Raw genomic sequence first — 68,512 nt, 5'->3', positions numbered from 1 at the left:
CCGTCCCCACCGCAGCCGATAAATGCATGCAGAACATCTACCAGGAGCTCTGCCTGGGCCGCCCTCTTCGCTATACGGGCATCATGGCCGAGCTGCTGATCAAGGCCGACCTCTCGCTGGAGTCCATCAAGGCCAACATGACGGAACTCACGGCTGGCAGCGTGGATACGGTCAGCCTCTCCTTCTTTCCTTTCCCCTCTCCTCTGGCCAGACGGTCCCCTGCATCCCCTCCTGGCCCTCCCGCCTGGACGCCTGACCCCTCTTTATTCATTCGCTCGTATTTACTGGGCTCTTACTGTGTGCAGAGCACTGTATTAAGTGCTTAGAAAGTACAATTCAGCAACAAAGAGAGACGATCCCTGCCCACACCGGGCTCACAATCTAGAAGCGGGGAGACTCCTCACCCCACCTAGGCCTCCCGACCCCTGTCCTTGAGTTCAGATCTCGTCGCCTCTGATCCCACCCCGGGACTCCCGACTCCGTCTTGGACTTCTGACCTTGTGGCCTCTGATGCTGCAACCCCTGACCCTCTAGCCCTCCCGCCCCCATCCCGCCTCCCCCATCTATCCCCTTGGTCCACCTCTTGATGCCCTCCCTCCCCTCTCCCCGTTGTAGACGGCGTACCCGTTGCTGTTCCTGCTGTTTGAGCTGGCCCGCAACCCCGAGGTGCAGGTGACCCTCAGGGAGGAGGTCTTGGCGGCGGAGGAAGCTGGGATTGGCGCCAACGGCGACCTCTTGGAGCTGATCAATGCTCTCCCCCTCGTCCGGGGGGCCATCAAGGAGACGCTGCGGTGAGCAGGGTGAGGGTTGGGGGGGGTGCTGCAGGGGCGGGGGGGGTGCTGCAGGGGCGGGGAGGTGAGGAAGTCGGGCCGAGGAGGGGGTAAGAGGGGGCAAAGGGCTGGGAAGGGGAAGGCAACCCGGAGGGATGGGTCTCGAGTGGGAGCTGGGCTGCTCCGGGAGGGGCTGTGGGGGGACGGGGAGGGGTTGGGGGTCCTGGGGAGGGCTGAGTATGTCGGGGGGAGGGGGGCAGGAAGTGACCAGCCAGCCCCGTCCCCCCAGGCTGTATCCCGTCGGCATCATGGTGCAGCGTTACCTATCCAAGAACACCGTGCTGCAGAATTACAACGTCCCAGCTGGAGTGAGACCCCATCCCAGGCCTCTGCCACTGTCCCGCTCCTCGGTTCTAACTCTGCGACATCCCAGCCCCCAGACCCTCCCCTGTTCTAACCCCTCACCCTCTTCCCCCTGCCCCTCTCCCGGGTTCAAACCCCCCACTTCCCAGCCCACATTCCCCGGTCCCTCCCGAGCACCCTTTGGGGCCTGCAAAGAGGGCAAAGAGAGGGAGGTGGACACACACAGAGACCTCCCCCACCTCCGCACAGACGCTGTGCAACGTGGCACTGTACCCCATGGGCCGCAGTCCGGCGGTGTTTGCCTGCCCGGAGCGCTTCGATCCACGGCGCTGGCAGGGCAAGGACAACAACTTCCGCTCCCTGAACTTTGGCTTCGGCTTACGGCAGTGCATCGGACGCCGGTTCGCCGAGTCGGAGATGGTGCTCTTCCTGCGCCACGTGAGGAGCCGGTGGTGGGGCGGCCGTGAGGGGCCGGGCCTGGGAACGGGGCAGGGCTGGGAATGGCCCAGACTGGGAAGGGGGAAGAGATGGGGTCTTGGAAGGAATAGGACCGGGCAGAGGGCCAAGCCAAGGAAGGAGGTGGGATTCGGGAGGGGACTGGGCAACGGGTGGAGTCTAGGAAGGGGGCGACTGACGGGAGAGCCGGGAGGCTGATTGACAGGAGACCTGGGAGGTTGACCCCCAGGCGAGTCGAGAGGCTGACTGACAGGTGAGCGGAGAGGCCGAAGGACAGGGGAGCGGAGGGGCTGACGGACAGGGGAGAGGATGACGGGACTCAAGCTGGGAACCTCGGTTCTAGATCCTGAAGAACTTCCAGGTGGAGACGGTGTCCCGAGAAGACCTCAAGACTGTGTACCACTTCGTCCTCATGCCGGACTCGCACCCGCTCCTCACCTTCCGCACCCTCAAATAGGGCCTGCCTTCACCACTCTCTCCCTCGCTGACTTCTGTCCTTGCCCCCTTCCTTCCCTGCCCCTGACTCTTACTCTCACACCCCTCCCCCAGGACCCCCATCTCCAGCTCCTGTCAGCCTCCCCCACCATCTCAGTCCCACCCCAGTATGGTCCCGTTCTCTTCCAGAACAGCAGCCCAAGGTCCTTTTCGGGGAAGGGGCCCGGGAATGGCTTCTGGGCTTCGGTGAATCCCCTTCTGCCCCGCGTGGTGAGCTGGAGAGGGTGGAAAGAATTGGAGAAGGCTTACTGGAGAAGTTGGCCCACCCCGCCTCCTTAAGCATTCCAAATCCGGTAACTGACAGAAGACTCCCATCCCCTAGAAGGTTCTGTTTCACCCCTCAGCCCAAAGAATCCCCTTCTCTCTCTTCCCTTCCTCCCCTTCCTCCTCCTCTCAGGAAGAGCCTTTCCCTTGGGCGCCAGGCCTCCTTCTGTCGCTCAGCGTTGGTGGCGAGTGGCAAGGCAGAGAGACCCTCCCGCCCCCTGTACCCCACACCCTGCCCTGGAAGGGGTCAGTCACCCCTGGCTCAGGTCCTCCTGGCCCAAGTCCTCCGGGCTCCTAGATGTCGGCTGCAGAGGAAACCCCCTTTTTTTTGCCCAACCGCCATCCCCCAGCTAAGAATTCTCCTAGGCTTCGAGGTCGCAACCCTGACATCGCTGAGAGGGGCGGCGTTCCCTGGGTAGGTGTGGGCACAGGGGCGGATGGCACAGTGAGGCTTGGGTTTGCTCTTCTTAGCTGAGCCCCCGTCCCTTCCTGGAGAGTGACTGCCTTTTCTTTTTTCTTTTGGTAATGGTTAAAGGCATTACTGTGTACCGGGCACTCTACCAAATACTGGGGTAGGTACAAGTTTGTCAAGTTTGACCCAGTCCATGTCCCACATGGGGCTTACAGTCTTAGAGAAGCAGCGTGGCTCAGTGGAAAGAGCCCGGGCTTTGGAGTCAGAGGTCATGGGTTCGAATCCCGGCTCGGCCACTTGTCAGCTGGGTGACTTTGGGCAAGTCACTTCACTTCTCGGTGCCTCAGTCGCCTCATCTGTAAAATGGGGATTAAGACTGTGAGCCCCACGTGGGACAACCTGATTCCCCTGTGTCTACCCCAGCGTTTAGAACAGTGCTCGGCACATAGTAAGCGCTTAACAAATACCAACATTATTATTATTATTATTATTATTATTAATCCCCATTTTCCAGATGAGGGAATTGAGGCACAGAAAAGTGAAGTGATTTGCCCATGGTCACCTATCAGGCAAGCGGTGGAGCTGGAATTAGAATCCAGGCCCATGATCTATCCATTAGGCCACGCTGCTTCTCAACTATTCGTGGCCTGGAAAGGCACCCTATCAGTCGGCATCTTTATGGGTCCTAGACTCCGCTGTTCGGGACAAGGGGCGTGGAGGGTGACCCTCCTATTTCTTGTCGAGTTTCGGCCTCGACGGGCCGATGCGTTAGACGGGTCTGAAGCAAACAGGGAACTTTCCACTGAGGCGGCCTTCTCAGATTCAGGCTCGTGCTGTGATCGGTTGAGAGCCCACCTGACTGGAAGCTGCCGCCCAAAGCTGCCAGTTGTCCTCTGCTTGAGGTCACGCTGGGCCCTATGCTGATGTGGGGCTGATCTGGTCCCAAGCCTGCCGGATCTAGCCATAGACGGCCTGACTCTCCCGCCTTCCAAACTGGGGCAACGGGCTCGCACCGCAGCGGGTAGTACTCGGGTGAGCCCCATGGAAAAATTGCTTGATAAGGGTGGCAAGACCTGGGAACGGGAGCCTGGGGGCTGCGGAAGAGTTTGTTCCCGGGGAATTATGAGAAAGGGAGAGGGGGGTCACCACTCTGTCGCGGCCCCCTTGGGGGTATGGCGGGGGCGATGAGAGGCGGGGATCTTTGGGGAGCCCTGGGGGCTGTGAGGGGGCCGGCTTCCCGGAGCTAACTGGCCTTTTGGGTCCTCTCTGCCCTGACTGAAAACTTGCAGCTCCTGAGACCATCGCTCTCCTCACCCTGGGGCTGCGGACTCCGGCCGCCCACCCTCCCTGACGATGTTTCCAAGGAGACACACGCTGCCCCAGTCCCCTAGTCAGCTGCCCGGCCCGCCGGCGATCCCAGAACTGACCGGTTTCCACCTCGGTTCCCAGGGCTGGTCGGCTCCTAGGGAACCTCCTGCAGTGACACAGCGTACAAAGCTGGAAGTGAGAAGGCCTTGTCCAGGGTGGAGAGAGCTGGAGGGCTTTAAGGCCGGGGCAGATCCGTCTCCATCTCTCTGAGCTGGGTGAGCTGAGACGGGTGGACTCTGAGACGGATGGACTCTGTCATACCGGACGAGGAGAGGGAGGGGGTTAGGAGAAGGGACCGTCACAGTACATACGTCTCCCATACCTCAAAACTCCCCTCTCTACCCCACGCAGAAGCCCATCGTCATCATTGCTTCCATCAGAATCCTCCCTCCTGTTTTACCTTGCTTCTTTTCCACAGCAACCCAGCTTACACACGTCCCTCCTCTCAACCCAACCTCCTCACTATGGCTCATTCTCATCTCCCTCACCATCAATCCCCTGCCTGGAGTTCCCTCTGCCTTCACACCCGGCAGACCGTCGCTCTCCCCATCTTCAAAGCTTTTTGGAAAACAACTATCCTCCAGGAAGCATTCCCTGATTAATCCTTATTCTCCCCTGCTTCTCCCCCCCCCATTATACTTCCTCACTTCTGCCCTCAACTATGCAGTCATGTACTCCCAATCACCTGTAGCATATCTGCACATAATTTACACATCTGTGCTCTAACTCTTAAGTGTTAGATACTTTTCCTTCTTTCTCCTATGTGTAAATTAGTTTAACGTCTTTCTCGCCCAGTAGACTGTCAGCTCCTTGAGAGCAGGGATCCGGTTTAGTAACTTTATTGTACTCTCCCAACTACTTAGTACAGTGCTCTGCGCCCACTGGGTGCTCAATAAATACGACTGATTGATTTTGATTGACTGAATGAAGGAGGAGACCCTTGAGAGGTGTCAGCCTGATGCTAGAGGAGGCAGGATAGAGGGGCAGGGTGAAAGTTCATTGTGGACAGGGAACGTGGCTACCAATTCTGCTGTATTGTACTCTCGCAAGCCCTTACTACAGTGCTCTGCATTCAGTAAATGCTATTGATCGATTGGTTGGTTTGGGCTGGGAGGCCTGGAGGGAAAAGACTATTGACAACTCATGCCTCTGACCCCGGGGCAGCCCAGACTACAGCTGAGACCATTCTTCCATCATCCTGGGGCAACCCCTCCTGGGCAGGAGGCCACATGAGATTCGCAGGGGAAATGGTGTGGGAAAGGAATGGACTGCAGAAATTTGAGGTCTCTCTCCCCTACAGACTCTCGTTCTCCTCCCCTTTGGATTGCCCTTTTCCTCTCAGTGTGGAGGAGCTAGAGGCGGCTGTGTTTGCATCAGGGAATTCCACCTCCATGCCCAACCCCGTCCCCGCCCTCCAACCTCTGCCTCCTCTCAGGAATCCAGAACAATTTCTTGCCTCTAGGGTGTGAACCAGTCAGGGAGGGGAAACCCACAGGTCTGGTGTGGAGGGACAGGGACGGTGTGGTCAGTGTGGAGGGTGCGTTGGGTGTGGCTGGGATGGCTGGGATGACTTGTGTTGGGTATAATGGGTGTGGGTGGTGTGTTGAGTGTAGCTGGTATGGTTCCTGGTGGTTATTGTGGTTGGTTATTAGTGTGGTTAATCCCAGCTCTGCCGCTTGTCAGCTGTGTGACTTTGGGCAAGTCGCTTAACTTCTCTGCGCCTCGGCTGCCTCATCTGTAAAATGGGGATTAAGACTGTGAGCCCCACCTGGGCCAACCTGATAGCCTCGTATCTCCCCCCGGCGCTTAGAACAGTGCTCGGCCCATAGTCAGCACTTAACGAATACCATCGTCATCATTGTAATGAATGTGACTGGTGTGTCGGGAGTGTTGGGTGTAGGTGGTGTGGCTGGTGCGTAGGGTGTGTTTGGTGTGGGGGGTGGTGTCGGTGTGTATCGGGTGCGGCCAGGGTGTAGCTGGTGTGACTAGTGTTGGGTGTAATGGGTGTGGGTTTTGTGTGGAGTGTGGCTGGTGTGATTTAGAGTAGTTAGTGGGTCTGGTATGTCGGGTGGGTTGGGTGTGGTTAGTGAGAGGCTGGTGTGTTGGGTGTGTGCGGTGTGTTTGGTGTGGGTGGTGTGCCGGGTGTGTTGGGATTGGCCCCGGGTGGTTTGTCTGACTGGTGTGTCGGCTGTTATCTGGGTCCAACAGGATGGAAACTACTGATCCCTGGGACTGCCTCAGACTGGAACGCCACACACGGCACACTCACACACACACATACACACACACAAGCGTATACTCTGCCCCCCCAACTCACCTCCACCCCAGTGTCACCGGAATCGGACCGTCGTACCTGAACATGGATCCCCACCTCCGCATCTTCTTACCTTGCCAGGGCCCTCCCTGCTCATCCTGGTGTGCTAATTTGCACCTAGAGAAACAGGGGCCACAAAAGCCCCCAGACCTACAGACTGGCAGGGAGGTGGGTGGAGGGACTGGAGGCAGGAAGGGGTCCAGGGAGGGGGCTGGAGACAGAGGAGAGGAGAGAAGCAGAGTGCTTCAGAAAAGGCAGATAGCAGAGACACAGACAGAGGCCCAAAGGGAGAGTGACCGTTCTTTCTTTCCAGCTGAGGACGAGGGTCCACGGGTGAAACTACTGTTTAAGCCAGATTCTTCCATCCTGATGGGGTCTGAACTCGGTGCTGTTCGGAGCCGGAGGAGGCGGGTGTGGTTGTGTACTTTCCTGCCACGTCCAGCAGTGGCAGAAAGCAGACCAAACTATCTGCTGGACGCCAGTCGGATGGCCCTCCCCGTCATCCAGAGATGATGTGCCCTGGTCATGCCCTCAGTCTCCCACCACTGAGCTGGCTGATGGTTGGAGAGAGAGAAACAGTCGTTCCTTGGGTGGGTCCTCGGTACGCCCAGAAACAGAGGCTTCTCTGAATTCTCAGTCCGTCCGTCTGCCTTTCTGTCGGTCTGTTTGTTGGTCGCTTCCCTGCTCCTAGTCATGCTTTCACCCTTCATTACACCGCAGAGCAAGACCACCTTCTCCAAGAAGCCTTCCCAGTTGCATGCTGTCCATCCTCCAACCCACCTGTGATCTGCTCTTTCTCCCCATGCTCTCTTGCCATTCCAACGGGACGAGCAACACGGCCTAATAGACAGACCACGAGACTGGGAGTCAGACGACCTGGGTTCTTAAACCCAGCTCTACCGCTTGTCTGCTGCGTGATCCTGGGAAAGTCCCTGAACTTCTCCAAGCCTCGGTTTCCTCATCTGTAGAGGTTCAATACCTGTTCTCCCCCCTGCCCCGCATTGACCGTGAGTCCATACGGTATAGGGACTGTGTGAGATCTGCTTATATTGTACCTACCCCAGTGATTGGCACATGGTTAAGCACTTAATGGACACCACATTTCTAATTATAACTCCAGGATTGGCTGCCCAGGTGGATTGGACACGTCTGGTTTACTGCCCCCTGTTTTCTAGCAGATTGGGGGCTTCTGGAGGGCACCCACCCAGACAAGGACTTTGAGGTCTGGTTTGAAGATCCAACTGGATCCTGGGGCCAGGGCTGGCATAGACTGTAATCCCACTGTGGGTAGGGAATGCGTCTGTTATATTGCTATATCGTACTCCCCCAAGCGCTTAGTACAGTAGCTCAGTAAATGCCAGTGACTGACTGAGATCATCATAGCTCTTTCCTCCTTCTCCTTTTCTTCCTTAGCCCGGGAAGCGGAGTGGACTGGTCCTAACTGGACAGGGGGTTGGGTGGCTGGAAAAACCGAGCCCTTCTGATGACCCAGAAGTCCGAGAACCCCAGCAATAATCAATCAGTCAGTCAAGAAACCGACCGACCAGAGATTGGTTTCTTTTAATTGCTGGATAAAGGAATCAATTGATAGTAAAGGGGAAAGTACCTAATGGTACCTACTGCCTCTAGCTTCCTCCTTCTCTTCAACCTCCTAGACCTCCCTGCATCTAGTCTCTCCCCACTCTAGTCTATACTTCACTCTGATGCCCGGATCATTTTTCTACAAAAACATCCCAGTCCATGTCCCCACTCCTCAAGAACCTCCAGGGTTTGCCCACCCACCTCTTCATCAAACAGAAACTCCTTTAAAGCATTCAATCACCTTGCCCCCTCTTACCTGACCTCACTAATCTCCTACTCCAACCCAACCCAAATAGTTTGCTCCTCCAATGCAGTACCTCAGTCTTGTCTATCTCGCCCCCGACCTCTCCTCCACGTCCTGCCTCTGGCCTGGAACTCCCTCCCTCTTCGTATCCAACCGTCACTTTTGCCACCTTCAAAGACTTTTTGAAGGTACATCTCCAAGAAGCCTCATCTTCTATGTCACCCTTACACCTGGATTTGTTCCTTTGATTCACCCCTACCGCAGCCCTTCAGCACCTATGAATATATCCATAATTTATTTATATTAATGCCTGCCTCCCCCCAAAGATGTAAACTCATTGTGAGCCCGGAGCATATCTACCAATTTCATTATATTGTACTTTCCCAGATGCTCAGTACAGTGTTCGGCACCCAGGAAGAGCTCAATAAATATGGTTGAGCCCCCCAGGCCCATCTCCTGAATCTGTTCCCCCTCTGGGGACCCCTCCCCACCAGCCAGCCTGTGACAGGGGAATAGATGCTCTGATATGACAAAGGACAAGGTAATGGTCAGCAACACCAGATTCCATACACGGGGCCCATAAAAACTTATCACTGTCCAAACAGTTTGCTTCTTTCCAGCTCCATTTCAGGATGAAATACTAAGCCAGCTCCTCTCTTAAACAACCAGCTGGGTCCAGGGGAGATTGAGGCCCTGCCCTGCAGTCCTGATAGATCTCCCTGGAGCTGTTTACTCTTTGGCCCTGCCCTTTGCCCAACTCTGAGCTCCCAGTCAAGACCAGAGATGGACAGCTAACCGGTTTGCCCCTTTGCTCTCCCCTTATCCCTTTAGACCCCCTCGATCGCTCTCTCCTTCCTTCTTGATGCTCCCTCCACCTACATTTATGACGGACCGAGTCTCCCCATCTTCAAAGTCCTACTGAAATTACCGCTCCTCCACGAAGCCTTCTTGGACTAAACTATCATCTCCCACCTATTTTCCTTCCCTGCTGCCTCCCCCGGTTGCTTAGTCTTCACCTAAATCCTCAGGTAATTCATTCCACCCTCACCCCACAGCACTTATGTACATATCTTTAATTGATAGGTGCTTCCCTTACCTGTAATTTATTTTAATGTCTGCCTCCTCAGCTAGACTATAAGACCTTTGGGGGCAGGAATCCCATCTATCAGCTTAGTTGTGCTATCAAAGCCCTTAGTACCATGCTTTGCACAAATAAATACTCCCAGAAATATCATCGATTAGTAGCTACATTGATTCTATTCATCAGTCAATCAATAGTATTTATTGAATGCTTACTATGTGCAGGGCACTGTACGAAGTGCTTAGGGGAGTTTATTATTATTACAAAGTGCCTTCGAGTCATTTCCGATTCATAACAACTCCATGGATATACTTTCTCCAGAACGTCCTGTCCTCTGCCTTAATCCGCAACATTTCTAATGGTTCTTCCGTTATCGTTGTTATAGCCTCTAGCCATCTAGCTGCCAATCTGCCTCTTTCAACGTTTTCCCTGGACTTTTCCTAGCATTAGTGTCTTCTCCAGAGAATCAGTCCTGATTATGTGTCCAAAATATGCTAATCTAAGTCGAGTCATTTGGCTTTCCAAAGACCACTTTGGTTTAATTTGCTCCAAAATCCATTTGTTTGTTTTTTGGGCGGTCTGTGGTATTCGCCAAAGCCTTCTCCAACACCCTATTTCAAAAGAATCGATGTTCTTAGGAGAGTATCACACAACAATATAACAGACACATTCCTTGCCTACAGGGAACTTACAGTCTAGAGGGAGAGACCGACATTAATATAAATAAATTATGGATATGTACATAAGTGCTGTGAGGCTGGGTTCGGGGTGGTGAATGAAGAGAGCAAGTCCGGGCAAGGCAGAAGGGAGCGGGAGAAGAGGAAATGAGGGCTTAGTCCGGGAAGGCCTGTTGGAGGAGATGTGCCATCGGTAGGGCTTTGACGGTGAGGAGAGTGATTGTCGGCTACGCAAAGAGAGGGCGTTACAGGTCAGAGGCAGGATGTGGGTGAGAAGTCGGGGCAAGATAAAGGAGATAGAGGAAGAGTGAATAGGTTAGCATTAGAGGAGCAAAGTGTGCGGGCTAGTAGTAGGAGAAGAGCTAGGTGAGGTGGGAGAAGGCAAGGTGATTGAGTGCTTCAAAGCTGATAGTGAGGAGTTTCTGTTTGATGTGGAGGCGGATGGGCGACGCCTGGAGGTTCTTGAGGAGTGGGGGGAACATGGAATGAATGTTTTTTGTAGAAAAATGATCCGGGAAGTAGAGCGAAGTATGGATTTCAGTAGGGAGAGACTGGCGGCAGGGAGGTCAGTGAAGAGGCTGATGTAGCGGTCAAGGCGGGATAGGGTAATTACTTGGATTTATGTGGCAGCGGTTTGAATAGAGAGGAGAGGACAGATTCTTGCGATGCGGTGAAGGTTGAACCGACAGGATTTAGTGATGGATTGAATATGTGGGTTGAAAGAGAGAGAGGAGTCTAGGGTGACGCCAAGGTTAAGGGCTTGTGAGGCAGGAAGGACGGTGGGGCTGATCGATTGATGGAGGAGGGAGAGGAATGCCACAGCTCCGGAGTGGAGGGTGGAGTTGGAAATCACCACTGATGGCTTTCCTGAAAACCAGACAAGGAGAGGGTAGTACAGTGCTCTGCGCATAGTAAGCTCTCAATAAATACCACTGATGATGTTGAGTGGCTTCTAATGGCACACGCCATGGAACGAATCGTTCACATGCCTGCCATTTGGGGGGGGATGGACCCCTGAAGCCCGTTTGCTCCAGAGCTTTTGTGTTCCTTCCCAGGTCCAAATAATAGTAGTGATAATAATAGTATTTGTTAAACGCTCACAGTAACAATAATAATAATAATAGTGATATTTTGTTAAGTGCTTACCATGTGCCAAGCACCATTCTAAGCGCCTGGGGTAGATACAAGGTCATCGGGTTGTCCCACGTGGGGCTCACAGTCTTAGTCCCCATTTTACAGATGAGGGAACTGAGGCACAGAGAAGTGAAGTGACTCGCCTAAAGTCACACAGCTGATAAGTGGTGGAGGCAGGATTAGAACCCGTGACCAAGCCCGTGCTCTTGCCATTAAGCCACGCTGCTTCTCTATGTGCCAGGCACCGTTTTAAGCGCAGGGGTGGATACAAGCAAATCGGGTCGGACACAGTCCTTATCCCGCGTGGGGCTCACAGTCTCAATCCCCATTTTACAGATGAGGGAACTGAGGCACAGAGAAGTGAAGTGGCTTGACCAAGATCGCATAGCAGACAAGTGGCAGAGAAGGATTGGAACCCATGACTTTCTGACTCTCAGGCCCGTGCTCTATCCGCTACGCCGTCCTGTTTCTCTATCTGAAAATGAAATCTATCCGAGAAGGAAATCTGTCTGAGCCACGGCTGCGGAAGTTAGCTCTACCCTGAATCAATCAATGGTCTTTATTGTGTGTTTACTGTAAGCAGGTCATTGTATAAGACCTTGGGAGAGTACAGTAGAGTTAGTAGGAACCATTCCTCCCCTAAAGGAGTTTAATTTAGTAGATTAGATAAGAAATAACGACCTAAAAATACCTGCTTCCTCATTCGAAGTGGTCTGGGGATGTCATCTGAAAAACGGAATTCCGTTGGAAATTAATAATCATAACATTTGTTAAGTGTTCACTGTGAGCGAAACATGGGGCAGATACAACATAGTTGCGGTCCCACACGGGGCTCACGGTCCAGCAGGGAGAACAGAGATTTAATCCCCATTTTACAGTGGAGGAAACAGAGGCACAGAGAAGTCGAGTGATTTGTCCAAGGCCACACAGCAGGGATATGGCAGAGATAGGATTAGAACCCAGATCTCCCCCCTACCGGTCCTGTGCTCTTTCAAATTGGGAATGGTCAATCCGGGAGCACTGCAGATTTCCAAAAGAGAACCTTAGCCCGAGTCCTCCTATTGATGCCTGTCTCTCTCTCTTCGAGACTATAAGCTCGTTGTGGGCAGGGAATATATTCCACTCTTCCAAGCGCTTAGTACAGTATTAAGCGCTCAATAAATACGATTGAATTCATTAAGAGTCCAATGTAGAAACCCACCTGCCCCCTCTAACCCACCCTCAGCTCTTCTACTTGTAGGTCAATTCAACCGCATTCATTCATTAAATCGTATTTACTGAGCGCTTACTGTGTGCAGAGCACCTTAATGAGCGCTTGGAAAGTACAATTCAGCAACCGCACAGTGAATCAATCGTTTTATTTGCAGATGTTATGTCTGCCTCCTCTATTAGCCTGGAAGTTCCTTGACGGGGCAGGGATCTTTTCACTTCCTTGTTTGTGCTTCCAAGTGCTTAGCGCAGTGCGTAGCACCAGGCGGGGCCCAATAGCTGCAGTGACTCCTATTGCCAAATTTGTACCTTGCAGGTGACATTGTGCAGGCCTGCAGCTCTCGGGTCACTCAGTTAATCGTATTTCGTTGAGCTTTACACCCAGAGCGGCAGTTACTTTTGCAGTTTCTTTTTGCGGTTTCATCTTTTTCTTTTCTTTCCTGGGTGTGGGCATTTCTTACTTTTCCTTTCTCTCCCACTCTCGATTTCATCTGCCCCCCAAATCCTTGGGCGCCTAAAAGCCTGAGCCCTCCCAATATCAGTATCCCCCGAATTGGCTGGGGAGTGGTTGTTCATTTTATTTATTGAGCGCTTACTGTGTGCAAAGCACTGTACTAAGCGCTTGGGAAAGTACAATATAGCAATAAACAGACACTTTCCCTGCCCACAACGAGCTCACAGTCTAGAGGGGGAAACAGACATGAATATACATACATAAGTAAAGAAATAAATTACAGATAAATACATAAGTGCCATGGGGAGGGAAGGGAAGGGAGCAGAACTTGTCCTGGGTGCGTGCTATGTGCAGAGCACTGTGATAATAATAATGATGATGGTATTTGTTAAACGCTATGTGCTAAGCACTGTTCTAAGCGCTGGGCTAGATACAAGTTCATCAGGTTGTCCCTCGTGGGGCTCACAGTCTTCATCCCCATTTTCCAGATGACGGAACTGAGGCACAGAGAATTTAAGTGACTTGCCCAAAGTTACATAGCTGGTAACTGGTGGGGTCAGGATTAGAATCCACAACCTCTGACTCCCAAGCTCCTGCTCTTTCTACTAAGCCACAGTGCTCCTCTAAACGATGGTATCTGTTAAGCGCTTACGAGGTGCCAAGCACTGTTCTAAACGCTGGGTTAGATATAAGACAAGCAGGTTGTTCCACGTGGGGCTCCCAGTCTTAATCCCCATTTTACAGATGAGGTAACGGAGGCACAGAGAAGCAAAGTGACTTGCCGGAGGTCACAGAACAGACAAGTGTCAGAGGCAGAATTAGAACCCACGTCCTCTGACTCGGAGTGCTGTTTCCACTAAGCCATCCTGCTTGGGAGAGTAGCACAGTGGATAGAGCATGGGCCTGGGAGGCACAAGGTCCTAAATTCTAATCCTGACTCTGCCACTTGTCTGCTGTGTGACCTTGGACAAGTCACTTTACTTCTCTGTGCCTCGGTTGCCTCATCTTTAAAATGGGGATTGAGACTGGGAGCCCCTCGTGGGACGGACTGTGTCCAACCTGATTTGCTTGTACCTACCCCGGAGGTTAGTACAGTGCCTGGCACATCGTAAGCACTTAAATGCTATTATTATTATTATTATTACAAATTCCCTGCCCACAGAGAGCTTACAGTCTAGAGGGGGTGGAGAGAGAGGACCTTGGCAGAGGAAGTTCGGGAATCTCTGGTACCGACTACTACTAATAATAATGTTGGTATTTGTTAAGCGCTCACTAGGTGCAGAGCACTGTTCTAAGCGCTGGGGGAGATACAGGGTCATCAGGTCGTCCCACCTGAGGTTCACAGTTAATGCCCATTTTACAGATGAGGGAACGGAGGCACAGAGAAGTGACTTGCCCACAGTCACACAGCTGACAAAGGGCAGACTAGGCGCCCCCCTTCCACCTCCCCGGGGAGGGGGGGGGGGGCTGTCCCGGGTCTGGTCCAGGTAAACGCCCCCACCCCCAGCCCCCGGTCACCCGGCCCGGAGGAAAGGAAGAGGAGACAGCAGAGGGGGGCGGTTGCAGGGGGAGCAGAGAGTTCCCCGAGAGTGTGGAGGGGTGAGGGGCCGGAGGCCGCCCTGGAGGCGGTGGGCCTGGCCTCTGGAGTTTGGAGGAAGGGGCAGGGGCGGTTAGGTGGAGGCAGCCGGGCGGTGGGAGAGGAGGGTCAGGGGTCTGGGGTGGGAGGGAGGGGAAGGGGAGGGTGGGCACTGAGCGGGTGGCAGCACGGGGCCGGGGGGGGAAGGGGGGGGCAGGGGGTCTGCCCACCCACCCGCTGCCCTCTCCGTCCCGCGCAGCCCCCGGATGGTCCCTCTGGCCATGAAGCTCCTCCTGATGGCCCTGCTGACGGCCGCGCTGACCGCCGGCCAGCCCAGGGCCACAGGGCAGGGCAACCCGAGGGGACGAGGTGAGGCTGGGGGGCATCGAGAGGGTGGGAGGGGCCCGGGGGGGCCGGGCCGTTGGCGGGGGCGGGGCAGGACCGTTGGTGGGGGCGGGCTCCCAAGTGCCAGCATTGGGTGGGAATGTCCGGTGTGGGAATGCCCCGGGGTGGCATGGCCCGGGACCTCTGCTCCCCCGCTGCCCGGCCACGGTGGAGCCTGACTGTGGGCAAGTCACTTCACTTCTCTGGGCCTCAGTGTCCTCATCTGTAACTGTGAGCCCCGCAGCTGTGGGACAACCTGATGACCCTGTATCTCCCCCAGCGCTTAGAACAGCGCTCTGCCCGTAGTAAGCGCTTAACAGATACAAATACCAATATTATGACATTCTCCTGGTTTATCCACCCGCCACCCATCTTCCACCGGCCCCAAGGAGAGTGGTGGAAGATGGACTGCGGGTGGATAAACCAGAAGAATGTGTGAAGAGCAGGCTGTAGAAATCTGTGGCATCCCAGTGCCGCCTGTGGCTGTTGGGGTGATCCGGTCTGGAGTTTGGGGGGGGATTTTTGAAAGTCCCAGAGTTCAGTAGGAGTTTTAAAAATCACCCCGGATCCAAAAGATTGCGAACTTCAAGAAGCAAATCTGGGGCCCAGAGGAGAAAAGTCTGGTGTCATGTGCCGGGAGGAGGCAGAGGGTCAGAGTGGTTGAAATTCAAGGTGGCGCGGCCTTGGGGAGAAGAAATCAGTCGAACGATGGTATATAATTATTGTTTACAGCATGCAGGGCACTGAACCGAGGGCTTGGTTCTGGGGAGTACCGTACAATAAAGGTTTCTTTATAGTATCTTAAACGCTTACTGTACGCCAGGCTCTGTGCCAAGCACCGGGGTGGACGCAACTTAATTGGGTTGGTAGAACGGACTTTGCCCACAAGAAGCTTACACCTAGAGCGGCAGTTAGTTTCCTTTATAGTTTCCTCTTTTTCTTTCTCTCTCGGTTGTGTGCGTTTCTTTATTTCTCTTTCTCTCCCTTTCCTGATTTCATCTACCCCCAAATCCTTGGGCACCCGAAAGCGAGACCCCTCCCAGTGTCGGTATGGGGATACCGGCTGGGGAGTGGTGGTACGTTTTAACGGGGCTTACGGTGGACTGTCGAAGGCCCGGCCATCCGAAGGGGCATTGCTTAGCCTCTCTGTGCACCTAACCTGTCCCTTGGTCACTTGAGGTCAGCAGTTGAGGCTGCTCCGGCCACTGCTCTCTGGGCCCAGGCAGCATCATCTGTCCGGACCGCGTGCCTCTTCCCCTTGCCCGCTCCGTTGCCCGTGTTTGGAGGCCGGGGGCTGGTGCCCGGGGCCCAGGGAGGTGACCGTCGGCTCTGATAGCGCCAGGCAGGAGGACGAGGGTCTCCGGGTGGTCCGGGAGAAGAGGGGAGAGGGTGACGGGGCTCCCCTCAGGGCGGCTGTTCCATCCCCAGAGGCACAGCTGATGTGCCACATCTGCGAGGTGAAGAATGACTACCTGTGCGAGAACCCGGTGACCTGCGAGTGGAATGAGACCTACTGCCTGCTAGTGGCCATGCGTGAGTGCCCCGGGGGGCTGGGGTGGGTCTGGGGCCGTGGGTGGAAATGGAAGGGGGGTGTGGAGGTGGGCCGGGGGGATGTTTCGGGGGAGTCGGGGTTGGCGGGGTGAGGCTGCCCTCACTGGCTCACTGGTCAGCAGCCACCGTCCCTCCACCTGCGTCTGGTCACCCTCGGGGAGGCCGGGCTAACCCTGCCTGCCTAGACCAGGGGTCCCCAGAGTGCTGCCCAGCGGAGCCCCAGAGCCCTCGTTCGCGATGCTCCTTTGGCGGACGGGAAGGCGTCCGTGCTGCCACGGATGCCAACTCCCCCGTGGGCCTGCCCCGGCCTGGCAACAGGCCTGGGAGCCTGGCCTCGGGAGGGTGAGGGAGCTGATGGAACCCTAACCGTCTGAGGGATCCGTAACTCCTGGCCCCCTCTGCCCCTCTCCGCCCCTTCCTGCCCTTTCCCTTCCTCTCCCCCTCTCCTGAGTTAGGGGAGCAATCGGTCAATCAATCAATCAGTCGTACATATTGAGCACCGTCCTAAGCAGAGCTTCTCTCTTCCTTCTTGAGCCCCCTCCCCGAGCCCCCTCTGCTCTGCCCTCTTTCCTCTTCAGAGACCCCGCTCTCCTCCTGCACCAATCCTAACCAAAGCCCACCCCACCCCAGTGGGATTCCCGTGGCAACCCCAACCAGAGTGGGTAGAAACCAGACGCGCTGCTTATCGCAGAGACCCTGACCCCAGCCTGATTTCCTTCACTGTTGGGCAAGGGTGGGGGTGGGCAGAGAATCCTTTGGAGTTGGGCCAGATAACGGGCTTAGGGCACAGCCTTTCTGGGCTCTGCCAGGTGGTGGGAAAAGCCTGTGGGATTAAAGACACCAATCCAGAGGCCCCCCTGGACACCCTTGGGCCCTCCGCCAGACTCTGATCCCCGGGAGGCTGAGAGAGAGCCCACGCGGTCGGCTTCCAAAGCCGGATGGACATTTCTTAGCGCCGGGCAGAGAGGCTGGGTCACCACCCACTACAGGTGGTCAAGACGAGAAGGAGTGTGGCCCAGTGGAAAGAACACAAGGCCGGGAGTCCCGAGACCTGGGTTCTAATCCCGGCTCTGCCACGGGCCTCTTGGGTGACCTGGGACAAGTCACTTCGCTTCTCCAGGCCTCAGTTTCCTCATCTGCTGAATGGGGATTAAATATCCGCTCTCCCTGCTGTTTAGGCTGTGAACCCTGCATGGGACAGAGATTGGGACCGATCTGATTAGATAGGGCTCTGTTCCAGTGCTGGGCACAATTGTGAACCCTTTTTCTTTTTTTTTTTTAATGATGTTTGTTAAGTGCTTACTGTGTGCCAGGCACTGTACTGAGCACTTAGCAGACATCGTTATCATTGCACAGTCCAGGGAAATTGTCCCTCAGAAAAGCCATTAGATGGCGGGAACCAGGCAGATTTAACCCTTTCCTGCCTGGTATGGCTAGTGGAAGTCAGGGCTGTGGGGGGGAAGCTAGAGGAGGCAGGAACAGTGGAAATGGTGGAACAGTGGAAACCGCTCCTTCGGTGATAATAATAATAATAATAATGGCCTTTGTTAAGCACTTACTCTGTGCCAAGTACTGGTCTAAGTGCTGGGGTAGATACAGGGTCGTCGGTTCCAATCTCAGACCGTTCCCTCTCCTCTTTCCCTCGCGCGTCTAGGGATCGACAGATACAACGTGCTCGTTTCCAAGACCTGCTCCTTGTACTGTCCCTTCACCAAAGAAATCAGAAAGGAATTCTCGGCGTCCTCCTTCGAGTACGCTCAGTGCTGCAGCCGCAACCTGTGCAACATGCCCAATGCGGCCAGTGGTCCCCTGAACCACTGGGGGCTGCTGATGCTGCTGGGGACCCTCGGCCTCGGCTACCTCGCCCCCAGGGCCGGGCTGGGGCAGCGGGGAGGGGTGGTGCTGTGGGACTCCCCCCGCGGAGGCTAAGTCACTATAGCCCAGAGAGGGGCCATAGAGTCAGGGCGGGGCCCTCCGGGGCCTGCAGCCCCCAGTGCCGATGGCAGAGTATGGCCAGAGTAAGGCCCTGAGGGAAACTGCACATCCGCTCCCCACGGCCTGAAATGGAGGCAGCCAGTGGGCATTCTGGTTTGGCAATGAAAGCAAATAAAAACTTTCCCGTTGGAAACCAGATCTGCTGGTGGGTTTGGCGGGGAAGGACCCGTGGGTTTTGTTTTCTACGCTCCCCCCGCCTGCCGCCATGGACGAGGCTTGGACCGGCATTACTGCCAAATGGCAGCAGTGAGGCCCCAAACCCCAGCTGGACCCCAAGTCCTGGAGGAGAAGGAACGGGTCAAGGGGTGGGGTGAGGAAATCGAGGCAGGGGGGAAAGGAGATGGGCAGGCAGCTCAATGTCTACTGGGGCAGAAATGACCCCGAGGCTCCAACATCTGCCCGCCACTCCCTCCCCGCTTCTCAAACATGGCTGCCAAGCCGATTGCTTGGCTTCAGACTCAGCCGGTCCCATCCTTTTACACCTGCTCTTGGATGCAAAGGGCAGGTAAAATTGAAGGGCAGAGCTGGGAGGAGGGGGGGGGGGCAGAAGAAGGAGAAACGGTCCAGGTTCGGGAGGTGCCGGGTGGGTTTCTGAAAGATGTTATTCTGCTGTGCTGCTTGACCGAGTGTTACATGAGTTTCCTGATTCAGAAAGCTCAACCATCACTAGGGCACTCTGTGGCCACTAGGGAATTGGGGCTGGGAGGACAGGGAGTGAGGCCGTGGGGGAGAGGGCGGGGAGGGGAAAATACATGTAGATGAGTTCTAAAACCCTTCTCTCTAGAAGGGAGGGAGGGACAACCTCCATCTCTTCCTTCCACCAATCAGTGGTATTTAAGGAGCACTAACTATGTGCAGAGCACTGCACTAAGCATTTGGGAAAGGACAATAGAGTCCTTAAACAAGATTCCTGCTCCCTAAGGAGTTTACAATTTAGCAGAGGAGGCAGTGAGAAACATTACAGGTAGGGGAAGGAACAGAGTGTAGAGCTGCGTACCTAAGTGCTGTGGGAATGGGATGAATACCCAAGTGCTTAAGTGAGTGCCAAGACCCTGCCTGTTCTTCCTCCACGTGACTGATCTCTCCCCCAGCTGTCCCTATTTAGGAAAATGAGAGGCTCCTGGGCCCACTCCTTCTCGGCCCTAAAGAAGCTTCCAGGCTTCCCTGCTCTGCTCCCATCTGGGATGCTTTAGTCTCTGTAGGAGTGGGTGGTGCAGCCTTCCTGACTGGGATAGAGATGGAGGCCCTGGGGTGTAGAAGCCCTCGCATACTTGCAAGAGAAGCTGGGAGGAAGCAGCAGTAGTCGCTGCCAGGTTGTCGGGGAGATGATGGAGAGTGATCTGCCCTGCGTGATCTGATCCTGCAATTCCAGGTGAGAGCTGGAGGTAGGTGGGTGTCAGCAGATTGGGGGGTTGGTGGGGTGGGGGTGGAAGGCACGGAAGGAAAGGGCGACTAGCTAGGAGAGTTGGAAGGAAGGAAACCTGTCCTGGTGCTCTCGGTGTAGACATGCGTGGTAAGGAGCAGAGAAGTGGGCCCTGCACTGAGTCATTGGATCAGGGAATGTCTAAGAGGTGATGATTAAGTTGGATGGGGGAGGAAATCTCCAGCTGGGTGCCTCCCTTCTTGCCCCCACCCTCGAAGCCCTCCAGCTTGGCACCAGAAAGTGGAAGGCGGGTCTTGCCCTTCAGGACCTGGCAGAGCTGGTCTTTGTGATTGGGAGTTGCAGGATCAGTCGATCAACCAACGATATTTATTGAGCACTTACTGTGCAGAGCGCTGTGCTCTCCCAAATGCTTCGTACAGGGCTCCTCATATAGTAAGGATTCAATAAATACTATTGCTTGATTACCATAGTGTTAGTAGACATGGCCTCTGTCCTCAAGCAGCTTACAGGCAATCGATTAATAACAGTGCTCTGCACATAGTAAGCGCTTAACAAATACCAACATTATTATTATTTATGGAGCACTGTACTAAACGCTTGGGAGAATACAATAGACACTAACAAGGGAAGCCCAGTGCCTGGTTCCATGTTTCCGGTCCTGGCTACCAGCCAACAGGTCCCGGCTGACAGCGATAACGCTCAAGCCAGTGGACTTCTGTCACTTGAGTTGTCAGCAGACAGTGTAACCTGATGATATAGTCATTCATTCAATCGTATTTATTGAGCGTTTACTGTGTTCAGTGCTCTGTACTAAGCGCTTGGAAAGTACAATTCGACAACAGAGCCAATCCCTACCCAACAACGGGCTCACAGTCCCCTCTTGGCTCAAGTCTAGTAGTTGCCCAGAAGATCTTGTCTCCAAATTGTTCTAAGGGCACCGCACACCCCGGCGGGTCCTTGGGAAGTCGGAAGCCACGGTCCAGTTGTGCAAATTGGCGAAGAGTTGGAAGCTGAAAAATAACATCAGGCAGAAGTGCCTGGCATTGACTCAATCGATGGTGTTTATGAAGCCCTTACTGTTTGCAGAGCACTGTACTAACGTCTGGGAAAATACAGTAGAGTTGCCTATCCTTGCCCACAAAAAGCTTACATTCTACAGGGGGAAGACACACACTAAACTAGTTAAGGGACAGAGTTAAGAATGAGGATATTTATAGAGGTGCGGTGGGGTTGGGGTAAGGGCGTTAAGTAGTACAAAGACTGTGAGCCCGTCACTGGGCAGGGATTGTCTCTATCTGTTGCCGAATTGTACATTCCAAGCGCTTAGTGCAGTGCTCTGCACATAGTAAGCGCTCAATAAATCCTATTGAAATGAATGAAAGTGCATAGTTGACACAGAGGAAAGGGCGGCTAGTGAAAGGAGGGTCTAGTCAGGTATCTGACCTGGGTGGGGAAAGACCAGCTGAAAATTGGACTGACTGGTGCAAAACTGGGCAACTGGCCACCATTGCCTTGGACCCACTTGCAAGGGATTAGAAATGCAGCTAGCGATCCTAGCCAAATAAACCGAGGGGGTGGGAGAGAAACACTCTTCAGAGTGTAAGTGTTGTGGGACAGGGAGAGTGTTTGCTTAAGTGCTTAAAACCTGGAGGTCTTTGTGTTGCTCTTTAGGCTCTGTTAGGAGGCTTTCCTTTTTGTGTTTTCTTACAAGAGCCCTAATTGCTGCAAAGTCTGCCTTTGTTTAGAACCTTCCTCGGAGATATTTTGACTTGCTTGAACGGAGTGATAACCGCCCATTCCTATTTAGCATAGATAATAGCTCTATTTAATTAGCATATATAGAGGCAGACTTGTTAAGAAGATACCTCCCTAATCTATTAGCCTGAGGTGCCCTTGCTGAGTAGAAGGCGAAAGATCCTAGTTTCTAATATTCCCTGTTCTGGCAGCTAATGAAAAGAGTCCTTGAACAGGCTGGGGGAGAGGAGCGGTGGAGGAGGGAGGGGGGTGTCAGTGTCAGTGTGAGGAGAGAAGAGAGGTTTCCTAGAGAGAACTGTATCATTACAACCGCTTTTTAGCAGTGACAACACCATTTCAGGGTGCTAGAAGTGAAAGAACAGACCCAGGCCTGAGCGTGGTCTAATGGAAAGGTCCCAGCCTGGCAGTCAGATCTGGATTCTAGCTCTGCAGCTTGCTTGGTGCAGATTCATGGGCAAGGCCCTTGCTCTCCTTGTGCTTCAGTCTCCACATCAGTTCTCCCCACTAGACTGTGAGCCCTGTGTAGGTCTGGAACTGGATTCAATTAGATAATAATAATAATAACGGCATTTAAGTGCTTACTGTGTGCCAGGCACTATACTAAGCACTGGGTGGATATAAGCAAAGCGGGAGAGACACAGTCCCTGTCCCACGTGGGGCTCATAATCTAATTCCCCACATTACAGATGAGGTAACCGAGGCCCAGAGAAGTTAAGTGACTCCCCCGGGGTCACACAGCAGACAGGTGGCAGAACCGGAATTAGAGCCCTTGACCTTCTGACTCCCAGGCCCGTGCTCTATCCACTATGCCATGCTATTTCCCATCTGATAACGACTCCAGGACCTGACACAATAAAGGCTTAATACAAGTGCTTACTACAGGGCTCTGCCCATAATAAATGCCCAAGTACCATCGATTAAATACCATCTTGTTTAGGAGGGTAATTTTTAAAGGCACCAAGGGCTTATTATTATTAATAACAATAATAATAATATTTAACTGCTTACTATGTGCCAAGCACTGGGGTAGATACCTGTTCTCCCTCCTGCTTATTCTGTGAGTCCCTTGTGGGACAGGAACTGTGTTCAACCTAACTGGTCCCAGGACACCATCATAAGTGGCTGCTCTGTTCATTTGTGGGCTGTGCTCATGCCCTAAACCCAATCCCCCTGCTCCCCCAGCCCCCACCCTGCAGCTCAGCTCTCCAGGATTGGGGACAGGTCAATTGGGCCTTGTCCAGCTGAGGGCTATTGCTCGAGGGGCAAGGGAATGGACTGTGGAAGCATAAAGTTTCCCCCCAACCCCCACCCCCCACTATCAACTGAGGAGGAAGGAAGGTTTGGGGATCTAGCCTTCCACTGCAGTTGGGCAGCTGTTCTGGTGGGGGAGTGGGGTGGGGAAGGAGAGAGAGGTGTGTGTGTGTGTGTGTGTGTGTGTGTGTGTGTGTGTGTGTGTGTGTGTGAGATGCCTCCAACACATCACTAATTGGATATCCTCCCATCACTTCAAACTTTAATGTGTAAAACAGAACTTCTTATTTTCCCACACAAACCCTGTCCTCCCCCTAAGTTTCCCATCACTACAGACCCTGTAGAGGCCATGTACCCCTCTCCTTGCTGTCACAGGAGCCCGTAATTTTGGCGCTATCCTTGACTCCTCTCTCTTTCAATCCACATATTCATTCAATTACCAAATCCCGTCAGTTCCATCTTCACAACATCGCTAAAATCTGCCCTCTGCTCTCCATCCAAAGTGCCACCACATTAATCCGGCTCTTAGTACAGTGTCTGGGGGCATAGTGAGCATTAAACAAATAATTATTATTAATCCAATCACTTATCCTATCCTGCCGTGATTACTGTATCAGCCTCCTTGCTGACTTCCCAGCCTCTTGTCTCTTTCCCACTTCAGTCCATATTTCACTTTGCTGCCCAGGTCATTTTTCTACCGAAACATTAGGCCATGTTTCCCCGCTCCTCAAGAAACTCCAGTGGCTGCACGTCCCCAAGGATCAAAAACGTCTCACCATTGGCTTTAAAGCAGTCAATCACCTTGCCCCCTCCTACCTCATCTTGCTACTCTCCTACAACCCTGCCTGCCCACTTTGCTCCTCTAATGCTAACCTTCTCACTGTACCTCGATCTTGCCGCCAACCCCTTGCCCACATCCTGCCTCTGGCCTGGAACACCCACCCTCTCAAATTCGACAGTTACTCTTTCCCCCTTCAAAGCCTTAATGAAAGCACATCTCCAACAGGCCTTCCCAGACTGAGCCCCTCTTCTCCCACTCCCTTCTGTGTCCACCCGACTTGCTCCCTGTTTCTCCCCCCCCCCCCCCCAGTCCCTTAGTACTCATGTACCACCTATCTGTAATTTATTTATTTGTACTGACACCTGTTTCCCCCTCTAGACTAAGCTCTTTGTGGGCAGGGAATGTGTCTGTTGTTGTATTGTACTCTTCTAAGTGTGTAGTACAGTGCTCCGCAAACAGTAAGTGCCCAATAAAAAGGAGTGAATGTGAAGGGAGTTGCTCTGCAGAGATTCGTGTTAACTCCCCATTCGATGAGTTTCGCTCTTGCTTGCTTGCTCGCTCTCTCTCTCCCTCCCTCCCTACCTTACTGGAAAGTGAGGATAAACAAATCCACTTGGAAACAGTCTGTCCTTGTCCTGACAGGCTCTCTGTGCATGTTTAATAAACAAACAGCCTGTACCAGTATGGTGGCCCCTCCGTTCTGCTGGCCTCTCCCAACTATTCCTGCCCCTCTGGAACATTCCTTCCCCTTCCCTCCCTCCAGAGCTTTTTGGTGATTATATATTATATATTAAGGCCATCTCCAGTGGCACCTTCCAGAAAGGGCAGCTTTTCCAGAGGTGGACAAGTTAGTCTTCCGATGCTGCCCCGGGATGCCATCTTACTGCTGGGATTATTTTTTTCTTTTTGTAGCCAGTGACCCACTGAACTTTTGGTACAGACCAGCTCATTCCCAACCAGGAACAGAAAACTGTCCCATCCACATCTGAGACCCTCCCGTCCCTGCGGCTGGAGGTCTAATAACAATAGTAATTATGGTATTTAAGTGCTTACTATGTGCCAAGCACTGTTCTAAACAGGGGGGTAGACACAAGGTAATCGGGTTGGCCCACGTGGGGATCACAGTCTTTATCCCCGTTTTACAAATGAGGTAACTCAGGCACAGAGAAGTTAAGTGGCTTTGCCCAAGATCACACAGCAAACAAGTGGCAGAACTGGGATTGCCCTTGACTTCCAGGTCTCTGCTCTTGCCCACTGAGTCATGCTGCTTCTCGTGTGCAGGATTTGTGCACGGGGGGCATGTGCAGGATTTCTACATCAAAAGTGATGGCCTCAATTGAGTCCCCATCCTGACCCTCCCAAAGCAGGTGTTGACTTGGTCAGGGGCCCAACCAACCTGGTGGGCTTCCACAGAGGCCAGGAGAACTTTCCAGAAGAACTTCCACTTAAAAATCTCTTCTCCCCACCCTGTATTCCACTTCCCTAATCTACCAGCATTTACACACCTTACTGCTTAACCACCAATTCACTCATCAGCTCCTTCCCTTCCTCCCTAAGAGACTCCCTGGAATTTACCTCCCTTACCCTCTGTTCTGTGTTTGTGATGAACTGAGAAAACCCATGTTTACTTCAAGTAGGTTATAATATAAACCACAGATGATCTTAAACTGATGTGAGATATGTAATGAAATGAATAGTCCAGGAAAGTCCTTGGGACTTGGTCTGTGGCCATTACATACCTTAGGTCCCAGTGGGAAGAGCACAGGCTTGAGATTCAGAAGACATAGGTTCATTCATTCAGTTGTATTTATCCGGCGTTTACCATGTGCAGAGCAGGTTCTAATTCCAGGGCTGCCACTTGCTTGCTGTGTGACCTTGGGTAAGTTATTTCACTTCTCTGGGCCTCAGTTTCCTGATCTGTGTGATGAGTAAATATCTGTTCTCCCTCCTACTTAAATCGTGTGCCCCATCAGTGATCTTGCCTGACCTGATTGTCTTGTATCTACCATAGTGTTTAATACAGGGCTTGACACTGGAAAAAATTCCATTATTATTTTTACCCATTACACAGGATAAAATGAATCTGTTCGATTCAAGTGTCAAAGAGAAGAATTTTTCCTTCCAAGAAACACGTATCTTTTGGCTGCATATGCTATGTACTCTTTGGGCTTCTTATCGTTAAACTAACACTCCTTGAATCTTTTGAATTACTGACCTGACAAAGCTCAAATCTTTACTGCCTTGAGCAGGTCCCCCGACTGGTTCTGAGGTTCGGAGTTCTCTAGTTCGTGTCCCAAGGTTGCACCTATCTCACAGGAGCCCTTCCAGAAGGCGAAAAGACTAAACAAACCAGCAACAGTGCAGTCTAGCAGAAAGAGTGTGGACACCTGGGTTTTGATCCCGGCTCCACCTCTTGCCTGCCGTGTGGCCTTGGGCCAGCCACTTCCCTTCTCTGAGCCTCAGCTTTCTCACCTGTACAGTGGGGATTAAATACCCACTATTCCCCCCCCCCCATCCGCCTTAGACGGTGAGCCCCAAGTGGCACAAGGATTGTGTCTGAATTTATCTTGTATCTACCTTAGTGCTTAGTTGAGTGCTTGACACATAAGGCATTTGCTAAACACTTACTAATATTTTAGTATTTCCCCAAGATGCTGGCACCACCTGATCTAGACCTCCAGCTCTACTCTGCTAAACCAGGCAGCCCCCATATTAACACCCACCCTGAGAGCGCTCCTTGAAGGTGAGATCATCTTAAGGCACCGGATGCTTAGGGCAAAGTTGGCATGGTGGTAGAAGAAGCATTTATTTAGCGTCTACTTGGTGTACTGCACTATACCAGGCTCTTGAAATAATAATAATGGTACTTGTTAGGTCCTTACTTTGTGCCAAGCACTGGGGTAGACACAAGGTAATCCAGTTGGACACAATCCCTATCCCCCCTGGAGCTCACAGTCCGAATAGGATCAGTTCCCCATTTTACGGATGAGGAAACCCGAGGCATAGAAAAGTGTAAGACCCAAGGTCTTACGGCAGACAGATGGCAGAGCGGGGATTAGAATCTAGGCCATCTAAGACCCAGACCTGTGCTCTTTCCAAGAAAGTGACAATACTATTACTTCTCCTCTTCCTCCTCCTCCCCTCTAGGGGTTTCCCACCAAACGTAGTGTCTCCAGGGGGTCCCCCAGGAGAGAGGTCTCACCTGCCCATCTCAGCCAGTGGCTGGTCCTGGAGGATTACTAATGTGTGCGGAGCTCAGTAAGCCTCCGATAAGATGAGAGCTCAGCAAACTCTGGAATGTCAATGACAGTGATGTTTAGGAAGATGATGGTCATAAAAGATCAACTTTGAAAAGCCCAAGATGCCAAGAGGGTGGGGATTTGACCTGCTGGGACACATCTCCTCTTCCCTCTGTGTGTTTTGGTGTTTGAAGAGAAAGTGGAGTGCTCTGGGCCCAGATGAGCACAAAAGCAGACTTGATTTGTCTCACGCAGCCCCGAGTTGAAGGGGCTGGAGCTTCTGGCCTGTAGCTTCCATCGTTCTCCAGTCACGGCATCCTGACCCATATTTTACAAGATGGGCTGACAGGAAGCTTTCCAAGCCGTCCCCAAGGTTTCTGTTTACTTCCCAATTTATAGAGCTTCCCTGCTGAAACCTAAACAGACCTACAGCTCTCCCCCGACACCGACCCACCCAGAACTAGGTCAGTGTGAAAAGCCTTCTGACTTCCTGTTCACCCAACGTGACTTCAGCTCCCTCCCTCCGATGGAGTTCTTAATCAAGGGTGTTAATTGAGCACTTATTGTGGACAGAGCACCGTATTAAGTGCTTGAGAGAGTTCAATAGAGTTTAGTCGACATAATCCCTGCCTTCAAGGATCTTACAGTCTGATGGGGAGTCAGAAACTAATATAGATGTGATAATAAGTAGGGGGAAACTAGTCCTCCAAGAAACAGGATAGGGTAGACTGATCTGACCTTGACACTCCTATGCTGAGGAGCTTTCGGCTTCTGTGTATCTCCCCTTCCCCATCGCCCCCCACTCTCTCCAGAGGCCGACTGCACCCCCGTCCTCCCTGCCGTACACCCCTCGGGTCCAGTTAGGTGGGGAAGCTGGGCCCAACATTCTGCATTTTATTCTAGGTCTGGTCCGCCAAGTCCACGGCCCCGGGTCCGGCTGACGCCTCGACTGACTGAACTCCGGGAGGCTGGCACAGCCCTCCCTCCCTGAGGGAGCCCCGGAAATGGTCATTAGCTTCTTCCACAGGCCCTAGGGTGGAGGCGGCCTGGGTTCGGCTCGGGAGAGGAGCCCACGTCATGGGGCTGTGGCCCCGGGGAGGCTGATTACGAGGAACAGGAGTGCTACTTTGCATGTGTACAGTCCCTTTCATCTGGGAATTATTATCGCTATTGCCGCTTTGTTCCCGCCTCCCAAGGACCTTGGGATGCTCTCTGGTCTATAAGTGTCAGAGGGGGTTATCCTTTTAGAGAGAGAGAGAGAGAGACAGCGAGAGAGAGCATGTGCTAGCTTACCATCCCTAGCCTCCGGGCCCAAGGCCCCATCCGGGACAATGTGGGACCATTGTTGGGATTCTCCCTCTCCTCGGGACCCCTCCTTGCCACAGGGAAGGGAAGGGCAGAGAGAGATCCAGAACAGGAGAGAGGAATGTTGATGAGCAAGAAGCTCCTGGAAGCCCAGCCAGTGAGGCAGTGCCCAGAAGTGGTTAGCCTGCCCACCCTGGGTTACAGGAACCATGGTGCAACTCGGCCAACACCCTTGTTGGCTTGTTTTCCTGCCACTCCTATCAGTCGGAGACCCGGGGCTTGAATGTTCCCGGTAATGCCTGGAGAAGAGGGACTTTCATTCAGTGGGGTACGGTTGGTGCATCGGCCTAGTTCTAGTACAGCGCTCTGCCCTGTGCGGGTCTTCGGGGACAGGGATCGGGTCTGCTAATTCTACTGTGTTCTTCCAAATGCTCTGTACAGTGCTCCACACCCAGTAAGCTCTCAATCAATAGTATCGATTTGGGCCACAGGGCTGCCTGGCCTCCACAGGCCATGTTTGATCAGTGTGATTACATTTTAATAACAAAATGGAATCCAGAATATCCTTCCGCCTGGATTGACCATGGCTTCGGGCATCCTGGCCTCCTCCTCGCCCCCGGCCCCCCCGGCCCACTTCCCCCCCAGGTTTCGGATTCAGAACTTCCACATTCCCCAGCTCAGCTTTGCTGCAAACTCAGCCTGCCCCAAGCCAGTAAACGCTGTGCCCGCGGGGCCCATCAACACCCGGGAGATAATGACATGGTGCCCGCCGCCCCCGCAGGAGAGCTGGAGCACTGGCACCGGAAACCTGCCCAGACGGGAGGGACGGGGGCAGGAGGCTCAGGCCAGGCGGTGGCGTAGCCCAGATGAAATATCAGAATAAATAGGGTGCGCTTGGCCACAAGTGTGGAGGATGGGTCTAAATTCATAAATGGTAAAGGCAGTTGGGTCGATATAGCTTTGGGTGCTGGGAATGAATTGCGGAAGGCTTCCTGGAGGAGACATGAGGACTTTGAAGATGGGGGCCCAGGCCATCGAGATCCTGGTAGAATAGAGCGTCTCTTCTTTCCCTGGGGAAAGTCCACTTCTTCTCCGTCAGCCTTTCTGCCTATGAGGACTGTGGGCCAATCCCACAGGGTGAACAACTCCTCTTCCATCCTGGTTGGCTCCCCATCCCCTTGATGGCTAAATCTGTGACATGGCTGCTCCCCCTGGGCCAGTGGACTGATCCCGCTGAGCTCAGGGAGGTAAAGCCCCCAAACGGTCGAAACGAGGAGGAGTGGAGCAGGGAGAACTTAGCCGGGCTCTCCCTCTCTCCAGGAAAAGAATATGTGCCTTTCGAGCAATCTCTCTCTTCTCCTGATGTCTCAAGACTTGGGTGGATTGCCATCTCCTTTCTGGCAGCGCCAAAGATAATTTCATTTAGATAATATGTGGATTCCTTTGTGAGTCAAAACAGAAGCGGCGAGGCTGCTGCCTCCGGGCTTCCGGGGCTATTTGAAGGGGTCCCGGGGGTTCGGTGACCAGGGACCAAGCTGGCATCCAGTGTCAAAGCTATAGGGGACAGTTAGTTTTTGTTTGTTTTTTTTTAAGGCAGGTGTCACCCAACTGGCTGCTGAGTCTGGCAGACAGAGAGCTGTCCAATATGACTTCTCTTGGCTCCTTCTGGCTCTGGAATGCTGTTTTCAGGCCTTCACTTGGGTTCGAACCAACCTCCTCTTTCCCAAGGGATGAGCCCATTTTCGGTTCCCTTCAAACCTTCCCATATTTCTGAAAAAGTTTTCCAGAGTCCTGCTGTGGACTAAAATAAGCCAGTTTGGCCTGTGACCCCAGCCCATTCTCCCTGGTCCTTCTGGCTAATTAAGTTAATTAGATTGTGTGCTAACATGGCCCCCTGGGCGGGAAGTCACTGACGACTGTCTCTGTTCTGGACAGAGATTGTCGCCCTGCTGTCGCTGAATAAACATTGCTTGATGGACACAGCTGATATGGTGTAATTGAGACAGCGCCCAGCATATAAAAAATGTGTTTCCCTGGCTGGATCCGCCTAGTTAGGTATTGTGACACCTACCCTCTCTTCCTGAGTTCCAGGGCTCTAGGGTAAGAAGACACCTTACCCCAGAAGGTCACTGTGCACAAGAAAGCTGAAACAGAATCCCACAGCACCAGAAATATGAATCAGAGAAGCCCTCCTGGAGAAGGTGGGCTCTCAGAAGGGCTTTGAAGATGGGGAGAGCCGAAGTTTTACAGATTTGAGGCGGGGAGGGGGGAGGTCCAGGCAGGAAGAAGGCTGAAAGCTGGGGGTTGGAGGTGGGTAAGTTGAGAAAGAGGCCCAGTGAGAAGATGAGCTTGGGAGGAAGGGAAATCGCAAACATGAATATGAATAAATAATTTAGAATATATAACTTAAAAATAGGTGCACAAGTGTTGTACCTAAAGTCCTCAGATGTTTCCGTTCGATGCGGAGAGGATGGGGCAACCACAGGAATGGGGAGACATGTACCCATCTGGAAAGAGAAGAGGCCGGAGGTCAGGAGGGGCTTTGGGGCTGGTGGTGGTGAACAGGTCTCAGACCTTGGCTCCAGTTCAGCCTGACCCAGGCCCCCGGGAAGGTGGTACTAGTCCCACAGGTCAAAAGGGCCTAGTCAGGATGCATCAGGAGCGGGGCGCCTCCCTCCACCCCGCCGTCACACAATCCATGCTCTAAAGCAGAGAAGCAGCGTGGCTCAGTGGAAAGAGCATGGGCTTTGGAGTCAGAGATCATGGATTCGAATCCCAGCTCTGCCACTTGTCAGCTGTGTGACTGTGGGCAAGTCACTTCACCTCTCTGTGCCTCAGTTACCTTGTCTGTAAAATGGGGATTAAGACTGTGAGCCCCACGTGGGACAACCTGATTCCCTTGTGTCTACCCCAGCGCTTAGAACAGTGCCCTGCACATAGTAAGCACTTAACAAATACCAACATTATTATTATTATTATTATTAAAGTCTGGGTAGGGCAACCACCCTGGCGAACACCACCCTATCTGGATACTGGGAGAGGGGGCAGAGAGAGGAGAAGGCAGTTCCTAGCCCTCCTGAGGATGACCTACAACCCTTAACCCCTAATGGTCCGATGGGGCGGGTGCCCATGTGGTAGATGGTCTTACTGATTCGGGCCCTGGCAGGGGCCGGAAGCAACAGGCATCTTTGTGTCCCATATCCTTATTTTAAGATCCCAACTTGCTTCCGCCACGGCCCAACGCTCGTGGATCCGTTTAAACCTACTCGGAGCCTCTGGCTACTTTCTATAGCCTTCTAGGTGAGCTAGAGGCAGTGGTGGAGGGAGCACTGTCCAGCCACCCTGGGGTATCTCCTGGGTTCTAATCCCAGCTTCACCTCTTTCCAGCTCCTTGATCATGGGCCAGTCACCTCACTTCTTGGTACCCCAGTTCCCTCGTGTTAAATGGGAATTCAACGCCTGTTCTCTCTCTCCCTTTTCAACTGGGAGCCCCATGTGGGACAGTCACTGCGTCCCAGCTGACTAGTTCATATTTATCCCAGAGTTTCAGTACAAGACTTGGCCCAAAGCGAGCACCTGACAAATACCCCAGCGATTATTATCCTTATCGGGAGGTTTGGGGTCCAGCCGGGCTCCTGCTGTGCTCCACGCAAAGGTACCATTCTTAGAAGAATGAGAATGAGGCACAAGTCAGCAGCAACTGCAGCGACAACAAGAGAGCTGCCCTTCAGTTTGAAGATGACCCCGGCCGTGGCAAGACTTGTACCTGAATCCAAAGAGAACAAATGAACAGATTGATAAATGCCCACGAGTTGTGAGTGCCTTGAAGAGGGATAACCTTGGAAGGCCTCCTGGAGAGGGTGGTCTTTCTGAAGGGCTTTGGAGAGGGGAAGAATGATGCGGTCAGTGGAGCTCAGGGAGAGGGAAGGGGGATTCCGAGGAGGAGAACTGAAGGTGAGGAGGGGCACGTGGATCGGGGTTGGCATTGCGATGCCACGTTGATGAGTGGAGGGAAGAAGCGACGGCTGACCTTAACTCCCTCTTTGAGCCCTGGCTCAGACCAGGGAGGTTCTGGGAGACCGTCCCTGCCAATCTGGGAACTGAACCTAACTGACCAGACCTCGTCCACCTTCCATTTCCTGCCCAGGCTGGAGCAAGAGCAGGGTCTGGTCTGGGCCCCTTCTGACCATCCCAGCGTGGCTCAGTAGAAAGAGTCCGGACTTGGGAGTCAAAGGTCATGAGTTTGAATCCCCGCTCTGCTACTTGGCAGCTGTGTGACTGTGGGCAAGTCACTTCACTTCTCTGTGCCTCAGTTACCTCATCTGTAAAATGGGGATTAACTGTGCCCCTCACGTGGGACAACCTGATTACCCTGTATCTACCCCAGCGCTCAGAACAGTGTCCTGCACATAGTAAGCGCTTAACAAATACCAACATTATTATCCCCTCGGTGGCTGGCAGCGCCCGGGTGGCAGGAGAGGGAAGTCTGAACCACTTCCTGAGGAACCTGGGTTCCCCCTGTTCTACCTGATTCGAGTGGTCTGGTGTTTTTTCAGAGGTGGCCTAGATGTGTCCTGACTGTTCCCTGAGCCCGGGCAGGGGTCTGGAGAGAACCTGGCAAGAGCAGGAAGCGAGGTCCCTGGACCTGGGCCGCAGCTCCCTCTGACTCAAACTCCGTTTGTTGTTCTAGGCTAATGGGGAGACTAAATTACTAGGGCCGTCTCGGGGCCCATCCCGCCCCCAGAGGGGCGGAGGGTATAAAATTCCGGGGGGAGGCATCCCTCTCTCTCCCGTCTGCCAGGATCCCTCGAAGATGAAGGTGCTCCTATCTGTGCTCCTGTTGGCCATCGCATCCTTGGGTCTCGGTAAGCTGGGCTGCCCCCTGGGCCTCCCCCTAGACCGCCCCCCCCCCCCGGGCTTATCCCCTGGATGACCCCTGGGCGGGGTTAGGAGCAGGACCAGGGGTCGGGAGGCGGGGCAGTCCTGAACTCTGGGCTCCATCTCTGGAAAGCCATTTTGGGTTCCGTTAATCACTTTCTGACCTGGGCTCCTCCCGGTTCTTGCTGAGCATGAGTGGGGCGAAGAGAGGGGAGGTCCATATTGGTCCCCAGGGTTGGGGGGCAGCCGACTCGGCGTTCCTGGGGGTCTGGCCGGCTGAGTCCAATCATCCCACTGGGAAACTGCTGCCTGGATCATCTTCAGCTCCCATCCTGCTTTCCTTTCTCTCCCGGTTGTTTTAACGCAGTTGACTGACATTTTCCTCCCAGGGCACCCTCACAGAATGCCCTCCTCCTCCCGTGCCCCTGCTTCCTTATGAGACGAGGAATGGGGCAGATCTTTCCAAAGCCGACTCTCGGTTGCCCCGGTGAGGGCATCCGGCCCAGGGTGACCTATGCGGGTTGGGGTCTCGGGCTCTCACTGGTTGAGAGTCTCTGACCTTTGCTCGGTGGCATCAAATCTGGCAGAGGGAGTCTCCTCCAGGCTCAACCGACCCGGCGCCTGGCTAGGCATCTTCCCTCTACCCCCTGCCTAGGTGCGCCTGAGTGCCATTTTGCTTTATCCCTTCCATTAATGTGGAAAACGGAGAGTTGTTTGCTCAGGGCAAACTGAGCCCCGCAAATTTCAGTTGTCAGTCATCGGTAGAACAGGGAGGAGAAATCAGTGGTCCTCAAACTCCGTCTGGAGACCCCGTTCCCCACCCCCCTTCCGCTAAATCAGCTTTGCTGCTAACCAGTCACTTGACTTCTTTTGGGCAAAAGGTTTTCTTCCCCCAGGTTAACTCAGCGTCTCTCTTTGTAACCTCTGCCGATCTCTCTCCCTGAAGCCTCTGCGCTGACTGAAGTCTGAGGAGCTGAATGTCCTGATTTTAAATGTCCTGATTTTAACTAACAAGTGATTTTAGCTCAGAATCTAAAAGAGGTCTTTGTGGTCACACCTTTACTTATGAGCTCTTTTCTTTCAAGGGATTCAGCAGCACATCTTCACCTGTGTCAGGTCCATTTCTCTCTTCCCCACCACTGATTATTGCATTTAAGCCCTTACTATTTGTCAAGCGCTGTCCTAAGGGCTGGAGTAAATACAAGTTAAGTAGGTCAATCGCAGTCTCCGTCCCACATGGGGCTCACGGTCTAGGAGAGAGAATGGTGTTGAATCCCCATTTTGTAGATAAGGCAACTGAGGCACAGAGAAGTTAAGTGAAAGTGGGCAATTGGCCGAGCCAGGATTAGAACTCACGTCCCCTGGAGACAGAGAACAGATTAGATTCCCCTCTTCACCAAGGCCCAGAGAGGTGAAGCAATCGGCTTATGGACACACAACAGTCAGATTGGAGGTGGAATTAGAACCCGGATCCCTGGCTCTTCTCTCCGGAAGTATTCCGCCACGGTGCACAGTGGGGTTTTCCTGCTTTTGACCGGGAGACCAGATCTGGGGCAGATTATGGGTCCAAAAGCTTGCTCAGGTGAATTGTAGCTGAAGCTCAGAAAGGAATTTCTACAAGGCGTCAGAAAGGGCAGAGATGCCCGGGATGAAGGGGGAAGCAGATTTGAGGGAGAAGGAGAGGATACGAAGGAAGTAGCCTATTTACCGGCCCTCTGGACCCAGACACTCCTGGGCAGGGCTGATGAGGGCGAAACCTCAGACACCGTCTGGGGAGAGAGAGAGAGAGAGTTGGGTTAAACAACAGGAAGCATTTCAAAGCCGAGGACGAGTGTGCAATCCTGGAGCTGTTTAAGGCATAAAGACACCCACACATTGGTTTGATTTCAACCATTCATTGGAGACAGGGGACCGGACAAGGTGACCAGCAAGGGGTTTGCGTTCCTGGTTGTGCCTTGAAACCAGCCCTGGTTCCACCCGGCTTCCTAGCAGCACCAGAAGGAGGGCTTGGCACATTTTATCTCGTTGGCAAGAGAGGGTGATGCCCTTGACACCTGCCACCTTCACAGAATCTAGGCCTAGAAGCATCAGGGGCAGCCCCACTGAAACAAATGCTGAGAACGGTGGAGAGCAGTTGTGGTAAGGGTATTTATTGGGCACCCTCTGGGTGCAACACACTATTCTAAACCCTTGGGAGAAGACAATGGAAAGAAAAAGGGTGGAGGAGAGAGAGTGAGTGAGAGAAAGAGGCTGACTGGAAATATCTAGAGAGCAGGGTCTAGGATCTGTTTCACGAGTGAGATGAGAGGAAGAGGGAGAGCTATTATAATGATAATAAGTGTTTACTACCGATCTATGACAAGCGCTGGGGTAGACGTGAGGCATTCCGATTGGATACAGTCCCTGTCTCGCATGGGGCTAACAAGGAAGAGGAAGTATAAATCTAAGAGGAAAAATAGGCATTGAATCCCCAGTTCATAGATGAAGCAGGTGCAGAGCAGTTAAATGACTTGCCCAAGGTCCCACAGCATCCAAGTTTTGGAGCCAGCAGGCCGGGGGAGCCCCGGGATGGACATGGAAGGGAAAAAGAAACGATGAGTGGGGCAAGCCAGGAGACGCGGGGAGGAAAGTGGGACGGGGACAGGGAAAGTGTGTCTCTAGGAAGAGAGGAACTCACCAGTGTTTCCTGGCCGCAACCCCAAGAGGCACCCCCACCTCTGTGTGGCTGTCGCAAATAAAGGATGGCCTGTGGCGGTCTAGGCCACGGGAATAGTCCTCGTTCAGAAAGTGGTCCCCTTGAGGTAGCTCAATGCATACTAAACCTTCTCCCACCTGGCTCCTTTAGCAGCTAACCCCATTCTGCCTTGTCCTAACACTGACCCCCGACCCTGACCTCTGACCCTCACCATTTTCAGAACAGGCCCCTCCCCTGAGGGTCTCCATTTCCCCACCATTTCCAGGCATCCAGTTTTTCTTCCCTCTCTGCTCCCCAGCCTGGTGGGTGGCCAGCCCCCTGCCCCCACCCTTCAGGAGTTAGGTGGGCTAGAAAGGAACACTAGCCCAGGGGCAGGCTGCTGTGAGGTGGGAGAGCAAGATTCCCGGAATCCCACAGCTCAGGCTTGGACCCCCAAGCCGTGGAGGTCAGGGGAGGTGTATCCCCTTTCCCTGGGACCCCCGCCTTCCCTAGCCCCCCCAGCTGCTCACATGTTCCAGGTGGTCAGTCGGTTGGGAGCAAGCGGAGAAGCAGGGTTGCTTGGTCTTGTCCGGATCAGGCAGGGACACTGGGCATGCTCATTGATGACAGTGGCCCTCTGAGACTTTAGGGACCCTGAGAAGATCCCCCCCCAGATACTCTGAAAAGTCTTGTGGCTGCCACTCCCTATAAAGGATCCTCCCCTGAAGGTCAATGGCCCTGCTGCTCCTTCCCGCCCCAGTCCCCAGCTCTATCCCAGTCTCTCCAAGGAACCTTGGCCCCATCCATAGGGGTTCCCTCCCTGATGGTCGTTTCACCCATGGCCGCTTCCCCGGAGGACTATAAGGCTGAGCAACCTAAAAGGCCGTCTTAAATATTTCAGCTCAGAAAGGAGACTTGAGAACAGACCCCGAGGTCAAGTCGACCACCCCCCACCTCCAGGCTTGGCGACCCCGAGCCAGTCAAGCCAGGTTCGGACCAGAGACGGTGGACGTTAGCGGACTCTGTCTCCCGGGCTACCTGGGTGGGTGGCGTCCTGTTGTCCTACCCGCTAGTGCCAGTGACTCCTTTCGATTGGCTAGCCCAGCTCCCTGGAAGGGAGAGAGAGAGAGGCCCTGCCCGTTTCCCCACGGTGGCCAGCGGCCAGATGGTCCCCGGGCCCTGCGGACCACTTTGACGTGACTTGTGCTTTCCGTTCCCAGCTCAGTCCCTGCAATGCCACGTGTGCTGTGGCCATGAGAACTGCGAGTCTCTGGTGGAGTGCTCTGCGACAGACAAGTACTGTGTTATTACCAGGGCAAGTGAGTATCGGCACGTCTCCCACCTCTTCAGAGAGACACGGCCGGGCCTAGACTAGGGTAATAACCCTCCCCGGACCCTGGGGGTCCACCCACCGCTACTCCGAGACCTGTGAGGGGGGTGTCGGTACGGACCGGGCCTGGGGAGGCCTCTGGCCTGTGAATAGCTCATTGGGACTGGGGAAGGCAAGGGGATGTGGGACTGGCTTTGGGGCCCCACAGGTGAGTTAGTTGCCTAGTAGAGACCCAAACCAAGGGACCAGACCAACAGCCTCAGTTCAGATGTACCCTCAAGGCGTGACGGTCCGAGCCCACAGCCCGACTCTCTCCGGCCAGCCGGGGACCTGATGTCGGACCCCTCCTCTCTCTGGGCCTCTCTTTTCCCGTCAGTTTTACAAGGGGAAGGAGGGAGGGACGTCACCCGACCGGCTCTTCTTTGGGAGAGGGCTAGCAGATCAGAGTGACAAGATAGGCTGCAGATAGGAACTACAGGGCCAGGCCGGGCTAAGTCACAAAGAGTGCTCTGTCCAGGTCCGCCTAGGTTCTCTGAGGGGATTTAGAACAGGGCTCGAGCTCAGCTACCTTCAGGATGTGGTGTGGCAGGGCCTGGTGGACCCATTTCACTGAGGAAGCTGAGGCTCGGGGAGGTGAAGTCATTTGCCTGTGGTCTGTGGCTGACCAGGTGGGAGGAAGCCATGCTGGTTTCCAGCCCCCTGGCTGTGGAGGCAGAACACGGGCCGGGAGCTGGAAAGACGGGCCCCCACAATGCCCCTATAGAGGCCCAGGCTGGGTAAGTCTCTGGGCTGGGCTGGTCAGGCCCATGTCACTTGGGCAGTGCAGGCCCTCTCCCCTGCCCCACACTAGGAGAAATGGCTCTGGAGGGCTCTTTTTCCCCTCCTCCCTACACCTCTATGAAGACCCACCCCATTTCCCCCCTTCCAGAGTCCTTGGGTTCTTCAGGATTCAGGGGGACCCTGGAGTTGGCTACCCTGAGGAGGGGAGAAATTAGCTGCCAGCCTCAAAAAGGAGTCATCTTTTTATGGTATTTAAGTGCTTACTATGTGCCAAGCTCTGTACTAAGCACGGGGTAGATAAAGGTAATCAGGTTGGTTGCATTCCCTGTCCTGTATAGGGCTTACATCTAAATACCTCTTTTACAGATGAGGGAACTGAGACACAGAAAAGTTAAATGATTTGCCAAGGTCACGCAGCAGACGAGTGGCAGAGCCAGGATTAAAAGCCAGGTCCTGACTCCCAGGCCTGTTCTCTTTCCACTAGACACTCTGCTTCCTATATACTCTGCTGATATATTATGCTGGGGCAGAAATATAAGAATCGAGTTAGGCGACTAGGCGAGTTAGGCGGGTCCCTATCCCACACTGGGCTCACAGACTAACAAGGCAGAAGAACAGGTTATTTTTTCTCCAATTTTAAGATGAGGAAACTGAGGCCCAGGGAAGTTAAGCAACTTACCCAGTCACGCAGCAGACAGGTGGCAGAGCAGAATCTAGAACCTAAGTCTCCTGATTCTCAGATCAGTGCTCTTTCCACTAGACCAAACTGCCTCTCTATTCCTTAATCCTTCCACATTCGAGACTCTAGTCAATGTAGTATCCAGCTCCAATCCATCAGTCAACTGATATTTACTGAGCACTGACTCTGTACAAAGCGGTCCCTAAGAAGCTGCCCAAACTTGCTATGCCCTTATTCGTTTCCATGGGATAAGAAGGGTCATAGATTAATATCATCTCCATTTTCCAGTTGGGTGAAACTGAGGCCCAAAAAGCTTACAGTAGGCCATGAGTTTACAGCCTAGAGGCTTCAGAGGCAGAGTTCTCTGGTTCCAGGTCTGGTTCTGCTCCCGGCTACTTTATGGAGAAGCAGCGTGGCTCAGTGGAAAGAGCAGGGGCTTCGGGGTCAGAGGTCATGGGTTCGAATGCAGAATCCACCACTTGTCTGCTGTATGACTGTGGGCAAGTCACTTAACTTCTCTGTGCCTCAGTTACCTCATCTGTAAAATGGGGATTAAGACTGTGAGTCTCATGTGGGACAACCTGATTACCCTTTATTTACCTCAGTGCTTAGAACAGTGCTCTGCACCTAGTAAGCGCTTAACAAATACCAACATTATTATTATTACTTTTACCTACCTCTGGACCACCTCTTCCAGAGCCCCCCTCCATCCCTTCATTTTATTTATATATATTCCATTCATTTATGTTAATGTCTGTCTCTCCCTCTAGACTGTAAGTTCATAGTAGGTAGGGAGTGCCTTACCAACTCTAGTATATTGTACTTTCCCAATCTCTTAGTACAGTGCCCTGCACTAGTAAGCATTTACTAAACCTGATTGAGTGATTGATTCCAGAGCTCAGGATGGTCTTTCAGAGGGCAGATTTGCCCCAGGGTAGGCTAGGGCGAGGTGGGGGGTGGGACTGCCTTGAGGCACTATTTCGTTTTTCTTCAGGGGCTCCAGCCCTCAGAGGGTAAGATGAGTTATTCTAAGAGGAAAGGCCCCTCATATGTTCCTCCCCAAGGACCTTGAGTCCACTTAGTGCCGGGCCCGGGGAGAAGCCAGGCAAGGGCCGTGAGGATGGTGGTGCCATGAAGCTGGGCAGAGACCATACGGAGGCTGGGAAGGCGGTGGATTTGAGCTGTGCAATGACCCCACAGAAGCTGGGAGGGTGGTACAGTGGAACTGTTCAGTGACCCCACAGAAGCTAGGATGGTGGCGCGGTGGAGCTGTGCAACGACCGCAAAGAGGCAGGGATGGTGGAGTGGCAGTGTGCAGTGACCACAGAAGCAGGGATCCATAAAGTGTGGAATCTAAGGAAGGCTGAGAGTTGGGCTGGCGGGAGCAGCCTTCCCGACATCTTATTTCTCCTAAGGTCAAGCCCAGCTAATGATGGCGCCATCCTGGCACTAACAGGGGAGACGCCATGAGAACGCTTAAATGCTAGTGAGATAATCAGGTGCCTGAGGTTAATGACAGGATGAGAGGTGCTTTGAGATCCACAAATGATAATCCCTACCCTGGAAGTCAGTCCGAGTCCAGTGGGCTATGATTAACCTGGTTTCCTGTGACAAGGGGCTATAATGCAGCCCGAGTCCTCCCACCGGCCTGGGACGTTTGATCCTGGAGCCTATCTCCCTAATCTGTTGATATCGGGTGACAGATTCCCTCCTAGAGGGGCTCTGTCAGACCCTAGTGATTCCCCAGTGACTTATTGATGTGATCTCTTGGCCCTGGAGGAGCTGTAAACCTGCATCCTGCGGGCACAGGGCCAGATGAGATCTTGAAGCCTGGACCAGGGCACGGGGAGACTCGGATGCATTTTCCCGGCTGCGCAGAGAGAGGTGTGTGGCGGTTCCTGGGGTCCGGTCTTATGGGGGACCTTCTGAACATCCACCCCGAAAGACCAAGAGGCAGAGGCCAGAGATGTGCCTCAAAATGGTGGGAGGCTGGATGAGTTGGGGCTCCGGCTGAAACAGTGGGATGAGCCGGCCCAAAGAAGAGGTTGCAGGGGACTCAAGTGAGTGTCAGGGGAATTGGGGGGTGGGGCTCACCAGGAGGCAGATGTTCCCTGCTCCTCTTGGACACCAGACCAAGGGGTCCAGTCTTGGACTGGTCTGGTTTGGACGCCAGACCGGCCCCACCGCTGGTGTCCGAGCGCATCCCTCACCCGAATGTCCGGTGGCCAGGATAGGTACCCGATTGCATCTCGGTGGGCACAGCTGGCAAGTGAGCAGGACACACTCTCTCTCCAAGACACCCTTATGGATGTAGTCTCGCCGTCAGTGGAGACATCTCTGAACCAAAGCATGGTTCTCTTATTCCTGTTTCTGAGGGCAGGATTAGAGGAAAGAGGCTTTATTCTGTAGCTGGAGGGATTTAAGTTAGACATTCAAAACAACTTCCCGAGAGCAAAGGATGAGAGATCCTGGGAGGAATTGAAGAGGGAAGATGTGGAATCAATTAAGGAAATCTTTAAGAAAAAGGAAAACTGTTCTGTCGGGAGGATAAGGCCCGGGGACAGGCTATTGCAGAAAGTCATGGAGTCTCTGTCCCTGGAGGTCTTTAAGGAAAGAACAGACACCTATCCTGTCCTAGGTGGTTAAGTCGTGCACGGTTCTAGAAGCAGGAGGTTGGACCAGTTGACCTTTTGGGGGCCCACTTGACCTGAGGAGTCTGAGTTCTGTCATAGCTCAGGGAGGCTCAAAGTACTAATCATAGGATGGACCAGATAATGATCTCTTGCTGTTGCTTCACATCCAAGGAGTCAGTGAGTGTGTTGAGGCTTCAGATGGGGCTGGTGGAGATGAACCACCCAGTGTAATTCTAGTGTATTCAATCTCCCATCATCCTCCCTACTCAGAGCCGGGGTATCTCAGTCACATCTAGACGATAGATGCTAATGGAGAAGAGAGATGACGTGGATAAAGCTACCCCACGGGTAATACAAACCGGGGAAGACGTTCTGAGCTCCAGTGGGTTAGAGAGGGAGGGAGATTTGGGGCCTGGCTGGCTATCCGCTGGGGCAGCCCTAGATAAGGGCAGCCGGGGTCCAGCTGTGGGCAGGAAGCACAGAGTGCAAGCCAAACTGGCAAATTTGTGGTTTGCGACGGCTTCGAAAGCCCGGGACCGAGATGGTTGAACTCGCAACTTCCCGGAAACCGTGGCAAGTCTGGCCCCTTTCCAGTCTGCCGGCCGTCTGTCCAAAGCTCATGCCCTTTGGACTTCTCCTCTGGGCCTTCAGATCATCGTCAGAGTCTTTCACCTTTCTCCTCGGAGGGTCTGGACGAGAGCTTTCGGATGGGAGCACCGCAGGAGAAATAGCTTCTGGAGCAGGGTGGTCAGTTATCTGAACGGGAGCACTGCAGGAAGGATACGACTTTTGGAGCGGGATGGTCAGTTGTCCGGACCCCAGTCTGCTCGGACCCAGCACTCTAGGCAGGGTCTGGTACTAGGTCCTGGGGAAGGGTCCGAGGGAAAACAGGAAGTGGTTGGAAGTCTGAGAGGGGGGCGATGAGACAGGTACCCTAATTGTTCTGGGCTCTGCAGGAAGGAGCAGAGAGGGGAGGAGGGGAGGTTCTGGCCTTTAGGGGCTGACTGACCATCAGAAAGGGGAGACAGAACACATAAACACGCACATGAGCACCTAAACATATATACACACATACACACGTCGAGCTACTCAAACATTCAGGAAGACGGAAAGACATTTAGAATATAAACTGCTAAATCGTAGTCATATAATTACTGAGGCACGTGTAAAGCTTAGCGGTGACTGAAAAGGTTGGTGAGAAGCAGCAGGGCCTGGCAGAAGGAACTCCGGCCTGGCAGTCAGAGGACCCGAGTTCTAATCCTGTCTCCACCACTTGCCTGCTGTGGGACCTTGGAGAAATCACTTAACTCCTCTGTGACTCGGTTTCCTCATCTGTAAAATTGGGATTCAGTACTTGTTCTCCCTGTCTCTTAGACTGTGAGTCCCATGTGGGACAGAAACTGTGACTGCTCTGATTAACTTGTTTCTACTTCATTCTTTAGTACGGTGCTTGACATATAGTAAACATTTAACAAACACCTCAGTGATTATTATTACAGAGGGCCAGTCAACTGGAGCTCATCTGGCAAGGCATTTTGGGTCTCCGTAGCTTAGGATGTGTCTGTTATATTGTTTTAGAGAAGCAGCGTGGCTCAATGGAAAGAGCACGGGCTTGGGAGTCAGAGGTCATGGTTTCGAATCCCGGCTCTGCTACTTGTCAGCTGGGTGACTGTGGGCAATCACTTAACTTCTCTGTGCCTCAGTTACTTCATCTGTAAAATGGGGATTAAGACTGTGAGCCCCATGTGGGACAACCTGTCCACTTTTTATCCTCCCCAGCGCTTAGAACAGTACTCTGCACATAGTAAGCGCTTAACAAATACCATTTATTTTTATTTATTTTACTCTCCCAAGCACTTACACACTGCTCTGCAAAAAGTAAGTGTTCAATAAATGCAAGTGACAGACTGATTGGAAGAGGGAAGGAATGGGGTTTGGGGTAGAAGCATTATTTCTGGTGAAGAAGTAATACTTGTGAAGGGTTGAAGGGGAGGCTATAAATACCTCAAAGCAGGATCAAGCAGTGGTTTGCGGGGAGTCACCTGTCCTTGGGGAGAGGGGTTGCATCTGTGGAAGGGCATCATTAGAGTTGAGCACCAGGCTGCTTACTTTTATGAGAGGAGGGCTGCCCCTGGCAAATGGGGTGTTCCCCCTGCCAAAAATAAAAGGGTGCTTTGTTTTTGAAAGGTCAAGGAGTTGTAAATACAGATCTTTAGCCCAGCCATCTACAAGCAACTGGTAGTCAGGAAGCAGAGGACTGGGCCCCACCTCACACTGGATGGTCAGTTTGGAAACCCAAAGTCCCTTCTCATCTTGGATCTCTGATTTCATTGGATTAGTTCTCTCCAAGGTCTGGGCAGGAAGAATATCCCAAAGGAGCTTCCCAAGCCCTTAGGGAGAGTAAAGGAAATCTCACCCCCACCTCTGGACTCCAGAACCCTTTCCCCTTTTCCGGTTGGGAGCCTGGCTGGGGAATCTTCAGGAAGTCTTGGCTCACTCATTCATGAAGTGGGTGGGGAGGTTAGATGAGCCTCTCAGAGCACTTACTAAAATTGTACAAAATTGGCTTTAGTCCCAGCTGTACTTCCCAGGGCTCTTTTCAGTCACCTTCCCCCAGCGGTGACATAATTTAGAACAGCCCCGCAGACTCCAAGTCCACGGGTAGTTCCCACAAAGGAGATAGAGGGGAGACATATTGAGTCCCTTCCCCAGGCATGCTTGGACAAGGCTTTTTACCTAGGAGGACAAGGTAACATCGCTGTGTCTCCTCCAACCCAAAATTGGTTGGATTCTTCCGTCCATCTGCCCTGCAAACAAGGATTCTTTTTTGGATTAGTGAATCTAACAGAAACTCATCCTCTCTGAGCACAGTCCCCCCGGCCCCCACCCTCTTCAGGGTCCTCTTCCCCTTCTCTCTACCACCCTGAGAGCCCCTCTGTTCGGCCAGTTGCCATCTATGTGCTGGGGACTTCTACACCAGGGCTTGGGGGGCCAGGGCAGGGGGTTTGGGCAGGCAGTCTAATTGACGAGATCACACACCCAATCGGCAGGTATCATTTCTCTGCAGACGCAGTTAAGAGGACCCCAGTGAATTGAGGGAGAGGCGTGGGACGCAGATTGGCTGGCAGTCAGAGTGGGAGGGGATAAACCTTTGGAAGAGGTGGCCCTGAGCTGTCACTTTCACTGAAGTTACTGCAGTCATTTTAGCCTCAACGAGAGCATTCTGATTCAGCCAGGCCCTTGACATATGCTCCTCCCAGGGACTAACATGACCAGACCACAGATGGGGAAAGTGAGTTACGAAAAAGCCAGCGAACCTTGAAGAAAGTCAGGCACGCAGCCAGCCCTCCTTTAATCCCAGCTTTTCCTCAATCTCTGATGCACTCAACCACGGTTTCTCTCTGGGACGCCGGGAGGCTTGGATGGGAGAGACAGAGCAGCGCAATCTGAATGGGGATGGATTCGCTCCAAGTCCAGCAGGCGCTTCTGCTGTCTCCAGGGCTGCAGAACCCACGCGTTTAAGTCTCCGTGAGACTGGGCGGGAGACGGATGATCGGAAAGGTGACCCCGTTGCTGTGCTGAAGCCAAGCCTGAGCGATTATCCGGATCGTTCAGGCCCAGAATAGTCTGCTTTGGCCTGAACATCCTACTAGAGGGGAGAGCTGGGGGATGTTTTGCTTGGATGATGTGGATTTGGGGTCCTTGCTGTTCATCTTTCACTTCACTCTGTGCTGTGTGGACTGGAACCAGAGGCTGCCCCACTCCCCTGTGCACTGATGCCTTTCTGGGGAGCAGGAGGCCTTCCTCTGAGGTCGTCTGGGATTTTGCGAAGGCGGGGAGGTTGACCGGAGCCCTACTTCCCTCCCACAACCCACTAGGCCCCTCCCTCGCCCACCACACTCTCTCTGGGCCGATCTGAGGAAGCGGCCCCTTCTTTTGCCTACAAAACTATTTCCTGTTGGGGTAGGGAGGGGGGAGAGTTTTCTGGAAAACAGCAATGACCAGGCAGACAATGGAAAAAGTCCAGAAGTATAGCAACCAGGAGTCCCCTGCTAAGGAGTCACTCCTCTGGCAGCCCCGGTGGAGACGGGATCGGGCAGTGCCGGCCTGAACCTTAAGATTTGGCCTGGGCAGCCCTCCATGCCCATTAGCTGGAGATCCTCTCAGGGAAAGGGAGATTCTGAACAGTCAGGGCAGAGGCCCAAGTGGGTGGCAAAACATCCAAACTTTTTCCAGGAGGCCTCACAGCCCACTCCAGCCATAAGCTTGGTCACTCTTGGCTCCTCCACAGGCCTGGTCACTCCACTTGCCTCAATTTCCTCCTCTGCGATATGGGGAGAAGGTACCCAGAAATCCTCTTTCTTAGACTGTGAGCCCCCTTTATCTTGTAGGTATCCTGTAGACCCAGGGCTTAGTAGGGTATTTAACATATAATAAGCGCTTTACAAATACCACGATCATATTATTAGGAGGGGTTGTGGGGTGCTGCTTGGCTTTGGGTGGCTAATCATCAAGTTCTGGACTTGGGTCTGAGAATCTGGACATCTCTTTGGTTTCTGTCTTCCCACTCTCTGAGGATGCTCCTGCCCGTGAAACTTTATTATCGAACCATTCTGCGATCTGCCCTATTGTCAGAGGTCTAATGGGAATCAATTTCTGAGCTTCAAGGATGAGTGGGGAGCTAAAGAGGAAGCAAATCCCCCCTTTCCCCCAGCAATCTGGGAGGGCCTCAGGGAACCCCCAAGCCCATGTCTCCCTGAGCCTCCTGCACCCCAAAGCAGTGATTTCAAAGCATTGATTTCACACCGCATTGATTTTACATTGACGTGAGATGCATTCCTTTCATTAAGAATTCCAATTATTAAGCTAAATCTAATCCCTGGGGAATTCCTGCTGGAGAAAAACTGCTAGGCTTTGGATGCTGCATCGTGGTCTTGGGTCAGTCACTTAACCCCTCTATGCCTGTTTCCCGATTTGTTCACTCTCAGGGCAGTGTCATTTATTTTAAAAATAGCTAATCAAAATGCTTTGAGCTCCTTGGAGAGAGGGACATAATGTGTGATTTCTCTGGGCATAATTAGTGTGAGCTCCAAGGGGCAAAGGGACTGTGCCCTGCCTGATTATCTTGTATCTATCACAGCACTTAGTAATAATAATAATAATAATAATGTTGGTATTTGTTAAGCGCTTACTATGTGCCGAGCACTGTTCTAAGCGCTGGGGTAGACACAGGGGAATCAGGTTGTCCCACGTGGGGCTCACAGTCTTAATCCCCATTTTACAGATGAGGTGACTGAGGCACAGAGAAGTTAAGTGACTTGCCCAAAGTCACACAGCTGACAAGTGGCCGAGCCGGGATTCGAACCCATGAACTATGACTCCAAAGCCCGTGCTCGTTCCACTGAGCCACGCTGCTTCTCTTACAGTACAATTACAGTACTCTCTTACAGTACTGCTTCTCTTCTAGTACAATTCTTGGCACAGACTAAGCGCTTAACAAATATCACAATTATTACTTGGCCCATAATTAAGGACCTAAATGTTATTATTATTAGAATTATTATTATGTCACTGCTCTCATCACCCCCACAGCTTTAAACATGGGCTGTCCCATCTACTCATTGCAGGGAAAATCCCCAGACTGACAAACACACTGAGCCTTTGGGAGCAAACAACTATGGAGAGAAACTCCAGTCTGCATTGCCGGAAAAGAGAGAGGCCAGAAGAGTGAAGGAAAGGCAGAGAGGCGGAGGGGAGGAAGGAGACGAGGGAAAGCCAGACAAGGAAATAGAACGAAAGCTCCCAGGCCCAGCCACTGCCATCGGTGTTCCCCAACCCCGCCTCACGCTGAGCCACCCTCAATCGATCGTATTTACTGAGCGCTTGTTGTGTGCAGAGCTGTATTGGGAGAATGCACCATAACAGAATTGGTAGACACATTCCCTGCCCACGGAGAGCTTACAGTCTAGAGAGGGAGACAGACATTAATATAAATAAATGAATTATGGATATGTACCTAAGTGCTGTGGGGTTGGGAGAGGGGTGATCCAAGTGGACAGTTGCAGAAAGGAGTGGGAGAAGAGGAAACGAAGGCTTAGTCAGGAAAGGTCTCTGGGTGGAGGTGTGATTTTAATAAGGTTTTGAAGGTTGGGGGAGTGGTGGTCTGGGGGTCGTGAAGAGGGAGGGCGTTCCAGGCCAGAGGCAGAATGTGGGCTTGATGTGGGCGATGAGATAGATGAGATGGAGGTACAGTGAGTAGGTTGGCATTAAGAGGGGCAAAATGTGTGGGCTGGGTCATGGTAGAAGGGGGCAAGGTGATGGAGCTCTTTAAAGGCTCGGGGGGCCAGGAGACCCCCACTGAAGCCCTCAAAGCCTCCCTAGATACTGACCCTGTCTGTCTTCTTTCGCCACACAGCCAACCCCAGCGGGATCCTGGTCATGAAGTCCTGCGCTCCGACCTGCCCCAACAGCACGGTCTCGTCGGACGGCCGGGCCCTGTCCGTGTCCTGCTGCCAGGGGAACATGTGCAACCGCAGTGCCGCCACGGGCGTCCGGGGCAGCCAGGCCATGGTGTGGGCCGCCGCCATCTCCGCCAGCCTCCTCTGTGCCCTCTTCCGGGCCCGGTTGTGAGCGGCGGGCCGGCCTCCCGCTGGCCGAAGGGCTGATCCTCTCACCTGCCGGCTCTCCGTCTCCCTTCCCCTCCCCACTCCCTTCTCACATCTCCCGGGGCCTGCCCACCTCTGGGTCTCCTTCGGTCTCCGGCCAGGCCGGGCCTCAGTCTCCCCTCTTCCCTTGACCTGTTTCAGGGAACAGTTCTGTCACAGAGCGGGAAGGGCGCCAGGGAGAGGCAGAGGTGCCAAAGCCCAGCTGCCCTGCTACCCCTGGACTAGAGACTAGATGCCCTCTCTGCCCCCGAGACTAGGGCCGGATGCGGTTAGAGGCCTCTCCCCAGTCTCAGCCCCCACCCTCCTGCCTCTGGTGGGTCTATCTCTTGTGAATGTAGAGTGGGGCAGGGGCTGAGGGCTCTGGGATTTCCCATAAACCTGGGGGAGCTGCAGGAGAAGAATCAGAGATGGCAGCCCCCAGTCCTCTTCTCAGAAAGTGGGGAAAGACCCCCCGCTATTCCTTTCCTCCAAATGAGCTTCCACCCCCGGAAGAGGATTCAAAAGCTTAGTACAGTGCTCTGCACTCAATAAGCGCTCCAAGAATGCCATCGATCGATCGCCCGTAAAAATATCCCAAGAAGCATTACGGTCCATTTCCTAAGGCTGATGGACCCCGATGCCCCAATTACCCTATCTGGGTATTTTGGAAACCTCAAGCTCCCCTGGCCCCAGGAGCCGTCGTGAAAATTTCCACCCGGAGAAGTCCGGTTTCTGGATCTTAACTGAAGCCAATGGGCCCCGTGATCGACTGACCACAGGAAAGTGCTCCGGGGCTCAGATGGGTCAACCAGGCCGGGAGGCGATATCCGGGAACTGGCCTGTGAAAGGAGGCTCCATTTAATGGAGGGTGGCTTTCGACAGGGTCTCCTTTCAACAAGCCACCCGGCACGATGTCGTGGTTATAATGATGTTGTGGTTATAATGACAGTGCATGCTGGGTGACGGGTGGGCAGTGAGAAGTGGGTGGGGGCGGGGGAGGGACGGGGCTGGGTGTTTTCCTCTGAGCAGTTTGGGGGAAGGGGTTGGGGCCGCCCAGTTGTGCGGGGAAGCTGACTGTGAGTTCGAATTATCCTCTGAGCGGCGGGGTGGTCCCTGGGAGTGTGTGGTGCTTTCCGTTTCCTCCCTCCCGACCGGGGGCTGGTGACGCTGACCTACCCCACAGGGATGTTGTGGGGAAACAGCGAATAAAATCCTGCCCAAGCCCGAGCGCCCCTCTGGAGAATTTGGTTACGCCAGTCCCGTGGACGCAGCAGATTTCTCGGATTGGCACGGAGGCCGAAGGCCTTACGTACGGTTTATCCCCATAATCCGGGGCACTTGCCATTAAAACTCCCTCCCTCTCCCATAATCCACCCTGGCGTGTCGCCCCGGGCAGCCTTGACGAGGACGCTCCTACTGAATAAGTTTTCTGACTAAACACCACCCACTCATGTCCCTTCCGTCTCCCACACAACCATTTCCCCCCACCTGCTCCCAGCTCCCAACCCGTTGCCTTTAGGGAGCAAAACACCCTCAGATCCACCTCCCCTGCCCAGCCCACATCCCCCCAGGTCTTCCCCCTCCCCACTAAAAAAAGCCAGGTGCCCTACATTTCCTTTTCAGCACCTCTTTACACAGTCCCATTGTTGGTCTATTGGGAAGAACACTGCTGTGGGAATCAGGGCACCTGAGTTGCAGTTCCAGCTCTACCTTGCTGGGGCTGTGCTAACCATGGTGAAATTTTCTTTCCGGAACAGCGGCTCGGGCCTTTCGCGAGGGGGAGAGGTCCGGGGGGAATCCTGACCAACTGCCGGCTTAGGAGGAAGGCCACAGCCCCTACCAAGTCGCCGCACGCTTTGGCCATAAACGGGTCCTCACCTTAAAGCAAACAAATCTCTGCATGCCGTTGGAAATACGCAGCACTCCGTGCCCCAGCGGGGATACGAGGTGGCGAAAGGCTAGGCTCAATTCCTGCAGGCTGCTCCCCTGCCCTAGGAGGGTAACCTGCAGTTCCCGGAGGGAGAATCCATTGCCCAACTGACCTCTGGGCTTCAAATGTGATCTTCCTCTGGGAAACTATGTGATCTAGTGGAAAGAGCATAGGACTGGGAGTCAGGAGACCTGGCTTCTGATACTGGCTCTGCCGCTTGCCTCTTAGGTGACCTTGGGCAAGTCAATCTATTTTTTTTTAAATGGTTTTTGTTAAGCGCTTATGTGCCACGCACTGTCCTATAAGGGCTGGGGTAGATATAAGGTGATCAGTAGGGCACAGTCCACGTCCCCCATGGGGCTCAGTCTCAAGCCCCATTTTATAGATGAAGGAATTGAGGCACAGAGAAGTGTGCCGATTTGTACATTCCAAGCGCTTAGTACAGTGCTCTGCACATAGTAAGCGCTCAATACATTCTAATGAATGAATGAATGAAGTGACTTGCCCAAGGCAACACCGTAGAGAGGCGGAGGAGCTGAGACTAGAACCCAGGTCCTTCTTACTCCCAGCCTCGTGCTCTGTTCACTAGGCCGCCCCATGTCTCCCTCGACCCATCTTTCATCGTCATCGCTGGTATTTATTGAGCGCTCACTGGGTGCAGAGCACTTCTCAGTTTCCTCCTCTTTAAAATGGGGATTAAATGCCCGTACTCCCTCCTGCTTGGACAATGAACCTTAAGTGGGACAGGGACTATCCCAGTACTCAGCACAGTGCCTGGCACGTAGTAAGCACTTACCGAGCACCATACCTCCCTCCCAATTACCCTTGGGCCTGCAGCCTTTAACATTCTGATCAGAGCAGGTGGACCGGTGATCGTGTTCCCAGCAATCCGCAGACCCTCAGTAGCCCTGCCCCTGCCCCACTAGCCACCGGGCAGCCATCTCGGGCTGCAGAGAGCCACGGTGGTGGGGCTGCCCACTCTTCTCCAACCCCGCAGTGGAGCCAGGGGCGAGGGTTTACTACCCTGAGGCAGGAGCGGAGGTGGGCCAGCTCCCCACCCCCTTCGATGAAGGAGGAGACTGTCTCCATCACCCCGGCAGGTGAGTTAGTGCGACAGGGGGATGGACGAGATGACCTCTCCAGGTGCCCGCTGCCAGGAAGGCAGCCTCTCTCCCCCGGTGGTGTCTCCCCCAGCCCATCTTCTGTCATCATCGATGGTATTTACCGAAGCCTCGCTGAGACTGGGATTTGTTAAGCGCTTATCAAGCACCGTTCTAAGCGCCGGGGTGCAGAGCATTGTACTAAGCGCTTGCGTGGCTCAGTGGAAAGAGCACGGGCTTGGGAGTCAGAGGTCATGGGTTCGAATCCCGGCTCTGCCACTTGGCAGCCGTGTGACTGTGGGCAAGTCACTTCACTTCTCTGTGCCTCAGTGACCTCATCTGTAAAATGGGGATTAACCGTGAGCCTCTGGTGGGGCAACCTGATGACCCTGTATCTACCCCAGCGCTTAGAACAGTGGTCTGCACATAGTAAGCGCTTAACGAATACCAACATTATTATTCTCTGTACCTCAATTACCTCATCTGTAAAATGGGGATTAAGACTGTGAGCCCCACGTGGGACAACCTGATTCCCTTGTTTCTACCCCAGCGCTTAGAACAGTGCTCTGCACATAGTAAGCGTTTAACAAATACCAACATTATTATTATTATTATTATTATTTCCAGGGGCAGGCAGGGCCGAGCTGAACTTCTCTTTGGTGGCTTTGGTCCTCGGCATTGGATCTGCCCAGGCACGCAGCGCCCCCTTCCGGCACGGGCGGGATTCTGCTTCTAATAATATTAGTAATAATAATTATTATTATTATCATGGTATTTGTTAAGCGCTTTCTAGGCGCCACAGTTCTAAGCGCTGGGATAGATACAGGTTAATCACGTTGTCCCACGTGGGGCTCACGGTCTTAATTCCCCTTTTACAGGTGAGGAGACTGAGGCACAGAGAAGCGAAGTGAGTCGCCCAAGGTCATCCAGCAGACAAGTGGTGGAGTGGGGATTAGAACCCAGGTCCTCTGACTCCCAGGCTGGGCCTCTTTCCACTAGGCTACGTCGCCTTCCCGTCTCTAAACCATTCTCCATCCACAGTGGAACTCTCTTGCCACGATTCTGCCCCATAATTCCACCGTCTTGTACAAAAGTCTCCTGGACAGAGTCTTGCCAAAGGCCTATGGAAGATGTAAACAGGCCTGGCCTTCTGCCCACACCCTCGCTGACCCCGCTGACCACCTCCAGCAGATGAGGAGCAGCATGGCTCAGTGAGAAGAGCATGGGCTTGGGAGTCAGAGGTCATGGGTTCGAATCCCAGCTCTGCCACTTGTCAGCTGTGTGACTGTGGACAAGTCACTTAACTTCTCTGTGCCTCAGTGGCCTCATCTGTAAAATGGGGATGAAGACTGTGAGCCTCACGGGGGACAACCGGATTACCCCGTATCTACCCCAGCGCTCAGAACAGTGCTCTGCACATAGTAAGCGCTTAAATACCAACATTATTATTATTATTATGAGGGTCCTCTCCACCACCAGCCGGTGCTTGTCTCAGGGCTGGCCGAGCCTATATTCAAGTCTGCCGTGTCAGGTTTAGGAGGTTTAGGAGTGAGATTTTCCGTCGGTCTGCTGCTCCCAGGCTCCCCCTGGAATTCCGTCAATTCCAGGATTCCCACACATTTCGTCTTCAGCCATGATGACCTCAGACACCTCTCCCTGCCCCACGAGGACACACATCAAGGCAAACGCTCACAGTCCCACACGACCTGGGACTTGGAAACGGCCACACCGACGTGGAGACGGAGACCTCGGGGTAGAGGCCGCACCCTCAGATTCCACACGGAGGCAGGGATGGTCCCGGATGCACAAGGACACACGGGCACTCGCCATGGAAGTGTAAACCGTGGGTCAGTTGAAGCGTCCAGGGTCGGAGGAGAGCGGCAAAAGGGGGGCAATGAGGAGAGGAGCAGAGGGAAGGGGCCCTGGGGGAGTTTCTGGATCTCCCTGGAGAGTGAGACAGAGACAGCGAGATGACAGAGAGGAAGAGAGGGAGAGACAGGGAGAATGAGGCTGGGAAATGGATCTAGAAACAAGGTCTAGATGCAGCCACTGCTCGAGGGTAGGACCCGGAAGCAGCGTCTCCCCTGCTAGGATTAGGGTTAGATGGGTTCACTGAGGCAGCTTCTTCACAGGTGAGTGTAGAGTTAGCATCTCCACAGCCGCAGAAGGGATGTGAAGGCAATCCCGAAGAGGCAGAGAGGAGTGGAGAGTTGAGTCAGTTATCTGGATCCTTCGGGTAACAGAACCCCACCCTCCTTCTGAGGGAACAGGGTTGTTTTTTCGGTCCAGTTGATACATAGTGTTTGCTTACACAGCCCAAATTTGCCGGAGGATTAGTTACCCTCCCTCCCTCGCTTGATTTTGCCCTCCCGGCGCTAGGCCGGCCTGCCGATCCCTCTCTCTGGCCGGGCCGGGACTGGCTGCCTCCTGCTCCCCGAGGCCCCGGGAGGAGGGAGAGACACCGGGCCCACTCAGGATAGGACGGGCGTGGAGCCCCAGGCAGGGAGCGAGCCAGCCAGGGAATGGGATTAGTGGAGCGGTTTGTGGGAATCCATCCATTATCTCTCCTCTCCACCCAGCAGTTGCCTCAGCCCACCCTCCCCGCGGGCTGCTGTGGCATTCCTTTTTTTAAAAAAAAAATGGCATCTGTTAAGCACTTACTGTGTGTCAAGCACTGTTCTAAGCACTGGGGTAGATACGAGTTTATCAGGTTGGACGCAGTCCCAGTCCCACGCGAGCCTTAGGGTCTAAGTAGGAGAGGGTAGGATTTAATCCTCATTTTACAGTTGAGGAAATTGAGGCACAGAGAAGTTAAGAGACCAGCCCAACATCACGCAGCAAGCAAGAGGCAGAGCTGGGATTAGAAACCGGGCTCGCTGACTCCCACGCCCATCAGAGAAGCGGCGCGGCTCAGTGGAGAGAGCCCGGGCTTAAGAGTCAGGGGTCATGGGTTCTAATCCCGGCTCTGCCACCTGTCAGCTGTGACTTTGGGCAAGTCACTTCACTTCTCGGTGCCTCAGTTCCCTCATCTGTAAAATGGGGATTAAGACCGTGAGCCTCATGTGGGAAAACCAGATTACCCTGTATCTACCCCAGCGCTTAGAACAGTGCTCGGCACATAGTAAGCGCTTAACAAATACCGATATTATCATCCTCTCTCCACTAGGCCATGTTAATTCAGTCTCCCCACCATCCCCCGACCCCTATTGCCTTCCTTACTTTCCTCACCAAACGCCCCTCTTCTCTTCTGATTGTAACTAATAATAATAATTGTGGTATTTGTTAAGTGCTTACTGTGAGCCAAGCACTGTTCTGAGCTCCGGGATACGTATAAATTAATGGGGTTGGACACAGTCCCTGTCCCACATGGGGCTCCCAGTCTTAATCCCCATTTTACAGATGAGGTAATTTTAGGCCCAGAGAAGTTAAGTGACTCCCCCGAGGTCACACAGCAGACACGTGCTAGAGCTCCTTCCCCCGCAGAGCCTCCCAATCGGGAAACGTACGATCGCTTTGGGAGAGAACACGGGTGTGTTATTGGATCACAAACGTGTCTGGTCGCTGCCTCTTCAGCTGGGATTTACGGGCCTCGGCTCGGAGGCCGGTTCCCCCTCTGCGCCCACCTGGTTGTGGACTGGAGTTCTGGGAGGCTTCCCCCTTCAGACTCCCGGGGTGCCTCCTCTGATGTAATAACAATAATAGTATTAATAATTTTGGTATTTGTTAAGCGCTTACTATGTGCCAGGCCACTAAGTGCTGGGACAGACACTATATTCCAATATAGCTTGCCCCTGCTTCCTCCCACGCCTCCCTATGAACGAGGGATGTTTCTCCCCTCCTCTCCCCCCGACACGCATATTCACACCCTTACTCTTTCCCGAAGCTTCCAGGAAATGCCAAGCCTGGGGGTGGAGAAGAAATGTGGAGACAAACTGATCAGGGGGCTCCTTCACGTCCAACCTACTCTGTCGTACTCTCCAAGCGTTTAGTTCAGCGCTCCACGCCTAATAGACTGTAAGCTCACTGAGTGCAGGGAGTTATGTCTACTAACTCTTTTGTATTCTCCCAAGTGCTTACTTAATACAGTGCTCCACACCTAGTAGATTGTAAGCTCCTTGAGGTTCTAGGACTTGGCTTTGACCAGGGCCAGGGCCAGTAGAGGCCCAGAACCAGGCTGGACGCTGGCAGCGGCCGCCACTGCGGAAAGCCGAATCAAAAGCTGCACTGCCCGCTCCTGCCTGGGCCTTCCGGTGCCGCTCCTAGGACCTCCGGGAAGCAATCAATCAACGGTATTTATTATTTATTCCTTCAATTGTATTTATTGAGTGCTATTATCAATAATAATAATGATAATGATGATGATGATAGTATCTGTTAAGCGCTTACTATGTTCCAACCACTGCACTAAGCACTGGGGTGGATGCAAGCTAATCGGGTTGGACACCGTCCCTGGCCCACGTAGGGCTCACAGTCTCAGTTCCCACTTTACAGATGAGGTAACTGAGGCACAGAGAAGTGAAGTGACTTGCCCCAAGGTCACACAGCAGGCAAGTGGCAGAGCCGGGATTAGAACCCAGGTCCTCCTGACTCAAAGGTCCCTGCTCTATCCACTACAGTATGCTGCTTCTCACCATGCTGCTTCTTACTGAGCACTTACTGTGTGCAGGGTGTTGTACTAAGCACTTCAGAAGAGCATTAATTCAGTCATATTTAATGAGCACTTACTGTGTGCAAAGCACTGTTCCAAGTGCTTGGGAGAGTACAAGAGAACAGTAAACAGACACATTTCCTACCCACAACGAAAAGTACGACGCCACAGAGTTGGTAGACACGTTCCCCGCCCACGACAAGTTTACAGTCTGGAGGGGGAGACAGACATTAATCTCAATAAATTTCACCTATGACCTTAAGTGCTGTGGGGCTGAAGGTGGAGTAAATACCAAGTGCCCAAAGGGTCACAGATCCAAGTGCACTGGCAATGCAGAAGGGAGAGGGAGTTGAGGAAAAGAGAGTTTATTCGAGGAAACCCTCTTGACAACTCTTCAGATTCCCTTAGCTCAGTACCAAGGCCTTCCGAAGAAGGTCCCAAGGGCTCTCAGAGAGCGGTGATATCTTAGGCTGAGCGGCACTGCGGCTAGGAAGGTGGTAACATCAGGTGGCAACATCACACTCTGCACCCAAAATGACTCATCTGAGGTGCCCACAGAGCAGAGAAACGTGTTCCCCAGAGAGGGAAACCTTTCCTGATTAAGCTTTCATCTCCCCACCCTAGACACCCCGTAATGCTTCATCATCCCCTCAAGCTCTCGGGCACTCAAATCCTCCTCAAAACACCCTTGTCCATATCTTTAAACTCCATCGCTTCCTCCTATATGTATTGTCCCGTCTCCTCTACTCGACTGAAATCTCCCTTAGTACAAGGATCATGTTTACAGACTCTACTGTACTCTCCCAAGGGCTTAGTACAGTGCTCTTTGCGGAGTAAGAGCTCGATAAATACGAGTGACTGATCAATAGGAAGATCAGGACATTTCTTATTGAGGAAGAGGCTCCTTCAGGGGACTTAGAAGACCGGACCTGCTGGCTCGTCTGCCGGGGATGTCGGCCCAATCAGGTGTTGGAAGCCTGGGGAAACTGAGGTCGATGGTGAGCCTCGAAGGGCGGGTAGGTGTGTAATAATAATAATAATGTTGGTATTTGTTAAGCGCTTACTATGTGCCTCAGCCCTCCCCCTTTCCCCTCCCTGCTGCACTTGTGCACATTTGTATCGATTATTACTCTATTGTATTAATGATGTGACAGGTGCCAGGAGCCAGGGGCTACACTGATTCATTCACTTTGGTAGGAACACCAAATGCTGAACCGGGGGATGCTTGGGTGCTGAAAGCCTGAGGTCGAAAGCATCACCCAAGCACTCAAACATTCCAAGGCTGGAGTGGTAATCAATCAGTCATTCAGTGGTATCTATTGAGCACTTACTGTGTGCAGAGCACTGTACAAAACACTTGGGAAAGCACAACACGGAGTTGGTAAACATTTTCCCTGCCCACGAGGAGATGAGAGTCTAGAGGATCGCAGGACTCTCGGCGGGTGACCCCGGGGGAAAATGGAGAATTTCAGCAGAGCGGAACTTTGTCTGAACGTTCTTAATTGTTTTCGTTCTGCGGATTTACAGAGGAGCTTCTGTGCACCGGGACTCGGTGCTGGCCGTCCGAGAACATGCTTCGGCAGACAGGCCGAAGCAACGTGTCCCCGCACCATCGAACGAGCCCAGGCACCCCACGAAAGTGAGCAAGGAATGATAAATACACAGATAAATAAGTGTAATCAAGGAACCTGGGGAATGCCAAGGGAGCTGCTGGAGTGACATCCCCCAGGAAGGGGTTATGATGGGGCCTGGGCATGACTTGGGCAAGTCCCTTCTTGATAATACTACTAATAATGACTGGAGTATTTGGCTTTTACTATGTGTGAAGCACTGTGCTTAGCGCTGGAGGAGATGCAGCCATCAGATCAGAGTCCCTGCCCCACATGGGGCTTACAGCTAAGGGGGAGGGCAAACAGGTGTTTAATCCCCATTTTACAGTTGGGAAACCGAGGCCCAGAACAGTTATGTGTCTTGCCCAAGGTCAACAGCAGGCTGGTGGAGGGCAGGAAGGAGGAGTCCCAGAGTGGGCCCTGTCGTGGGGCAGTGGAAGAGCTGGAATCCACACACTTCCAGGGAATGCTCCTCCCTACTCGGGGGGCCGGGACCTCTGTGCAGCTGGAAAACCAGGTTCTCATGGAGGCTCGGGTGGCGCCAGCTCCTGGGAGGGATTTGGCTCCACCTCACCAGCTCCTCCCTGCCCAGCATAGAGACCCACCGGGGCCCACAGTTTATCCCAGGTGGCTATCGATTGGGTGGGGCACCGTGGGCCCTGCCCAGGCCTGTTTGGGGAGAGGCTGGGATGGCTCACATTGGCGTCAGTTCAAGGAGTGGAGCATCTTGGGATGGGCAAAGTGTCTCTCCTCCCCCATCCTCCCTCCACCCTTCCTCCCCGACCTTTCCCCTTCTCCTCCTGGATCGCACCAGCTCAGCCTTCCCGACGCCAGTGCCGAAGCCGAGTTTGGACCGTGGTGATGATGAAGGTATCTTCACCCCTGACTGGTGGAGTTTGCCTAGTGTCCAGCTACTGGAAAGTGTTGATGCCCAGTTACGGGGTGAGGCTGGTGGCCAGTTAACTGCCAAACCCAATAACGACTTCTGACTAAGGTCCATCAAGATCCTCTATCCTCTGAGGGCACAGTAGGGCCCGCGTCCACTCCTCCCTCTGCCCCGTTTCTGCCATGTGCCTAAACTGCTGCCTCCACCGCCCATTCGATCCGCTCTCCCTTCCCTCTCTCCAAGGGGAAAACCCATCTCCCACAGGAAACCCTCCCAGATTTAGCACCGCTCCTGCTCGACCTAAAGCTCAGCGCGTTTCTTCAACTGGATGGCGACGTCGTCGTCACGGCTTCTCCAGCCAGTCTGGGAGGAGAAGCAGTCCCCCTCCCTGGCAGCCTCTCAGCCCGTCGAAACCGAGCCACCCGAGAGGGTTCGGCGGCTTCCCCCTCCTCCCCCGGGGAAGGCTTCAGGCCTAGGGAGTCACCGACAGGACGGAGCGAGAGCTCGTGAGCAAGGGAGACGTCAGCTCTGGGCTGTGGTGGGGAGAGACCTGGAAAAAGGGGAAGCGGTTGGGTGGATGGCTGGTCGGGCAGAGACGGGGGAAGGAATGACAGAGACAGAAGATGGTAAAGGTACTTCTTACCTCCCACACCGAAAAAATCCTACTCTGTCCCGCTCGTAATCAAGAGACTTCACTTGAGCGCTTACTGTGTGCAGAGCGCTTGGGAGTGTAGATACCGCAGAGTTGGTAGCTACTTTTCCTGCCCACCGGGAGCTTACAGTCTAGAGGGGATTAAACACTGACCGCGTCGGATCAGAGCGGATCTCTCAGAGTCCTCCACCCACATCCTCCTCGGTGACCGGTCCGGCCCCGCACCCTCCACATCCGCAGATGTCCCGAGGTCCAGTATCCCCCTTTCCAGGACTAGTGGCCAGCGGCTGCCCAGGGTTCGAGGGCACCGACTGACCAACTGTCCTGGAGGGTCATAGTGATAATTGTGGTATTCGTTAAGTGCTTGCTCTGTGTCAACAATTATGCCAGATATTATATTGTACTACATTATACACTACTGTCAGGTTGGACACAGTCGTTGTCCCACAGGAGACTTCCAGTCTAAGGGGGACAGAGAACAGGAATCAAATTCCCATGTTTACGGGTAAGGAAACTGAGGTTCAGAGAAGTGAATCAATCAATCATATTTATTGAGCATTTACCCTGTGCAGAGAACTGTGCTAAGAACTTGGGAGAATACACTCTAACAGAGTTTGTAGACATGTTCCCTGCTCACAGTGAGCTTGCAGTCTAGAGAGGGAGGGAGACATTATTATAAATGAATAAATTACGGATACGTACATCAAGTGAAGTGACTTGTCCAAGGTCACAGAACAGGCCAGTGTCAGAGTTGGGATCAGAAGCCCCGTCCTCGAATCCCAGGCCCGAGATCTTTCCACTAGCCTCCACTGCTGGGGTGGAAGTTCCCCCATCAATTTAATCAGACTTGGGGCCAGTAGCCACGGCTGGTTCAGGGGTCACAGGTCACAGTTGTTTAGGCCATTTTGCCCCGAGCTAAAGGAAGCAGTTTCCCCATTAGTAGCTTCTCCAGCTCATTGGAGGAGGGGGACGCTAGTTAATCGGGTACCAGGCATCAGCAGATCAGGTGGGGCATCCCGGACAAACCTAGGAAAAGCCGCAGGTGGCACGCCACACGGATACAGAGGTATGCTTGTGCACGCACACATCCACACAAGCGTGTGCATGTGGTCGGACGGCCAAGGAGATGCCCAGAATCCCCCCGAGGCTCAGGGCCACGTATAGATGGTCAAGGCCGAGGCCTGGACCTTCAGACGGAGCCCCAGCGAGAAAGCTCACACCCAGGGAAGCTGAGGAGCTGTGGTTCGTGGGCGGTAAGTTTGTAGTTGTCCTGGGAAAGGGTCGTGGACGTGGTGTCGGAGACACCAGCCGACGGCGTCGTCACGGACAACCAGACGTGTCCTTCCCACAGAGGAAGAGGGTTAGACTCGAGACGGCTCCTGATGACTTCAACTTCCTGTGGGGTTGGGGGGGGTGCCAGTGGGCAGGGAGCATTCTTCTCCTAGAAGGAGCAGTGGGGGTGGGAGGAGTGAAAGGGATGGAAAATCATCCCCACAAGAAAGTGACGGAATTGGGGTGTCGAAGCCAGAGAAGAGAAGGCTGAGGGTGACTGGTGAGAGTTCTCCAAGGAGCCCACCGGGGAATGGAGGTCAGGTAGCCTCATTCTGAGGCAGAGGTGGGCGAGTCCTGGTCCACTGCTCCAGGGGACTGACCGGGAACCAGTGGGTTCAAAGGGCAGCCCAGCCGGGTAGTCCCTGGGGCTGCACTCATGACCAGGGGGTGGACCAGAGGTTGGGCTGGCCACAGGTGACAGCCCTGCACCAGTGACAGGAAAGCGCTGCAAGGCCAAAGCCAGGGGCTACGGGGCTTGCCTGGGTGGACCAGGCCCTGGACGGTCCTGAACTAAAATAGTCCCCACACCCTGAATCAGTCCAACCAGGTCTGCCCAAAGGGAATTTGGATCTGGAAGACCAACAGGCCAGATAGCTGGAGGCCTGTTTGTATAGAATCTGGGGCCTGGCTCAGCACCCCGACCCTGACTCAGAGCCCAGGTTTTTCCCATGGTGGGGGGCGGGGGAGGCAGTGGAGACAAGTGCTCCCCTCACTCCTCCCAGCTGGAGATAGGCTAGAGGTGGACAGAGGAGGAGACAGATGGTAGACCCAGGCAGTGGGTCTGGAGAGCTGGTGTATGACAAGCTGGGGGAGTTGGCATGGCAAGACCTGGGAACTGCGGGTGATGGGCCTGGAGAGCTGACGTGTGGTGGGCCTGGGGAGCTGGTATATGGGACTGGCTCGGGGAGCTTGTGTGTAATTGGCCAGAAGAGCTGGCGGCTGTTGATCCCTGGAAAACTGGGGTGTGCCAGGCTCCAGGGACTGACATGTGGTAGGGTCCAGGGAGCTAGCGTGTAGCGGGGCCTGAGATGCTGCTGAGATGCTGAGGAGCTGGCACGGGCATGGCCGGAGGAGCTGGCATTCAGCGGCCACAAAGGGGAAATGGCTTAGGAGGGAATCTCCAGCTGGCCATCCAAACATCAACCCTGGGAAACCGCCCACTGGTGCCCCCAGCAGTGAAGCAGGGGAATCAAGCGGGGGCGCTGGGGACAGAGGAGGGGACAGGGCCCGGCTGGGCTTGGCACCGCTCTGGGGGTTTTCTATCCCTCCAGTCACGTGGCCACTCTTTTTCTACCGAACACTACAGTAGACACTAGGGTAGAAATGAGTTAATCAGGTTGGACACCGTTCCCATCCCACGTGGGGCTCACGGTCTAAGGGAGAAGGAGAATGGGAACTGAAACTTCATTTTACAGGTGAGGAAAATGAAGCACAGAGAGTTACGTGACTTATCTAAGGTCACACAGCAGGTAAGTGGCAGAACCGGGTTTAGATCTGACTCCTAGGCCCAAAACCTTTTTACTAGTGACTCTGCCGCTAGTCTGCTGTCAGACCTTGGGCAAGCCATTTAACTTCTCTCTGTTTCTCCATTCCTTCATCTGCAAAATGGGGATTCAGTAACTTTTCTCCCTCCCCCTAAGACTGTGAGCCCCATGTGGGACCTGTTCCTCATATCCACCCCGGCCCTTAGTACAGTGCGTGACACATAGTAAGTGTGTAAATGCCACAGCTGTTATTATGACTATTATTATTATTATGTCATGCCGCTGCACACATATACGCAGACGCACACTCAAGCACATACACACACACAGAGATCAATTTTTTTTCTCCCCCTTGTGCTTTGTTTCCTGGGAAGGCTGGATACCTCCCAGTTCCAGTGGTGACATAGTTGGAAAGAGAATTCTGGGTGGGCGGGGCTGACCTCTCTGGGCCTGGCACCCTGTCAGCCCATCTGGCCCGAAGATGGGCATCGGGCATGCCGCAGGAAACCTCTCCCGGGGCAGGGGAGCGGGTCAAAGATACACGGGGACGCCCAGTACACTGCTGGGGTGACTCAAAGGCCCGCCCAGTTGCCGATGAGCCTCAGGTTGGCCCTTCCCCCTTCCGAGGCAGCAGTTCCCCCTTCCCACCCCCACCCTCAGGGGTGGGGGCGGGTGCAGGGATGAGTGGGATATAAGGCAGCCCCGGGAATCCCTGCCGCCCTCAGCCAGACTGCTGGAATCCCGTGAAGATGAAGTCCCTTCTGGTTATACTTCTGGTGACTGTTGTGTGTGTAGAGCGAGGTATGAAGGGTGTGTACGGGGGCGGGGGGGGGGGGATCAGGCCTGGTCTAGAGGAGGGGCAGGGGCTCCAGATGAGCCCTGGGCATGGGCCCTGGCATGGGGTGGTGGGCTTTTGGGGGGATGGTGACGCGGGAGGTGCGAGACCGAGGATCCCCTCATCCCCAACTCCTCAGGTTAGGGAGAGGGAAGCGGGGTGGTGGGGAGAGCTCACTCCTAGCCCACGGCTGACAGACGGAGGATGGTCTCATCTGGGTTCAGAGGAGATTCCACGTTCTCCCCTCGTTACTACTCACCGAGGGGAAGTTCTTCCCGACATCAAACCAAATCCCTACTGCTGCAGTTGAAGCCCTCTCCCTTCTCTTGCTCTCAGTGGAGATGGGGGACCAGTCTTTCGGAGACTGAAAATGGCAGTCTTCCCCCCCACCCCCACGTTGCCCGGAACAACTTCAGGTTCCACCCGGGTGTGATTAGAAGCAGCTTGGCTTAGCGGAAAGAGCACGGGCTTGGAAGTCAGAGGTTGTGGGTTCTAATCCCGGCTCTGCCACTTGTCAGCTGGGTGGCTTTGGGCAAGTCACTTCACTTCTCTGTGCCTCAGTTACCTCATCTGTAAAATGGGGATTAAGACCCGGAGCCCCGCGTGGGACAACCTGATTACCTTGGATCTATCCCAGCGCTTAGAAGAGTTCTTGGAACATAGTAAGCGCTTAACAGATATCATCATCATCATTATTATTATTGTTGTTAGTCCCACCTCTGAGGCTCTAGGGCGGGAGTCCGGGGAGGGACCTCGGGAGTTGGGAACTGCCCACTTAGCTATCCCCGACTGGGGTCTGGAGGAAGGAGACTTATCCTTTTCAGATAAGAAGGGGAGGTTCCCCAGCCCTTCTTCCTCTAGGCAAAATCAGTGATGTGAGCGTTTGGGACTGTTCCCTTGGGCCAGACCACCATTCTCTGGGGCCCACTGGAACGGAGCATTGGCAAGGCCCATGCACAATTCCCGAGGACCACTCCCTTCCTCCCCTTCCAACTCCCTCTTGCTCTTCCCGCTACAACAGCCGGCCCGCTGCCCAAATCCCTTCTCCTAGAGAAGGGAGAGATGAAAACTGGAGCTCACCCACCCTGTTCCTTGCTCCCAGCTCTGAGGAAAAGCTGAGGGGTGGGAGAGGGAGGTTGGCGCTACGGATTAAAGGGGGATTCCAGTTATCCGCGCTCTCTCTTGCCCTTCTGAGAGCAGGTAATGGAGATTCGGTGCCTGATTTGGTCAGTAAAGGGGAAATGTCATCGGGTTGCATCCTTCTCCAAGCCCTCACTTCTCCGTCCTCCTTGCTTAGCTGATCCCCTGAGTCGGCCGTCTCTTGGACGCTGACTCTTTTAGGGATTCCTCGTGATCTGAGTTTTCCTGGGAATATGACCCAGCCCTGCCCCATCTCCCCACACCCCAAACCGCTGGGAGAATGCCCTAGCGGATCCCACTCCGACCCCACCCCTGGGCCCACAATCCACGAGCTGGACCCAGGAATGGCCGATTTCCCAGGCGTCTTCCCAGACCCCGATTCTACTAGGAGTAGGCTGGACCCTTGGGACTGGGTGGGTGGCCCCCGTCCAGGGTAAATTCCATCTGGAACCAAGGAACCTGGCCAGGGCTGGGTCAACTCTGTGGTTCCGGTGGGAACACCCAGCTGGCACCGTATGATTTTGATTCCAGAGTGTTTCCAGTCCTCCCACCTACCCCCCCTGCTCTTGTGCCTGGGCACCATGCCACCCCGCCTCCTCCATCCTCCTCCTCCTCCTCCTTACTCAATTCCTCCCCGTGCCCGAAGCTCCCAACCAGACCTCTGCCCCCCTGAATGAGGACTCACTTGGCCTGAAAGCTGCGCTTCACCTCGAGACCCATGGAGGCCATCCCTCAGGGAAAACAAATGGGAAATAGCATGGATAGAACACGGGCCTGGGAGTCAGAAGGGCCTGGGTTCTAATCCCGACTCTGACAGTTGTCTGCTGTTTGACTTCATCTCTCTGTGCCTCAATTACCTCATCTGTAAAATGGGGATTAAGACTGAGAACCCCATGTGGGTCGGGGACAGTAGCTACCCCAGCGCTTAGTACAGTGCTCGGCACATAGTAGGTGCTTAAGAAATACCATTAAAAACCAACAAACAAAAAACCCCCAAAGAAAAACCTGGCAGGAGTGAGACAGTGAATATCTTTCAACCCTTGGCAGCTGTGTGGTCTGGAGAGTTAGCGCAGACTCGAGAATCCTAAGAGCTAGATTCGAGTCTAGCCACTGGTTTGCTGTTTACCTTGGTCAGCCTCTTCGTATCCAGCAGCCTCTCTTGACCCAGGATGGAAATTAAGGAGGAAGGTCTGTTTAGCCCCATGAGGCAGTGTATCTGTTCCTTCTCTCGGTAGGTTCTTCCGAGCTCTCTGTTCGTACGTATCTCCTAACCCAGGAGATGCCAGCACTTCACCGCTTCCGTGCTGCGGACATGACCGTCCGGCCTTCTCTTTAATGAGTGTGGGGTGGGGTTGATCCAGCGGTTTGAGGTTAGATGTTTAGAACTTCCCGACGTGGTGGTGAGCTCTTGAATTTCTTGGGTTTATCTCCCTCTGGGGCTGCTTAGGAAAGGAGTTAGGGATGGGTTGGGTGTGGTCGGGGCCTGAAGGAAGGCAGTGGATGAGCTCGCTCTCCTGGGTCCCTTCCAGGAGGAGCAGAGATGAAGAAGAATGAAGGATGACTCAGACTGGAGCACTAGAGGGAAGTTGGTACAGGGGGCCGGTGGTGGGGAAGCAGCGTAGTCTAGTGGAAAGAGAACGGACTTGGGAGTCAGAGGACTTGGGTTCTACTACTTGTCCGGTGGGCGACCTCAGACACGTCACTCGACTTCTCTGTGCCTCTGTTCCCTCATCTGTCAAATGGGGATTAAGACTGTGAGCCTCCCGTGGGACGGGGACCGTGTCCAATCCCACTATCTTGTATCTACCCCAGTGCTTAGTACAGGGCCTGGCACATTTGTTTCCCTTAACAAATACCATGACTATTTCTATCATTACTATTCTCTCAGCCTTGGTTTCCTAATCTGTAAAATGGGATTTCATCACTCGTTCTCCCTCCTGTTTAGACTTCGGGACAGGGACCATATCTGATCTGACGGTATTGTTTCTACCCCATTGCTTAGTACGGGGCTTGATAGAGAGCAAGCGCTAAACAAATATTATCATTATCGTTGTCATCATCTTTGTTGTTATTACATAATAATGAAATGACACATTCCCTGCACTCAAGGAGCTCACGGCCTAAAAGGGGAGGAAAATAAAAATATTTACAACTCCACCGGTCAAAATAAAGGACCGAATACACATATAGGCGTGAGGGCTAAGGAGGGTATCGATTGATTCACGAGGGGTAGAGCTAGTTGACTGTAAAAGGATGATACAGCACAGGATGCTGGGCAATCAAATGGGGAGGCCTCATTAGAGAAGGCGGGATTGTAGGAGGATTTGAATGTGGGACCACTGAGGCCTGTCTGATGTGGGAAGGGAGGGAATTCTAAACTGGGGGAAGGTGAAGAGCGGGGAGAGGGGGTGGGGGAGATTCCACTCCCCGCATTGTCCCGACACAACGGGTCGGGGGGTGGTGGGGAGGGAGGGTTCCGTCTGACCCACCCCGTTCCTCTCTCTCCACAGCCCACGCCCTCAAGTGCTACGTCTGCGAGAACTCTTCCAACTGCAAGACAGAAAAAGTATGTTCACCCTCAGCCCGTTACTGTGAGACCGTCACCAGCTGTGAGTACCCGGAGGTGTTGGGGGGGGGGCGGTGGGGTGCTGCATCTGCTGGGGCTGGGCCCGGGAGGGAGACCCGGGGTGACCAGAGGCCTATAACTGGCCTGCCTGGTCCCTTTCTGAGGGACCCTGCGATTCTGGGAACTGATTAGAGCGAGAAGCCCTCTTGGGGACGGGGAACGTGCCCCGCCTGGTCCTCTTGTAAGTCCAGCACCTAGCACATCACTGTCCAAGAGACAGAAATGGCGCCCAGGCATCCCCTCTCTGGGCCCAAAGCAGAAGTCCCAAGGGGCATAACTACCCATCTTGGGGGCAGAAGAGCGGGGAGCCGGCGGGAGCCGGGGTCTCGTATTCCTGGCGCGACGGCTTAGTCTGTGTTGTCACTTTGGGAAAAATCATCACCTCTCTCCCCACCTCGTCTGGGAAGAATCAGAACCCGGATAACCCCGGGCAGGGTTGGGGGAAGAGTGTGAGGGTTTCCTGTGGCACCGCTGTTGTTCCTGAGATGGTGATGCCGTGATGCTGATGCAGTTATGGCACTTTCCCTCTGTGGAAGTCCATTGTATTGCGCTGTCCCAAGCGCTTAGTACAGTGATCCGCACACAAGTGCTCAAAAAATATGATAGATTGATTGGGGCTGGCAAGAGCAGGGAGTCGTGAGGTTCAGTGAGCCCCAGAGCTACAGAGGGGACGGCAACTTGACAAAGTAAGAAAATGTAGCCGCCGCAGGCTTCCCGCATCCCAGTGGGCAACCGTCTCTGCCCGTCGGTCCTTCGGGTCGGACCCCATGGCCTCTGATTCAGTGAGCTTCACATTGCTCTCCCTTCCCTCCAGACAACCCGCTGAACGGAAACCTCATCGTCAAGCGCTGCTCGGAGACCTGCTTCGGGAAGAACGAGACCCACCAGGGGACCATCACTCGTACCACCTGCTGCCACACGGACCTGTGCAACAGCAGGGTTGCCAACGGGGTGGTCCACGCAGCCGCCAGCCCCAGTGTCCTGGTCCTGGGCACCCTTCTCGGCCTGGTCTGCGTCCTCCTCAGGCCCGGCCTGTGACCGGCCAGGGCGTGACCGCCTCTCCCATTCCCCATGCCCTCGGCTCAGGTCTCCACTCCCCCAGGCCCGCCCCGTCTTCCTCTGACCGCTCAAACGGGAGGGGGTCCTGAGGAGTCTTCCCCTCCCAGTCCAGCCTCAGTCTGGCCTGGGGGCACCCCAGGGTGACATCAGTCCAGGACCCTGAGCCAACGTCCTCGCCCCGACCTGGGGTAGCCCCAAGAGGGTGGCGGGGAGGGGAGACAATCCCCCTTCCCCGCCACCTACCATTCCCCCCGGGTCACCAGAGGACACAGCCTCAGCCACCCTCAGGCCAGGGCCCGGGGGGAAGGGTTTTTCTACTTTGAAGCACACAGATAAATAAAATACGTCAAGGAAGCCTGGAGCGTCTGTGCGTGTTGTGTGTGGCCATTTCTCTGGGGCCTGTTGGTACACAGTGGAGGTGGGGTGGGGGTCTGGCCAGATCGGGAACTTTTCTACCTCCCCCGCCATCAGACCACCCTCAGTGGCTGTGGTGGTCTCGGCTACTGTCTCCCAGGTCAACGTGAGCGTTTTTATCCTCTTTCTTACTGTTACAGTCATGGTATTCCTATTTGCTAAATGTTGAATTAGATTTGAGATTATTAGATCTGACAATCTCTGCCCCATCCAGGGAAGACCGTCTACCGGAGGGATAAAAGGATTTCAGTAGGTGTCGTCTGGGGGAGGGAGGGGGAATGGTTCTCCAGTCACGCTGGTCTCTCAACTGGAGCGATATTCCCAGGTGGACTGAGATACACAAAAAAATACCCTCCTTAACACTAACACCTATAGGTGTATTCGGTTCTTTATTTTCACCGCTGAAGTTGTAAACATTTCTATTTTGTCTCCCCTGTTAGACTGTAAGCTCCTTGAACACAGGGAATGAGTCATTTCCTATTATGTAACATCATCGATACTGATAACAACAAGGAAGATGATAATAACAATAGTAATAATAATATTTGTTTAGCACTTGCTCTATACTAAGCAATGCGGTAGAAACAATACTATCAGATCAGACACGACCCCTGTCCCAAAGTCAGTGCTTGGCACATAGTAATCACTTGGCAAATATCATCATCATTATTATTATTATTATTATTATTATTATTATTACCCCAGCGCTTAGCACAGTGCTCAGCACGTAATAAGCGCTTAACAAATTCCATTATTATTATTATCCCAGTGCTTGGCACGTAGTAAGTGCTTAACAAATACCATTATTATTATTATTATTATTATTATTATTATAATCCCAGTGCTTAGAACAGTGTTTGGCACATAGTAAGTGCTTAACAAATACCATCATTATTATTATTATTATTGTTATAACCCCAGCGCTTAGAACAGTGCTTGGAACATAGCGCTTAACAAATACCATTATTATTATAACCCCAGTGCTTAGAACAGTGCGTGGTACTTAGTAAGCGCTTAACAAATACCATTATTAGTATTATTATTACCCCAGCGCTTAGAACAGTGCTTGGCATATAGTAAGCGCCTAACTGGTACATAGTAAGCGCTTAACAAACACCACCATTATTATTACTAT

General features: G+C 53.5%; 4 protein-coding genes across 6 annotated transcripts in view; all 4 read left to right on the top strand.

Annotated features, from left to right (window-relative positions):
- LOC100082065 (cytochrome P450 11B, mitochondrial-like) overlaps positions 1-2,757 on the top strand; it is a 5,899-nt gene extending 3,142 nt beyond the window's left edge. Inside the window, exons 5-9 of the mRNA XM_029061912.2 lie at positions 16-170; positions 616-791; positions 1,060-1,138; positions 1,383-1,571; positions 1,933-2,757. Of these exons, the coding sequence (XP_028917745.1) occupies positions 16-170; positions 616-791; positions 1,060-1,138; positions 1,383-1,571; positions 1,933-2,046 (713 nt within the window). The 3' untranslated portion in view covers positions 2,047-2,757. The remainder of the gene's footprint in view (positions 1-15; positions 171-615; positions 792-1,059; positions 1,139-1,382; positions 1,572-1,932) is intronic.
- An 11,854-nt stretch (positions 2,758-14,611) lies between these two features.
- LY6K (lymphocyte antigen 6 family member K) lies at positions 14,612-18,464 on the top strand. The gene is made up of 3 exons (XM_029061915.2): positions 14,612-14,767; positions 16,211-16,315; positions 17,988-18,464. The coding sequence occupies exons 1-3, from the start codon at positions 14,665-14,667 to the stop codon at positions 18,260-18,262; spliced, it is 483 nt and encodes a 160-aa protein (XP_028917748.1). The 5' UTR covers positions 14,612-14,664; the 3' UTR covers positions 18,263-18,464.
- A 14,362-nt stretch (positions 18,465-32,826) lies between these two features.
- LY6E (lymphocyte antigen 6 family member E) lies at positions 32,827-48,636 on the top strand. Of its 2 annotated transcripts, XM_029063432.2 has the most exons (3): positions 32,827-32,908; positions 36,816-36,914; positions 47,433-48,636. In XM_029063432.2, exons 1-3 carry the CDS (start codon positions 32,857-32,859, stop codon positions 47,645-47,647), a joined length of 366 nt encoding a protein of 121 aa, XP_028919265.1. In that variant the 5' UTR covers positions 32,827-32,856; the 3' UTR covers positions 47,648-48,636. The 2 variants fall into 2 exon arrangements, with proteins under 2 accessions (XP_028919265.1, XP_007667314.1); XM_007669124.3 differs by lacking the exons at positions 32,827-32,908; positions 36,816-36,914 and adding an exon at positions 44,237-44,578.
- Positions 48,637-50,530: 1,894 nt separating this feature from the next.
- On the top strand, positions 50,531-67,317 carry LY6D (lymphocyte antigen 6 family member D). Of its 2 annotated transcripts, none has more exons than XM_029063685.2 (3): positions 50,531-50,691; positions 65,789-65,887; positions 66,719-67,317. In XM_029063685.2, the coding sequence occupies exons 1-3, from the start codon at positions 50,658-50,660 to the stop codon at positions 66,940-66,942; spliced, it is 357 nt and encodes a 118-aa protein (XP_028919518.1). In that variant the 5' UTR covers positions 50,531-50,657; the 3' UTR covers positions 66,943-67,317. The 2 variants fall into 2 exon arrangements, with proteins under 2 accessions (XP_028919518.1, XP_028919517.1); XM_029063684.2 differs by lacking the exon at positions 50,531-50,691 and adding an exon at positions 61,689-62,104.
- Positions 67,318-68,512: the final 1,195 nt, after the last annotated feature.

The sequence above is a fragment of the Ornithorhynchus anatinus genome, chromosome 4, assembly GCF_004115215.2.
Source record: "Ornithorhynchus anatinus isolate Pmale09 chromosome 4, mOrnAna1.pri.v4, whole genome shotgun sequence".
NCBI classification, from domain to species: Eukaryota; Metazoa; Chordata; class Mammalia; order Monotremata; family Ornithorhynchidae; genus Ornithorhynchus; species Ornithorhynchus anatinus.
The sequence above is the reverse complement of the archived record's forward strand: the minus strand, read 5'-3'. Positions and strand labels throughout refer to the sequence as shown.

Excerpts from the sequence above, each read along its gene's own strand:
- LY6E (XM_029063432.2), top strand. The coding sequence starts at position 32,857 with ATGAAGGTGCTCCTATCTGTGCTCCTGTTGGCCATCGCATCCTTGGGT. Across the intron at positions 32,909-36,815 it reads CATCGCATCCTTGGGTCTCG|CTCAGTCCCTGCAATGCCAC; the intron begins GTAAGCTGGGCT and ends TTCCGTTCCCAG. Across the intron at positions 36,915-47,432 it reads CTGTGTTATTACCAGGGCAA|CCAACCCCAGCGGGATCCTG; the intron begins GTGAGTATCGGC and ends TTCGCCACACAG.
- LY6K (XM_029061915.2), top strand. The coding sequence starts at position 14,665 with ATGGTCCCTCTGGCCATGAAGCTCCTCCTGATGGCCCTGCTGACGGCC. Across the intron at positions 14,768-16,210 it reads GGGCAACCCGAGGGGACGAG|AGGCACAGCTGATGTGCCAC; the intron begins GTGAGGCTGGGG and ends TTCCATCCCCAG. Across the intron at positions 16,316-17,987 it reads CTGCCTGCTAGTGGCCATGC|GGATCGACAGATACAACGTG; the intron begins GTGAGTGCCCCG and ends TCGCGCGTCTAG.
- LY6D (XM_029063684.2), top strand. The coding sequence starts at position 62,053 with ATGAAGTCCCTTCTGGTTATACTTCTGGTGACTGTTGTGTGTGTAGAG. Across the intron at positions 62,105-65,788 it reads TGTTGTGTGTGTAGAGCGAG|CCCACGCCCTCAAGTGCTAC; the intron begins GTATGAAGGGTG and ends CTCTCTCCACAG. Across the intron at positions 65,888-66,718 it reads CTGTGAGACCGTCACCAGCT|ACAACCCGCTGAACGGAAAC; the intron begins GTGAGTACCCGG and ends CCTTCCCTCCAG.